This window comes from Patagioenas fasciata, chromosome 29 (genome assembly GCF_037038585.1).
Source record: "Patagioenas fasciata isolate bPatFas1 chromosome 29, bPatFas1.hap1, whole genome shotgun sequence".
In the NCBI taxonomy this organism is placed as follows: Eukaryota; Metazoa; Chordata; class Aves; order Columbiformes; family Columbidae; genus Patagioenas; species Patagioenas fasciata.
The window spans coordinates 1,179,510-1,250,321 of record NC_092548.1 but is presented as its reverse complement, the minus strand read 5'-3'; the positions used below and the strand labels follow the sequence as shown (position 1 = coordinate 1,250,321).

The 70,812-nt window shown below is 50.6% G+C and overlaps 3 protein-coding genes across 3 annotated transcripts; 2 read left to right on the top strand and 1 right to left on the bottom strand.

Annotated features, from left to right (window-relative positions):
- Positions 1–6,727: 6,727 nt before the first annotated feature.
- LOC136113851 (olfactory receptor 14J1-like) lies at positions 6,728–7,642 on the top strand. The gene has a single exon (XM_065859085.2). It carries the CDS (start codon positions 6,728–6,730, stop codon positions 7,640–7,642), a length of 915 nt encoding a protein of 304 aa, XP_065715157.2.
- Positions 7,643–40,801: 33,159 nt separating this feature from the next.
- LOC139825851 (olfactory receptor 14J1-like) lies at positions 40,802–41,731 on the top strand. The gene has a single exon (XM_071800223.1). The coding sequence runs from the start codon at positions 40,817–40,819 to the stop codon at positions 41,729–41,731; it is 915 nt and encodes a 304-aa protein (XP_071656324.1). The 5' UTR covers positions 40,802–40,816.
- A 22,409-nt stretch (positions 41,732–64,140) lies between these two features.
- LOC139825805 (olfactory receptor 14J1-like) lies at positions 64,141–64,905 on the bottom strand. The gene has a single exon (XM_071800100.1). It carries the CDS (start codon positions 64,903–64,905, stop codon positions 64,141–64,143), a length of 765 nt encoding a protein of 254 aa, XP_071656201.1.
- Between the last annotated feature and the right edge of the window lie 5,907 nt (positions 64,906–70,812).

The window sequence follows — 70,812 nt, the reverse complement described above, 5'->3', positions numbered from 1 at the left end:
AGAAAGAAATACACTGTGTGGCCACTGATGAATTTTATCAGGGAAAAAAGTTATATTCTCGGTATCTCTTGTCCTCCATCTTCACCACTAAGTTCTCCCAGACCACTGTGACTTGAGACAGGAATTTGGAGGAGAACAACCAGCAGTGGATGGGGATCAAGTCAGGGTCACTGGAAGTAACACAATCCTTTCCAGTCTATGGGACAGCAGGGGCAGCATCCCAGGAGCTGAGACAGCAGGACGGTGTCACAGGGAGGCCACTCTGCACCATCCTGGAAAGATCATGGAGACTGGGGGGACTCCCTGACCACTGGCAGCTCTCACACAGTGTGTGCACTTTTCAGAATGGCCAATGGGTGAACAGGGGAACTAAGAGCTCTGCCCAGAGCATGTCCACTGGGACCCCATTTCTGGGTGTCTGGAAGAGAAGGTGGTGGGGTTTACCCAGGGCGGGTTGTACCTGTCCATCCTCTTTGCTTTCTGTGAGGAAAGGACAGTGTTGTGGACGTGGGGAGAGTAGTGGTGGTCTGTGACCTGGAAGTCTACAAGGCATTCAGCATCATCCCCCACAATATTCTTGTGTCCAAGGCAGGATATTATAGTCTCTGTCAGTGTGCAATTAGATGGGTAAAAACAATCTGGAAGTTGTTTCCCAGGAGTGCACATCCACTTGACCCCAGAAAGTGTTCAAGATGTGTTTGGATAAAGCTCTGAGTAATGTGGTCTGAGGCTGCTTTGAGCAGGAGGCTGGTCAAGACACCTTCTGTCTTCATTTGTGCCTTTGAACTGACCTGTTCTCTGTTCCTTGAGTTTCTTTGGCTAAAAAAGAAACAACTTCCCTATGCCACCTCTGCCTCACACCAGAAAAAGGAGAACAGGTATGGAAGAAGGAGGATTTGGGGGCAATTCTGCCCAAGATGTGTACTCTTTCAAGGATAAAAAAGGTAGAAGAGAGAGAAAAAGCACTGGTCTAAGAACTTCATGCAGAAGGTCAGCTGCTGAAATGTAGCAGCTCTTTTGAGAAGCAAGAATGACTGTTGAGAATGAAATTAAAATGTTTGGTTCATCATTATCATCATCACTGAGAATAAGGAGCTCCATGTGACTGTTACTGGTGATAGTATCACTATTGAAAAACATCTTTGAGAGCATCTCTGTTGTCTCTCAGCTCCAAAGCCCAGCCTGCTCATATTTTGAAAGGACAACTTCAGACTTCTGCCCCCCAGATCTCTACAACCATCTCCCATCAAAGGCCTTTTACCCCAAGAAGGGGAAAACTGCCAATGCAGGTACCAAACCCATGCCCAACCTGCCTGGAGAGCCAGGACAGTTGTGCCACACAACAACCGCCCTTGAGGGAAGCTGGAGGTGATGGGAATTGAAATGGTTCCGACTGAAATCATAGAATCAGAGAATCATTTAAGTTGGAAAAGACCCTGAAGATCAGGGTTTACCCAGGGTACATTGTGCCTGCCTATCCTCTTTGCTTTCTGTGAGGAAACAACAGGATTGATGTGGGGACAACATTGATGGTCTGTTGCCTGGAAGTCAGCAAGGAATCCAGCATCATTCCCTGCAATATTTTTTATCCAAGGGAGGATAAAACCCTGAGTAATCTGATCTGACCCCACATTGAGCAGGAAGTTGGTCAAGACACCTCCTGAGGTCCCTTTGAGCCTGAATGACACTGTCCTTTCATCCGCTTCATGTTTTCAATGTAGAGAAATCTCTCAGGTTCTCTCTGATCACAGAAATAATTCACATGAGGTGCAGGGCTGCTTTACAAGTAACCGTGAACAGTCCTAACCACAACCTTTGCATCCCTTTTCATTTGTCCCAAGTGAGGTTCTTCTTTTTTGCTGTTCTAATACCCTTCCAGAAGGAACTGCCCACCTTGTTAATCCTTTCAGAGCAGGTTGTTCAACAGTTGTCAGCATCCATGTACAGGACCTGCACATCAGCCAGACCTGAAAGCCACCATTACAGCAATGGAGATGAGGCTCTTGATCAACTCCTTGAATGCAGGAATCAGCATGCCATATTGTCATGGTCCATTTTGTGATGGACTCGTGTTGGTTCGTTTACCTTGAAACGCAAAATTAAGGCGACCAAAATGCCAAGGGGGTATAATTCAATCAAACAATGTAACTTTATTATTCTGCCCATAAAGAGGCAAGTGATAGAGAAAGTCAAGAAAAGCGAAAGAGAAAAAAAATAAGGAGGAAAGAGGATTAGCTACCACCACAGGTCCAAAGGCGTCCCTATTGTCCCAGGTCCCGAACAGCATCCTGCTGGTCCTCTGTCATGATCTGTGATCCTTTGGTGGAGAGATCTCTACGATATTCAGCCAGGAACCATCTTTTGTACTTAGCAATAGCGCTTAACTCCTTCTCTGCCCATGGATTGAGGCCAATCTCCACCCACACTTGGATGGTTCTCAGGAATCATCCATGAGCCTGGAGGAAGCAGGAACCTCCTGGAGTGTTGGCCCATTACAGAACAACAAGAGCGAAAGGTTTGTGAGGCACATGGGAGTGCAGGAAGAGAGTGGTCTGTGTGTAGCAGTAACTGTGTTAAAGGCAAGAAGAAGCCCTGAAGAGCATGAGCTGGTCATGCTAATGTGGAATAGACTGATTTTTCTTTTTCATTTTAGGGCAGTAGAAGAAGGAATATGTGCATTTCAGTGCTAGGGCATGGATCCAAATTGAGGATTCGAGCAAATTTGAGACTGGGTAGCTTAGGTGATTGGTGACCATTGCCAGGTCTATGAAAGAAGCTGAATGGGTTTAGGGGGATGTCACAGGCATTGCCAAATCCTCAGAAAACCAGAGCCTTGTCGTTAAAGCAACAGCGCTTGGCACCAAGCCCACACTGTGTCCAGTCATGACAGTCCAGTCACTCACCAGATCCCACTGTGTCCTGGTTAGCCCAGCCAGCTATGTCAAGAAGATAACTCAGCATCCTGGACTGTGGGCACCCACTGCTTTGCCTGGCCAGTGAATGTCAGGGCAATTACAGTTCCCCATGGGCACCTGCTCTTTGACTGGCGACATCCTCAGGTTGCTGACTGAAGATCTGTTCCATTTCTTCTCCATGATCAAGTAGTTTGTAACACCCAACACGTTGTCACCCTGTACGGGATTTACATAGTCCTGGAACTGGGGATGAGTGTGAGTGTACTACAGTTGTCACCTCTCTGAGAGGACAACAGGAGTTTGACCAATGTCAGACAGAGCCGATTACAGTTGCTCCAAGATGGACCCACTCCTTGCCAAATCTGAGCCACTCAGTGATGCTGGCAGTACCTCTAGGATATTGTATTTGAGAAAGGGTAAAAAATGCTGCAGAAGAGCAGGCGGGACAGAGGAGGGAGGAAATGTGAGAGAAAAGCACTGCAGACACCAAGGTCATATCCCATAGGACCCAAGCAGGTCCCTCAGCAGGCCAAAGCTTGCTCTCCTGAAATCCTGCTCTTTGCCTTGTTATCATCTTCCAGGAGCCTCAGCTCCACTTTCCAATCCCTGACTGTTCCATCCTGACCAACTCTTTGTGGTTTGTAAGTGTGAAGTCCCACGGGGCACCTCACCCCACTGACTCCTCAGTCACCCGTGTCAGGAAGATGTTGTCAATGAGCTCCAACCCCTCCTGGATGATGGTACCTTTCAGATATTGGGATATCTCAGGTCTGCCAGGAGGACACGGCCCTGGAAACATGAGGCTTCTTTCATTTGTCTGAAGGAGGCCTCATCTCATTCCTCTTCCTCATCAATGAGTCAGTAGCTGATGTTCAGTCACCACAACACTGCCCATGTTGTTCTGCCCTCTCATGCTGACTCCTCAACCTTCAGCTGACATTGTCTGTCCCCAGGCGGAGCTCCACACATTCCTGCTGCTCTACCATATGAAGGGAAACTTCCCCTCTAACTCCAGACCTCCGGCATTATGAGTACCAGATACCCGAGGCCCCACAGTTTCTCCAGGAGGGGCTATTTGTAGTGTCCTGTAACTCCTCATGCTGTTATCTCGGGAGAGACACACTCATCAGGATAAGCTCTCTGTTTGCAAACATTAACAGCTGAGCAAATGGAGCTTCAGTCCAGGGAGAAGAGCAATTTTGCGGAAATCTGGGCTTCATCCAGGTTAAGGTTTGATAAGGGGAAGTGACCAGTTCTGTATCAGGGCAGGAGAACAACCTCATCCATCAGGACAGATCAGGACCTGATGCACTGAGCAGTGACTCGGAGGAGAAGGGGCTGGGCACTCCAAGGTCCCCACACCAGCCCGTGGTGCACGCTCACCATGAACAAGGCAGCTGCACACGGGGCTGCATGAGGAGGAGCGTGGGGACCCAGACACCTGGAGTTCTCATCCCATTCGGTTCAGCACTGGTGTGACCCCACACACACGGGGGTGTGCCAGTGTGCGGCTTCCCAGTTTGGAGAAGCAGGGAGGAACTGGAGAGTGCAGGGCTCTGCCAAGGCAGGTTCAGGACCTTGTGCACATGGTGTGGGATGCTGAGGGACCTGGGCTGCTTTGGCCCAGCAGCGCTGGGGAGGCTGCAGGAGTGCAGGAGTAGCCTGAGAGTGCTTGAAGGGTGGTTTCAGACATGGTGGAGGTTTTCTTCATAGTGGGAAAGCATGAGAAAGAAATAATGGCACAGATTGCAGCTGGGGAGGTCCAGGTTGGACATGAGCAGAAAGGAATGTGACTGGAAGGGCAGTGCTGTGGTGGAGCAGGTCAGCAGAGGGAGTCTGCATCAGCCCAAGGAACAGCTGGGGAGGATGCAGAGAGCTCAGCAAAGGAAGGAAGATGCTCAGACAAGAGCAAGGTGGGGCAGCAGGGGGGATGTCTGCAGCCTGCAGGGAAAGAGGTGCAGGGGATGCCACAGCACAGGACAGGCTGTGGTGGAGATGATCAAGGGACGTAAAGAGGCTGAAAGCCCCAACAGACATGAGCTCCTTCTCCCCTTGGCTATGGCTGTTGTCTGCACCTCTGATGCCTGTGAGGAGACACCTTGTCCTTCCAGCACAGGGGCCTCATGGCCTCCTTGTCCCCAACCAGGAACCTGGGAGGTGTGGGACCGTAGTCCTGCCCTTGGCCTTGCACAGCCCCACATCACACTGTCCCAGGAAGGGCCCTGGGCAACATGTGAGGGACAGATCTGACTTCCCAGGGGCTGGAGGTCTGGGCTTGGCTCCTTGGTTAATGAAACACATCCAGGTTTACTCAGCATCAGAGAGACCTTTGCGGCAATTAGGATCGACACATACCGGGACGCAGACAGAAATTCATGCAGAGGCAGAGGTCTTGTTCAGGAAGGAGCGCAGAGCCTGGCCAAGCAGAGAGCTGACCTAGGCCTAGGATTAGGCTGCTTGCTTTATTCACCATTGACAATTTATAGGATTTACAGATACAGGCATGGACTAAGATGTTTACAAAAAGGTGTTTTTCCACTAATTGTTATTAAGAACACACTAAACTCAAGTGATATTTGTCTCACTTGTTTTTCCACTCATTCACAGACCAGACCCAAGGACATTCACACATCCCATGCACTTGGGGGCGGTTATCGGGCCCGAGATCCCATTCTCACGAGTCTGGGCTATAACTTTTTACAGTTACGAGAAACGTACTTCAAAGTAATCTGTCCAAGGACCTTTATATTTTACTATGTTACTATTATGTCTTCGACCATCTGGATGATCATGTTAGTATTGATCTTCCTTTATCATCCAGGTGGTTGGAACCGCACATCTTGCTTTCCCACATTTTACTTTCCAACAGACCTTTGCTTTGCTCTACCTGACCTGTCATCTCTGCCTCCAGTTTTCTGCTCTAACCGACCCTGGGGACAGTTCCTCAGTAGTGTTCCCCAATGGGATCCATTAGCTTTACAAGAAACTTTGGAGTTTGAATTTGACTTTGACTTCTTGAGAAGTTTCTTCAGCTTCTCCTCAGGGTCTAAAGTTCATGGGCTCAGCACCAAACCCACCAGAGGGGTCATTAAAGCGCCTTGGGCTGCTCCTGTGCTGCTGAGCTGGGCTGGGCTCCTGGGACACAGGGAGCTCCTGGCAAGCGGCAGCGCTGCAGAGAGACACCTCTGCCCAGGAGCAGCTCCTCTGCACACGCAGCAGGGCTGAGGGCTCTGCCTGGGGATCTCAGGGAGACGAGCAAGGCAGAGAGAGATTAAAGGTGGTCAGGATTGGGAGGATGACTGAGAGCTCACTGGAGGAGAAACCTTTGCAGCCCTTGCCATGGTAAGTCTCTGGGTGCAGGGCAATGCAGCTGTAGCTCCTGGAGGCATCTCCTAAAACTGGCACAGGCACAGCTGCTGGGATCTGTCAGGGCAGGGATCTTTTTCAGCAGCTTTGAAAATCTGAGAAGCAAGTTGTACACCCAGGGGTGCCCAGGGCTGTCCTGCAGAGCAGGGTCCCTGCACCCCAGGGCTGTGCTGGGGCAGGGACTCTGCCGCCTGCCAGGGTCAGCGCTCAGCCTGCCCGGGGAGATCCCATGGCAGCAGCTGTGGGGGGAAGAAGCAACCCCTGGCAGGGCAGGCAGGGAGCTTGTGCGGTTGGAGGGTGTTGTGTGGGTCCGGGCTGCTCACATCCCTCCATCAGGGAGGGGGTTTTCCATGAGAAACAGCCTGTTTATTTGCCTCAGAGAAGTCTCCCCTAACTTGTCACTGTCATTTTCTCCTTGCACAGGTCCTCATGCCCAGAGGCAGCAAATGTCCAACAGCAGCTCCATCACCCAGTTCCTCCTCCTGGCATTCACAGACACACGGGAGCTGCAGCTCTTGCACTTCTGGCTCTTCCTGGGCATCTACCTGGCTGCCCTCCTGGGCAACGGCCTCATCATCACCACCATAGCCTGGGACCAGCACCTCCACACCCCCATGTACTTCTTCCTGCTCAACCTCGCCCTCCTTGACCTGGGCTCCATCTCCACCACTGTGCCTAAATCCATGGCAAACTCCCTGTGGGACACCAGGTCTATCTCCTACACAGGATGCACTGCCCAGCTCTTTTTCTTTGTCTTTTTGATAGCAGCAGAGTTTTTTCTTCTCACCATCATGTCCTACGACCGCTACGTTGCCATCTGCAAACCCCTGCACTACAGGACCCTCCTGGGCAGCAGAGCTTGTGTCCACATGGCAGCAGCTGCCTGGGCCACTGGGTTTCTCTATTCTCTGCTGCACACGGCCAATACATTTTCACTGCCACTATGCAAGGGCAATGCTGTGGACCAGTTCTTCTGTGAAATCCCCCAGATCCTCAAGCTCTCCTGCTCACACTCCTACCTCAGGGAAGCTGGGTTTATCATGATTAGTGCCTGCTTAGTGTTTGGATGTTTTGTGTTCATTGTGGTGTCCTACGTGCAGATCTTCAGGGCTGTGCTGAGGATCCCCTCTGAGCAGGGACGGCACAAAGCCTTTTCCACCTGCCTCCCTCATCTGGCCATGCTCTCCCTGTTTGTTAGCACTTGCATGTTTGCCTACCTGAAGCCCCCCTCCATTTCTTCTCCATGGTTGGATCTGGTGGTGTCTGTTCTGTACTCGGTGGTGCCTCCAGCAGTGAACCCCCTCATCTACAGCGTGAGGAACCAGGACCTCAAGGATGCCCTGTGGAAATTCATATCTTAGTGTTTTCTGAAGCAATAAACTACCCATCTGCTTCTACAGAGTTTTAATTTAGCTAATTAAAGGCTCAACCTGTCATCTGGATTTTCTGTTGTTGTTGGTAGTTTTTTTTTTTTTTATTTTGATAATGTTGTCTAATCCACTGTCTGCTTTTCTTTTATAACCACTGGCTGTGTAAATGAGAAGCAGTGCTCTCCTTGTCTTTGAACAAACTAAAGGGCTCTTTAGTGACTTGTTTTTCACTATATCCTTCCTGCAAGGCCTTTCGGAGCTGCAGGGACAGTTCTGTGTGCATGGGTGGAGGGGAAAAGAGTCCAGCCTGGCAGCCCTGCCAGGGAGCACCAGCGCTTGGTCTTCCAGAGCTGTTCTGGTTCCAGTCCCACACTCTCCTTCTCATCCCTTGTGTTGGTGCAAGGCCTGAGTGCTCTGGCAGCTTGGTCCCCGTCCTGCTGTGTGTCAGTGCTGTGAGCGCAGGCAGGGACCGGCAATGGGCACTGCTGTGACAGAGCTGGCCTCAAAACAGCCTTTCCAGATTGAAAGGTGATCTCCTATGGGCAGGATGGGAAGATTTAGGTCTTCTTACAGAGATTCTCTCAAGAACATGCCCAAGAAACTGGCTCATAGATTCAAACCCCATTGTACATCTGAACAGTGTGTGTGTGCAGGGCTGGTACAGCAGTGTCCTCTCACAGCCAGGCCTCCTGCCAGAGACCTGCAGGACCAGCAGAGCAGGGGCTGGGCTGAGCCCCTGCGCACTGGACACCCCTCAGAAGGAGCCTCAGGGCAATCACCATGCACTGGCCCCTCACAACCTCCATTTCCAGCCCTGGCCTCTCACCCACAGAGGTTGTTCTTCCCTCCATGGATGGACAATGAATGAGTAGTTCAGCAGTCCAATGTTTCCTTTGTACAGATGAGATGTGAGCATGCACATCATGTATGTGAGGTGAGATGAACACGAGTGAGCACAAACACCGTCAGCTATTCCTGGGGGTTCCATGAAGGCCTGTGGCACAGACATGGGCCTGAGGTCACTTAATATTGGGAGCAACAGCCCATGGGAAAACACCCACTGGGATCTTCTTCTTTGAAATGAGGTCCCCGTGTCCATTCCTCATGACGTGGGACATCCCAGATGAGTGCAGAGCAGGTGACACACCACTGGGCTGAGGTGTCTCCCATCTTTTGGGATTGGCAACAGGAAGCCAGAAATACACTGTGATTCCTGCCTCTGTGTGTAAAAGGGACAGACTCTGCCTCTGAGCATCCCTGGGAGCATAAGGAGTCCATGAGGTCACCTCAGATGTGGACACCTGACAGAACCTGACATTTCTGTGTGTGACTCCAGGAACAAACCCCACTGGCTCAGTGAGATTCATCTCAACTGCCTTGGTCAGGCTCATTGCAAGTGCTCCAGTCTGCTCTGTCACCCTTGCCCGTGATTACGGACTGTGCTCTCAAAGGTGCCATAGAAACCAGAATGGTTCTGGGGTCCTTAGAAAATGCAGATGTCAAACCCATCTTCAAGAAAAGCACAAACAAGAACCGGGATAAGTACAGACTGGCTGCCCTTCCTTCCATCCTGGGAAGGGGATGGGACGCATCCTCCTGCAGCCATTTCCAGGCATATGAAGGACATGGAAGGAACCCAAATGGACAGGGGAAAGAAAGGCATGTTGTGTACAGGGCGTTTGCAAGGCCTCAGCCATGGTCTCCTTCTGGCCAGAGTGGTGCTGATGGGGCTCAAGAAGTGGATGCTGGGTGGGAAGCTGGCTGAACCATCAAGCCCACATATCATCAGTGATACAAAGTCCTCCATGCAGCCAGTTACTGGTGTCATCTCTCAGTCACCAGCACTTGGTCAACACTATTGAACATCTCTATTCTCCTCTTCTATGATATAACAGAGAGCACTTTAAGTGCCTTGAGGATGATGCAAACCTGGGTGGAGGCCTTGAGCAACCTCACCTGGTTCACCCTGCATGAGAGCAAGAGAAGATGAGTGAGACAAGGTCTCTCTTCAAACCTCAGTTTTTGTCTGATGTGACAAAATTTTTGTTTGAAGAGGTTTCTGAATAAGGAATAGGTGGAAGAATAGTAAAAAAATAAAAGGCAGAAGAGGAGATATAGAAGTTGTTAACATGAAAACAGCAGTTCCAGAGAGGAGTGGTTTTCACTCACATTGTTAATAGGAAATATATTTGACAAATTTGAACATGGTGCGGAAGCGAGATGGGTGTCTGCAGCCTGCAGGGAAAGAGAGGGAGGTGTAGGACTATGTAGAACAACCTGTGGTGGAGATGGCAAAGGGTGCTGGCAGGGCTGGAAGGGACCCACAGAACCCACGGGTCTGTCCCCTTGGCCATGGTAGTTGTCTCTGCCACTGAGGCCTAGGAGAAGCCATGTTGTCCTCATGGCACTGGGGCCTCATTGCCTCCTTGCAGCCCCATGGGGAGCTGGAAGTTGTTGTCCCAGTGTTGTCATTCCCTTGGCCTTGCACACCCACATCCCACGGTCCCAGGAAGAGCCCTGAGCCGTGTGTGAGGGACAGGATCCCCCTTCCCTTTGCCTGGAGGTAATGGCTTCTCCTTTCTGCTTCAGAAAGCAAACCAAGGGGTTTCTGAGCATCAGAGCTGAAGAGAAGACTAAAAGGAGACCTCATGGTGGCTACAGCTTCCTCACAAGGGGAGAAGGAAGGGAAGGTACAGATCTCTTCTCTCTGGTGACCAATGACAGAACTCAAGGGAATGGCAGGAACATGTTCCAGGGGAGAGTCAGTTGGAGATGAGGAAAAGGTTCTTCACCCCGAGGTGCTGGACACTGAACAGGCTCCCAGGGAGGTGTCACAGCCCCAGCCTGACAGTGTTCAAGAAAAGACTGGACAATGTCCTCAGACACACAGTGTGACCTGTGGGGTGTCCTGTGCAGGGACAGGAGTTGGACTCCATGATCCTGTGGGTCCCTTCCAACCTAGGATATTCTATGATTCTATGAAACACTAGGTCAAAAGTCCAGGTTTTCATTGTACAGACGGGTTGTAACCATACACATCATGTGCATGTCCACTGTGTGCATGTGGTGAGATGAACCCAAGGGAGCACAAATGCTGTCAGCTATTCCTTGGGGTTCCATAAAGGTCAGTGGGACAAAGATGGTGTTCAGGGGTCTCTTCCAACCTGCGTTATTGTAGGATTCAATGAATCTTTTCCTTGGAGACCTCTTTCAAGACAGAATAGACAGAGGAAGAAGGAAAAAAGGCAGCAGTAGAGATATAAAATGCCACAGTGTAAATACAACAGCTCCTCTGAGGAACGTTTCTCCACTCAAACCCTTGATAGGAAATCTATTGGATAAATTTGATGAAAGCAGCTCAGTTTGATCTGCTCACACACTGGACCACAAGGAGGGTGATGGCTGGGTACGATGCCATGTGGTCACTTGTGTCTCAGGAACTCATGGTCCAGTAGGAAGCCAATGGCTGTGCAGGGCACTGTGAGGTCACTTCTGCCTCTGCAGGGGACAGGCCAACAGCAGGAACATGGCTGGGAAAGGACTGTGAGGTCACACATAGGAGACGAGCAATCGGGCCCAATCAGCATGGCTTTGTGAAAGGCAGGTCCTGCTTGACCAGCCTGATCTCCTTCTATGACAAGGTGACCGGCTGAGCAGATGAGGGAAAGTCTGTCGTGGGGAGTGAATCCGCCACACAGGCTGTGGGTGTTGTGTCCTTAGACTGCAGTAAAGCCTTTGACACCGTATCCCACAGCGTCTCCTGGAGAAGCTGCAGCTCCTGGCCTGGATGGTGCATCTGTGATGGGTAAAGAACTGGTTGGAAGGCATTTTGTCCCCCTGGAGCCATTTGTTCACTTCCTGTTCATATGGGCATCCCATGAATGCATCACTGCTCTCTACCCCAGTGTGGACAAGCACAAGGTCTTCTCCACCTGAACCTCTCACCAATGCCACTGTTTTCTACAGCACCTTCATCCTTGACTGTGGGATGCCCAGAACAGCCCTCCCGAGACAGTTTGACAAAGCCTTTTTTCAACACCATCCCCACATCCCTGCTCAATCCCCTCATCCACAGCTTAAGGACCAGAAAGGTTGGGTGTAAGTGGAGCATTGACAAAAATGGTCAGGAAGGCTTTGAGGTGCACAGAGAGCCCATCAACATGTTGGCCTGCTGCTCTCTTCTGAACAGGCCCAGAAGACCTGGACAGGATTTGCTGTGTCCCAGAAATTCACCTGGAAGGTTGGGATATGGAGAAAAGGTTTGGTCTGGGAAGGAACAGACAGGTGCTGGTGGAACTGGCTGGTGTGACCGTGAGACATCTCTCCAACACCTCAGAAAAGTCCTGGCTCTCAGGGAGGTTGCATGGTCCTCTGAGAAAGAAAATACCAAAAATGACTTATCATAGAATCAGAGAATAATTGTGGTTGGAAGGGGCCCTTAAGATCATTAAGTCCAACCATAACCTAAATCTGGCACTAAAACATATCCCTAAGTGCATCATCTATATGTCTTTTAAACATCTTCAGTGATGGTGACTCCACAACCTTGCTGGGCAGTCTGTTCTGTTGCTTCTAAACCCTTTCCCGAAAGATTTTTTCCTAATATCCAATCTAAATCTCCCCATGTGCAACTTGAGGCCATTTCCTCTTGTCCTATCACTTGCTACTTGGGAGAAGAGACCAACACCCACCATGATCAAACCTCCTTTCAGGCAGTTGTGGACAGCGACAAGGTCTCCCCTCAGCCTCCTTTTGTCAAGGCTGAACAACCCCAGCTCCCTCAACCGCTCCTCATAACACTGGTGCTCCAGACCCTTCACCACCCTTGTCGCCCTCCTCTGAACTCTCTCCAGCACCTCAATGTCTTCCTTGCCATGAGGGGCCTAAAACTGACCCCAGGATTGAAGGTGCAGTCTCACCAGTGCCGAGTACAAAGGGATGATCACTCCTCTAGTCCTGCTAAAGCTCTAATTGGATCAAGGCTTGAACATCTTGGTGTGACCCAGTTGGTGACAGGTTGGACTGCAGACTCCTGAGGTCCCTTCAACCTCAGTTCTCCTATGATCCCATGGTGATGTTGGGCTCTGTTTCTAACTGGAGCAGAGCAGATGATGATGGGGCAGGATCCACCTGTGCTGTAGGTGACCATCTAAACCAACATCTCAGCCAGGGAACCAGCCAACACCTCAGTGTGACTCGCTCTGGGGAAAGTGTGAGGAGTCCTGGGCAGGGAAGGTTTACAGGGCATGGGGCGCTATGCAAGACACAAAATGATCTTGGCTTCATGCCTGCAGGCCCATCCGATGTCAGTTAATGTCAATGAAAATTAAAATAAGAAGAACTGAAGACAAAGATCCAAAACAAAGGAAGGTGTCAACACATTTTTCTTTATTTTTCTTTATTTTTCTTTGTGGGGAGGTTCTGTTCTTTGAAAAGGAAAGAGTTTTGCAGAACTGGGCATGGATTTAGGACACAAATGTCTTCAGCTCCAGGGACGCAAACACCTGGTGCCAGTGTAGATGCCCTGGGTACCCCTGCCCAGGCTCCACCTGCATTGCAAGGTGCTCTGGTCTCCCCAGGCCCTGTGTGCTAGAGGCCAATCCCAGGCCAGCACCTCAGGTACAGTGGGGCCCTAAAATGGCACTGGCTGTTCATGGTGACACAACAGATGACTGATGTCTGCCTGGAAAGGTGCACTTCTTTGTTGTTGTTTTTTGGTTTTGTGGGTTTTTTGTGGGGCTTTGTTTGTTTGTTTTTCTGTGTGTGTTTTTTGTGTTTGCTGTGGTTTTTTGGTTTTTTTTGGTGTGTGTTTTTTTGGTGTGATTTCTGGTCTTGTTTTATTTTGTTTGTTTTTGGTTTTTTTTACTTCTTAAAACAAACAAAGGAAAAAAGAAAAGCCACAAAAGTGAATTACCGGGAAGTGTACTAAGGATAGGAGAAGATATACTGGTCTTCCCCTGTACTTCTATTACCAGTACTCTATTATTTCATCTCCCTCATCATTCGGGAGTTTCCACCTCTCCTGATTAAATGTCCATGTCAAAGGACAACTTTCCAGCACTGTCTGGACATTTCCCTTCCCAGTGCTCTCAAGATTCTCCTCCACTTGCTCTTTGGTCATTCAGTTTCTCTCAACTGTCTGGTTTCTGCTTCGAGCTTCAGGGAGTTACAAACTTGCCCCATTCTTCAGAGCTCTAATTAACATGGCGATCAACACGTTCATTGTGTTTATTTCTATCCTTTCCTATCTCTCTGTCTAAACCAGTTCTTGTGTGGATGTCCCTTGTGGATGGTGGACCTCATCAGATCCAGCTTACACACACAGATGAGGAAAGTGTTTTACTGTTTATTAAACTGTGCAGTGTTGACACAGCAGAGCAGGTGGAGCTGGTGCACAGGAGCTGCAGCATCTCCTGCAGAGCTCAGTGGAGAAGTCTGATGTGAGGAAAAGTGATGCAGTCTCTGGTGGCCAATGAGGGAACTGGCAGACTGGGGGTGGGGGTGAGGAGCGAGGTTGTCCATACAGTGTCCAGCCTCAAGGCACTGTTCTCCTGCCTGTCCAGATGTCTTCAGGAGACCCTCGGGATCAATGTCCAGTGTAGAATGCTGCTGTCATTTCTTCTATACACTGAAAAATGACAGAAAATACCCTGGAAAGAAAAAACCCTCCTTTATGAAATCTTCTTTGAAATCTTCATCACTAAGTGTCCCATTGAAACCTCTCCAGTTAGTTCTACAAGTCTTGAAGATTTGAATGAAATTACAGAAAGAAACATCACTCCTTAGGGCTTTCTGTGTTTTAATGAGACCCATGGCGTATTTGGTGCTGAGTCCATGAACCTCAGATACCAAGCACAGACTGAAGAATCTGCTCAAGAAGTCCAAGTCAGAAGCAAACTCCAAAGTACCTTGAAGCATTAATGGGCCCCACTGAGGGCTGTTACTGACAAAGCCTCCCCAGGGACTCGTTAGAGCAGAGAATTGGAGGCTGTGATTGCATCAGACAAAGGCAAAGTGCAGCAGCTCTGATGCTGAGAAACCCCTTGGTTTGTTTGATGAAGGACAATGGCCAAGCCTTGAGCCCCTGCCCCGAGGAAGGGAGATCCTGTCCCTCACGTGTGGCTCAGGGCTCTTCCTGTGGATGTGGGGAGTTCGATGCCCAGTGCAGGGCAATGGTGTGACACTCCGTGGGGGTGCAAGGAGTCGATGGAGTGACACGACCAAGAAGAGAGTGGACAATCTCCTCACACACATGGTGTGAACTGTCGTCGTTATCCCGCGCAGGGACAGGAGTTGGACTCTATGATCCTGTGGGTCCCTTCCTACTGAAGACATTCTATGATTCTATGAAATACTAGGTCAAAAGTTCATGTTTTCATTGTACAGATGAGATGTAAGCACACACGGCTTAGGACTCTTCCTGGGACGCTGGGAGTGCAAGGCTGAGGGAAGGACAACACTGGTACAACAACTTCCAGCTTCCCCATGGGGCTGCAAGGAGGCAATGAGGCCCCAGTTCCATGAGGACAACCTGTCTTCTCCTGGGCCTCTGTGACAGAGGCAGCTGCCATGGCCAAGTGGACAGAGATCTGGGTTCTTTGAGTGCCTTCCAGCCTTGCCAGCGCCCTTTGCCATCTCCATCATAGCCTGTTCCACACAGTCCTACCCCTGCCCCTCTTTCCCTGCAGGCTGCAGACACCCATCTCGCTTCCCCACCTGCTCTCACCCCAGCATTTCTGCACCTTCACTGATGTGTCCGCACCCTCGCTGGCTGCTCTTTGGAACACAAACCATGGGCTGATCCAGCTCTCTCTGGGTGACCTCTTGCACCACAGCACTGCCCTTCCAGTGACATTTCTTCCTCCTGATATCCAGTCTCCACTTCCCAGTCTGCACTTTGTGACTGTTTTTTTTCTCTGCCGCTTTTTCCCACTTCTTGAGAAACCTTTACCATCTCAGAAACTGCCCATCAAGCAGGGATCGCAACCTGTTAGTCTTCTTGTGGTCTTGCACTTGACCAGAGAGAAGGAACCTCTCCATGATCTCCTAAATCCCATGACTGCTGCTGGTCTTCCAGCTTCTCTGATAGACACGACCATGTTCCTGCTGCTGTCCCGTCATGTTCTCAGGTGTGATGGACATGACAACCCAGCTCCAAGCCTTCTTCCTGGGTAGGACCTGTGGGCATGTTGACAGAGGTTCTTTCCCAGCCATGTCCCTGCTGCTGGCCTGTCCCCTCCAGACACAGAACTGACCCTACTGTCCCCTTCACAGCCGTACCCTTCCAACTCAGTTATGAGTTCCTGAGACACAAGTGACCTCATCATACCATACCCACCCATCACCCTCCTCATAACCCAGGCATAACACAGGACCTGACCAGATTAAACAAATATATTTCCTTCTAACTATTCGAGTGGAGAAAATTCTCTTCAGTAACTGCTGTTTTTATGTTGATACCATCTCCTCCTTTGCCTTTTTTTTTTTTTATCTTCAAAAACTTGTCCAGGGGAAACATTCATTGAATCATAGAGTAGGTCAGATTTGAAGAGATCCCTGAACATCTTCTTGTTTCACTCTCTTTCTCAAAGCATGGTGACCAAGTGAGGTTGTTCAAGGCCTCCACTCAGTTTTGTGTCATCTCCATCACATCACAGAAAGGAGAATAAAGACTTTCAGCAGTTTCGGCCCAAATGCTGGTCACTGAGGGATGGCACAAGTAACTGCGCAGAGGACACTGCATCACAGATTATATTTGGGCTTGATATTTCAGTGAACTTCCCACCAAGCATCCAGTTCTTCAGTCCAGACAGCACCAGTCCAGCTCTAAGGACACCAAGGGGGACCATGTCCAAGGCCTGGCACAATTTCATACACATAACATGCCTTTCTTTCCCCTGCCCATTTTGGTACACAAGTCCCTTTCTTGTCCTTCAAGTGCCTGCGGATGGCTGCAGGAGGACTTGTCCCATCACCTTCCCAGGGACAGAGGCAGGCTGAGCAGCCTGTGATTCTTCCAATTCTCCTTCCTGCCTTTCTTGAAGATGGGTTTGACAGATGCCAGGTCCTCCTTAGCTGCACTGTCAGTTTGAAAGCGCAATCCAGAATCACAGGCAAGGGTGACGTAACAGACAGGAGCACTTGGAATGAGCCTGTCCAGGGCAGTTGAGATGAATCTCACAGGGTCAGTGGGGTTTGTTCCCAGAGTCACACACTGAAATGTCAGGGTTCTGTCAACGTCCACAACTGAGTTGACTTTGTGGACTCTCACGTGAGGTAGAATCATTGAACCATAGAATAATTTGATTGGAAGAAACCCTTGGGATCATTGAGTCCAACCATAACCCAGCTCTCACACTAAACCACGTCCCTAAGGACCTCGTTTAAATGTCTTTTACACCCCTCTAGGGTGGGTGACTCCTGCACTGCCCTGGGCAGTCTGTTCTACCACCAGACAACCCTGTTTGGGAAGATTTTTTTCCTAGTATCCAATCTAAACCTCCCCTGGTGCAAATTGCAGCCATTTCCTCTTGCCCGGTCACTTGCTACTTGGGAGAAGAGACCAACACCCTCCATGCTCCAACCTCCTTTCAGGCAGTTGCACAGAGTGAGGAGGTCTCCCCTCAGCCTCCTGTTCTCCAGGCTGAACAGCCCCAGCTCCCTCAACTGCTCCTCATCACACTTGTGCTCCAGCCCCTCAGCAGCTTCGTCACCTCCTCTGCACTCTCTCTAGTGCCTGGATGTCCTTCTTATGATGAGGGGCCCAAAACTGAACACAGGATTCAAGCTGCAGCCTCACCAGCACTCAGAACACAATCACTGAGGCACAATCACTTCTCTAGTCCTGCTGGCCACCCTATTCCTTTTACAAGCCAGGATGCTGGTGGCCTTTTTGGCCACCTGGGAACATTCTGGCTTATGTTCAGCAACTGTCAGTCAACACCCGCAGATCCCTTTCCTCCAGCCACTTCCCAGCCACTCATATCTTATCCGTACAATGGAAACATTGACTTCTGACCTACTCGTTCAGTGTCCTTGTGTTGAGAGATGAACAACCTCTCTCGGCTGGGAGAAGAGCCAGTGAAGGAAATGGTGGTTTTGAGGGGCTGGTCTGTGATGACTGTCCTGGGGACACTTCCCCAGTTTGTCCCATGAACATGGGCACACACCAGACCCTGCTCTGCTGGTCCTTCAGGGCTCTCCCAGGAGACCTGGCTGGGATGGGACACTGCTGTGTGCCAGCCCTGCACACTCACACACTTCAGCTGTTCACTGGTGTTTTCTTCTCTGGGGCATTTGCCAGTTCAGCCCTCCCACCCCCTCCTGAATTTTGCCATGCCCCTGCCCTCTCCCCAGCCCAGCCCGGCAGAGCAGCCACACTGGAACTGGTCCCACAGCAGTGGGGACCAGTGAGAATGAAGGACAGTGAGAATGTTCATCCAGCCGGCATGCTGAGAGGATCTCTAGCCCAGGCAGCTCGCAGACCCAGGTCCAGACTTGCCCCCCAGGACAGCATGAGACGTTTGACCTAGGGGATCTTCAGGAAGGTCCTGCTGCCACAGTGCCAGGGCCACCTGCCCCAGGCTGCCACCTGCAGCAAAGGGTTTCTCTTTCCACCTCTTTTCTGCACACATTCCGTGCCACACGCTTCTCCTTGAAAATCCCATCTCCCCACAGAGCCCTTTCCCAAGAGAGCTGAGCTATGCTGACTTTTCTGGTTGTTCCTGCACCCTCTTTCCATGCTCCATACAACCCCAACTTGACAGTGCTGCACTGCAGAGCAAGTGGGCTGTGGTGCCCAGGGCCGTGGGGTGAGTCCGCAGATTCATGTTGGTCCCCAGGTAGGGACCCTGCTCTGCAGGACAGCCCTGGGGTGCAGGAACCCTGCTCTGCAGGACAACCCTGGGCACCCAGTGCTCAACCGGCTTCACTGCCGTGCAAAATTGCCTGACTAGAACCCTCTCCTCACAGAACCCACCAGCTCTGCCTGTGCTAACGTTAGGAGATGCCTCCAGGAACTACAGCTGCATTGCCCTGCACCCAGAGACTTACCGTGTCAGAGACTGCAAAGATTGCTCCTCCAGTGAGCTCTCAGTCATCCTCCCAATCCTGACCACCTTTAATCTCTCTCTGCCTTGCTCGTGTCCCTGAGATCCCCAGGCAGAGCCCTCAGCCCTGCTGCGTGTGCAGAGGAGCTGCTCCTGGGCAGAGCTGTCTCTCTGCAGCGCTGCCGCTTGCCAGGAGCTCCCTGTGTCCCAGGAGCCCAGCCCAGCTCAGCAGCACAGGAGCAGCCCAAGGCGCTTTAATGACCCCTCTGGTGGGTTTGGTGCTGAGTCCGTGAACTTTAGACCCTGAGGAGAAGCTGAAGAAACCTCTCAAGAAGTCAAAGTCAAATTCAAACTCCAAAGTTTCTTGTAAAGCTAATGGATCCCATTGGGGAACACTACTGAGGAACTGTCCCCAGGGTTGGTTAGAGCAGAAAACTGGAGGCAGAGATGACAGGTCAGGTAGAGCAAAGCAAAGGTCTGTTGGAAAGTAAAATGTGGGAAAGCAAGATGTGCAGTTCCAACCACCTGGATGATAAAGGAAGATCAATACTAACATGATCATCCAGATGGTCGAAGACATAATAGTAACATAGTAAAATATAAAGGTCCTTGGACAGATTACTTTGAAGTACGTTTCTCGTAACTGTAAAAAGTTATAGCCCAGACTCGTGAGAATGGGATCTCGGGCCCGATAACCGCCCCCAAGTGCATGGGATGTGTGAATGTCCTTGGGTCTGGTCTGTGAATGAGTGGAAAAACAAGTGAGACAAATATCACTTGAGTTTAGTGTGTTCTTAATAACAATTAGTGGAAAAACACCTTTTTGTAAACATCTTAGTCCATGCCTGTATCTGTAAATCCTATAAATTGTCAATGGTGAATAAAGCAAGCAGCCTAATCCTAGGCCTAGGTCAGCTCTCTGCTTGGCCAGGCTCTGCGCTCCTTCCTGAACAAGATCTCTGCCTCTGCATGAATTTCTGTCTGCGTCCCGGTATGTGTCGATCCTAATTGCCGCAAAGGTCTCTCTGATGCTGAGTAAACCTGGATGTGTTTCATTAACCAAGGAGCCAAGCCCAGACCTCCAGCCCCTGGGAAGTCAGATCTGTCCCTCACATGTTGCCCAGGGCCCTTCCTGGGACAGTGTGATGTGGGGCTGTGCAAGGCCAAGGGCAGGACTATGGTCCCACACCTCCCAGGTTCCTGGTTGGGGACAAGGAGGCCATGAGGCCCCTGTGCTGGAAGGACAAGGTGTCTCCTCACAGGCATCAGAGGTGCAGACAACAGCCATAGCCAAGGGGAGAAGGAGCTCATGTCTGGTGGGGCTTTCAGCCTCTTTGGATCATTTGATCATCTCCACCACAGCCTGTCCTGTGCTGTGGCATCCCCTGCACCTCTTTCCCTGCAGGCTGCAGACATCCCCCCTGCTGCCCCACCTGGCTCTTGTCTGAGCATCTTCCTCCCTTTGCTGAGATCTCTGCATCCTCCCCAGCTGTTCCTTGAAGCACAAAGCCTTGGGCTGATGCAGACTCCCTCTGCTGACCTGCTCCACCGCAGCACTGCCCTTCCAGTCACATTCCTTCCTGCTCATGTCCAGCCTGGACCTCCCCAGCTGCACTTTGGGCCATTATTTCTTTCTCACACTCTTTCCCACTATGAAGGAAGCCTCCACCATCTCTGAAACCACCCTTCAAGCACTCTCAGGCTACTCCTGCACTGCTGCAGCCTCCCCAGTGCTGCTGGGCCAAAGCAGCCCAGGTCCCTCAGCATCCCACACCATGTGCACAAGGTGCTGAACCTGCCTTGGCAGAGCCCTGCACTCTCCAGTTCCTCCCTGCTTCTCCAAACTGGGAAGCCGCACACTGGCACACCCCCGTGTGTGTGGGGTCACACCAATGCTGAACCGAATGGGATGAGAACTCCAGGTGTCTGGGTCCCCACGCTCCTCCTCATGCAGCCCCGTGTGCAGCTGCCTTGTTCATGGTGAGCGTGCACCACGGGCTGGTGTGGGGACCTTGGAGTGCCCAGACCCTTCTCCTAAGGGTCACTGCTCAGCGTGTCAGGTCCTGTTCTGTCCTGATGGATGAGGTTATTGTCCCACCCTGATACAGAACTGGTCGCTTCATCTTGTCAATATTCAGAGTTTTCTGATGGGTAAATAGCAGATGCGAGGAGCTCTGCCTGGGGACAGACAATGTTAGTTAAGAGCTGAGGAGTCAGCACGAGAGGGTTGAACAACATGGGCAATGTTGTGGTCGCTTGACATCAGCTACTGACTCACTGGTCATGAGGAGGAATTAGATGAAGCCTCCTTCAGACAAATGAAAGAAGCCTCATGTTTCCAGGGCCATGTCCTTGTGGCAGACCTGAGATATCCCAATATCTGCAAGGTATCATCATCCAGGAGGGTTTGGAACTCAATGACAACATCTTCCTGACACGGTTGACTGAGGAGTCAGTGGGGTGAGGTGCCCGGTGGGACTTCACACTTACAAACCAGAAAGAGTTGGTCAGGATGGAACAGTCAGGGATGGGAAAGTGGAGCTGAGGCTCCTGGGAGATGATCACAAGGCCAAGAGCAGGATTTCAGGAGAGCAAGCTTTGGCCTGCTGAGGGAGCTGCTTGGGTCCTATGGGATATGACCTTGGTGTCTGCAGTGCTTTTCTCTCACATTTCCTCCCTCCTCTCTCCCACCTGCTGTTGTGCAGTGTTTTTTACCCTTTCTCAAATACATTATCCCAGAGGTGCTGCCAGCATCACTGAGTGGCTCAGATTTGGCAAGGAGTGGGTCCATCTTGGAGCAGCTGAAATCAGCTCTGTCTGACTTTGGTGAAACTCCTGTTGTCTTCTCAGAGAGGCGACAACTGTAGCACATCCACACTCACCCCCAGTTCCAAGACTTTGCCATGTAAACCCAATATAGGGTGACAATGTTTTGGGTGTTATAATCTATTTGATCATGGAGAAGAAATAGAAAAGATCTTTTGTTGGCAACTCAAGGAAGTCACCAGTCAATAAGCAGGTTCCTATGGGGAACTGTAATTGTTCTACCATTCACTGGCCAGGCAAAACTGCAGATGCCAACAGTCCAGAGGATCTTGGGCCAACTGCTTAAAATGTCAGCCTGATGGGCCAACAAGAGTGATTCTTACGTGGATCTGGAACTGGGAAACAAGGACGAGCTGGTGAGGGATGTGAACATCAGTGTCCACCTTGGCTGTTGTGACCAGGAAACAGTGGGGTCCCAGGCACCAGAGGGGAGGGAGGAAGGCCAGCAGCAGAGCACAGGCTGGTGGAATCCAGAGGAGAAGACTTTGACATACTGGGGGACGGCAGGCGAGGTGGTGACATGGAAGTAAATCTGAAGGGTGAAGGAGCTCAGGAAATATGGCAGGCCTTACAGGACAGCCTGCTTCTAAGCACAAGAATGATCTCTCCAAGTACCCATGAAAAGAAGCATTTATCTCGTGAGGCTGCTTGTCTGAACTGATGGAGCTCCAGGGCACAAAGGCATCACACAGGAGGTGGAAGCAGGGGAAGCTGCAAAGGAGGAATTTAGAAACCTTGTCCGTGGATGTTGGAATGATGCCAAAGCTGCCCTGGACTTGATGCCTGCAGGGGAGGCTGAGGGCACCAAGATGACACAGCTTGCTTACAGTAAAAGAATAGACCAGGGTAATATTAACCTGCTGCTGAACTTCAGAAGAGTAGAATTAGACAGGATTGAGGTACTTCATGGCTTCTTTTCCTGCATGGTCTCCCAGGCCTTTGTTCCTGAAGGCAGGAGTCTGGAGAACACCCAGCAGTGGATGGGGCTCAAGTCAGGGGTGACCTGAGCAAACTCAGACACCATTACAGAACAGGAGATGGAGCATTTGGCCAGCTCCATGAACACAGGTATCGCTGTGCTGTGGCACCTGAGATTCCCAGGAACACTCACCTCTTGGTCCAGAGGAGTGTGATTCCTCTTGAGCTGTCCTGGACTGTCTCCTTGCTCAAGTGGTGATTTAGGCACCCACTTCTCTAACACATTCAGTCCTTATCAGGAGATTCTCTAGATCAATATTTACTGGAGATTGTTGATGCCAGATGTTCTGGAAATGAGGGCACTTGGAGGGGGATGGAAATATAAGAAATATGGCTTTATTACTATTTATTATGGAAATGCTCTCTGCTTGACTATTCCTGAAATCTCTCTAATTATCCACACCAGACTTGGCTTGTAAGCGCATTTTGGCTCCGCACAGAGCCTTGGCTTGTAAGCGCATTTTGGATGTTAATGAGCCCTCTGCTGCCATGATCCTGAACTGCAGCTACTGAAACAATGAACAAACCTCTGATAAAGTGAAAAGCAGAAGCAAAGCACGAGTTTCTGAGGGTGTTTGGGAGCCCACGAAGGGCCATCACTGACACAAGCAGTCCCTGTCCCTGGAGGCTGGTGAAGGAAGAGCCTGGAGACAATGGTCAGAGGTGGTAAAGGCGATGTGGAGGTGGCTCTGGTGCCACGTCAGCCCTTGATGTTTGTTCTTCATCAGAATGGCCAAGTCCTGACCGCCAGGGCCTGACAAAGGAGACCCTTTCAGTCAAATGTTTCTCAGGCTCTGCCTTGGGTCACTGGGAGGGTATTTGTGTTTTGGGGATCGGTTTGGTGCCAAGTGCTGTCGCTTTAACCACAAGGTTATGGTTTTCTGAGGATTTGGCAATGCCTGTCAGGTCCTTAAAACCCACCGATCTTCTTTAATAGACCTGGCACTGGCCACCAATCACCTGAGCTGTCCCAGTCCCAAACTCTCTTGAATCCTCAATTTGGATCCATGCCCCAGCACTGAAATGCACACGTTACTCCTGCTGCTGCCCTAAAATAGAAAAGAAAATCAATCTATTCCACATTAGCATGATTGGACCATGGTCTTTAGGTCTTCTTCTTTAACACATTTACTGCTACACATAGACCACTCTCTTCCTGCACTGCCATGTGTCTCACAAACCTTGCACTCTTGTCCTCCAGTAATGGGCCAACACTCCAGGATGCTGGTGCTTCCTCCGGGTTCATGGATGTTTCCTGAGGCCCATCCAAGTGTGGGCAGTGTAAGAGAGGAGCAGAGCAGGGTCAGCTCATGGGCCATGACTGAGCACAAACACCCCAGCAGCAGCCATTCCCCATCTCCCAGGCACAGCCATGCCCACATCATGCAAAGGGCACTGCCCTATACGATCAGTCCAAGAGCAGCATGCCTTCTTTTCATAACCCCTCAAAAATCTTCCTCCTATTCCCCCTCCACCCTCAGACATCAACCACATTCCACTTGTGGCTCAGACATGGTTATAAGGATTTGCTGAAGTCATCAGCCATCACTCTTTTCTACCCCACATCCCCTGACCTTCTCCCACACCACACATGGCCGGTCACTGCTGCTCAGGGCCTCCAGCTGTTCGGAAGAGGCCTGGAGCTCCTTGTTTTTTCCTGGTGCTTGTTATAATCTTCCTCACTGCCTCCAGAGCTCATGGTGACATTTCTTGTTCATGGCAGGCCTTTGTAACCCTCTCTTATGAAATGGTTGTCTTTCTGTGATCATCTGTACTGGTGTTATCACAGAAAAGCATCCAATATATCAAATCTGATATCGAGTGAAATGCAACAAAACCTTGTTGAGCCAGCCCCATAGCCGTGTCTTTCCAACAAGGAGTTTCTCCTGAGAAAGGGATTCAGCTTCTGTCGTTCTCTCCAGAGGCGCATGAGCAGTGTCCATGCACCTGGGGACACAAAGGGCGACGTTTGCCAGACCACCCTTTATCAGAACCATTAAAATATCAGAACCACTGTGGATGGGGTATCAAGCATTATAGTACAGCAGAGATTAAAGTTCTGAGATCCCTTCACCTGCCCTGCGTGACACATGTAAAATAAACCAACCCCCTCAAAAAGTTGGTTTTGAGTCTTTTCACAACCTGAAGCACCACATGGGTCAGGATTTGAGCCAGAATACCCAAAGAGGACTCACATCCTCTGCTCTTACAGTTCAGGTGTTCCCTGGAATCTCAGCAGACACGTCACGCTGATATCTGGGTTCAAGGAGCTGGTCAAGTGTCTCATCTGCATTTCTGTAACGATGGCTTTGCTGCCTGGCTGATGTGCAGACTCTGTACATGGATGCTGACACCTCTTGAAAAACCTGCTCTGAAAGGATCAACAAGGGGGGCTGTTCTTTCTGGAAGGGTATTAGGGCAGCAAACAAGAAGACCCTGGGTTGAGGCAAATGAAAAGGGATGCACAAGATGTGGTCAGGGCTGTTTAGGGTACTTGTAAAGCAGCCCTGCAGCTCATGTGAATTATTCTTGGAGTCAGAGAGAACCTGAGAGTTTTCTCTGAGTTGAAAACATGAACAGGATGAAAGGACAGCGTCATTCGGGCTGGAAGGGACCTCAGGAGGTGTCTTGACCAACTTCCTGCTCAAAGCAGGGTCAGACCAGATCACTCAGACTTTATCCAAACACATCTTGGTCACTTTTTGGGACAGACTGAGTGTCCACTCCTGGGAAACAGCTTCCAGTGCTTGACTGTCCTCAGGACTGGAAAGCTTCTCCCTTTCTACAACACCTTTCCAAGTCCAACCATGCAAATAGCTTTTTGCCCATCTACTTACACACTGACACAGACAATAATGTCCTATCTTGGATACAAGAATATTAGAGGGTGACACTGAATGTCTTGCTGACTTTCAGGTAACAGACCATCAGTGTTCTCCCCATGTCCACAACCCTGTTCTTTCCTCACAGAAAGCAAAGAGGATGGACAGACACAACCCCCCCTGGGTAAACCCCATAACCTTCTCTTCCAGACACCCAGAAATGGGGTCCCAGCGGACATGCTCTGGGGCACAGCCCTTAGTTCCCCTGCTCACCCATTGGCCATTTTGAAAAGTGCACACACTGTGTGAGAGCTGCCAGTGCTCAGGGAGTCCCCCCAGTCTCCATGAGCTTTCCAAGATGGTGCAGAGTGGCCTCCCTGTGACATCGTCCTGCTGTCTCAGCTCCTGGGATGCTGCCCCTGCTGTCCCATAGACTGGAAAGGATTGTGTTAATTCCAGTGACCCCTGACTTGATCCCCATCCACTGCTGGTTGTTCTCCAGATTCCTGCCTGGAGTCAGAGAGGCTTAGGAGAGAGCAATTTCTCAGAAGAAAGATTCTTCCATTCAGAGTGCTGGTAGGAAATGTATTTTGCTGAGTAACTGGACACAAATATATATTTTACTATATATTTGCCGACACATAAATATATTTTTTACCTTATGATCACATAGACAGATAACACAGATCTGTTGAGGTCACTGTCAACATGACCATCTAAAAAGAGTACAGTTGAATTAACCTTTTTCTCTTTCTTTCCTCCATCAGGCAAGAGTGGCCAACAGTTTCCAGCATCACTCACTGTGTGCCAAGGGTAAAAAGTGGCACTGGCAGTCCATGGCAGTGGATTGTTTGGTGCCTTTGACTCTGTGTAAGACACAAGGATTATCTTTCTTAATGCTGAAGGCCTTGGTAGGAGAGAAATCTAGAGAATATTTTTAAAAAATGGAGAGAAAAACAGACCAAATGAAAGATGTAGAGTGAAGGAAATATCTTCTTGAAGCTTTAAGTATCAAACGCTGTTGGTGTTGTAATTCTCCTTTCTTTGTTTTGAATACTTTAAATAACAGTGTTTTCCAAAGAGATAAAAAAGAGACTTTTCAGGATGTGCATCAAGAGCAAGAGGAGAACTTCTGATCCTCCACAACATTTGCTTTCTCAGCACTCCCTCTGTTATCTGTGCATCTGATCTCCCTCATCCTCCAGGTATTTCCTCCTGCCCTGACTAAACTGACCATGTCTGAAGTCCCATTTCCAGCAGCTGATCTGCACACAAGCACTTTCCATTCCTCTTACTGTTTGATCACTCAGACACTTGTCAACAATACAGTTGCTGCTTTCAGCTTCAAGGAGTTAAAAGCTTCCTTGTCATTCAGTAGTCTGTCTAATTCTGTCTTTAGCCAATTCTTTTATTGTGTTTATTTCATAATTTTCTTTCTGTCTAAAACATTTCTTGCATGTTTCTGCCTTGGAGAAGGTGAACCTCAGTGGTGGCAGTTTGTCCTTGGTGTACAGTTGAGGAATGTGGGTTTTTTTAACCATTACTCTTATCAGTGTTATTTCGATTGTTCAAAGGTAAAGCAAAGCCCCTGTTTGCTGTGTGCAGCCAGGTCTCCAAGGAGAGCAGGTGGGAGCTGGTGCAAAGGAGCCGGCACATCCAGCTGCAGACTGCAGTGGAGAAGTCTGGTGTAAGGAAAAGGGATGCAAGGCCCAGGGGGCCATGAGAGAAACAATGGGGTTGGGGAGGTGAGGAGCAAGGTTGTGCACACGGTGTGAGAGCTCAAGGGACAGCTTCTCCAGCCAGTCCAGACCTCCTTAGGAGAGACCCTGGATCAACATCAGATAATGCTGCAATCAGGTCTTCTGCAAACTGAAGAGTAATAAAATACACCCTTTACAGTAAAAAAGACATTTTTTACTAGAAGCTCTTTAAATCTTTCACCATGATTACAAAAAGAAAGCTCTCTAATTCACAGTACAAGACTGGAAGGAAATTACAAGAAGAGACATGGTTTGTTAGAGCTTTCTTCTCTGTAATGAGCCCCATGGTGCATTTGGTGCTCAGTCCTTGAAGGTTACTCAGGTGCTGAGAGGAGATTGCACAAACCTTTCCAGAAGTCAAAACCAGAAGAAAAAAGTACTAAGTACCTTGAAGTATTAATGAGTTCCACTGAGGGCAAGTACCAGCAAAGCCTCCCCAGGGTCTCGTTAGAGCAGAGAATTGGAGGCCATGATGGCAGAAAAACAAAGGGAAATGTGCAGGCAGCTGAGGTGCTGAGAAAAGCCTGGTTTTGTTGGGTGAAGCAGAGAGGCCAAGGCCTGACCCCCAGCCCCTGGGAAGGCAGATCCTGTCCCTCACACATTGCTCAGGGCTCTTCCTGGGCCAGGGGGATGTGGGCTGTGTGATGCTGAGTGAAGGACAATGGTGTGACAGCTCCCAGCCCTACTGGGGGTGTGCAAGGAGGCCATGAGGTGCCCCAGTGCCTGAGGACAACATGTCTCCTCACAGGCCTTGGTGGCAGAGGCGATGGCCATAGCCAAGGGGACAAAGACTTGGGTTCTCTTGGTGACATCCAGCCTTGCCAGTGCCCTTTGCCATCTCCACCACAGGTTGTCCTACACTGTCCCACTGCAGGCTGTAGTCACCCATCTCACTTCCTCCCCTTGCTCTCACGCTGGTATTTCCATACATTGACTGATGTGTCTCCACTCTCATGCTCTGTTCCTTGAAACAAAAGGAGATGGACTGATCTCCTGCTCCTTCTGGGTGATTTCTCGTGCTCTGTGTTATGTCACAGAAGATGAGAATTAAGATGTTCAACAGTGTGGTCCAAGTGCTGGTCACTGAGAGATGACACCAGTAACTGACTGCACAAAGGACTTTTTACCACTGATGATATTTGGGCTTGATGGTTCAGCCAACTTCCCACCCAGCATCCACTTCTTGAGCCCCATCAGCACCACTCTGGCCAGAAGCAGACCATGGCTGAGCTTTGCAAACACACTGTGCACAACATGCCTTTATTTCCCCTGTCCATTTGGGTTCAGCAATCCCTTCCTTGTCCTTCACATTCCTGGAAATGGCTTCAGGACCACATGTCCCATCCCCTTCCCAGGGAGGGAGGTAGGGTGGCCAGCCTGTAATTCTCCGAGTTCCTATTCCTGCTCTACTTCAAGATGGGTCTGCATTTTCTGAAGACCCCAGAATCATTCTGGTTTCTATGACACATTTGAGAGCACAATCTGGAATCATGGCTAAGGGTGACGTAGCAGACTGGAGCACTTGCAGTGATCCTGTCCAAGGCAGCTGAGATGAATCTCATTGATCCAACGGGGTTTGTTCCTCGAGTCACAAACAGAAATATCAGGGTTCCATCAAGCATCCGTATCTGAGCTGCCCTCCTGGACTCCTTATGCACCCAGGGATGTTCAGAGACTGAGTCTGTCCCTTTTTCACACAGAGGCAGGAGTCATAGTGTCCCTCTGGCCTCCTGGTACGACACTCAAAGGATGGGAAGTATCTCATCCCTTTGGTGTGTCACCTGCTCTGTACTCATCTCAGATTTCCCATATCGTGAGGAATGGACACATGGACCTTGGTTCAAGTAAGAAGATCCCAGTTCAATGAAGCAGGCCTTCATGGTACCCTCACGGAACAGCTGATGGCATTTGTGCTCGCTTGGGTTCATCTCACCTCACATACATGATGTGCATGTTTACAACTCACCTGTACAGTGCAACATGGACTTCAGACCTATTCATTCAATGTATCTTCATGGAAAGAAGAACAACCTCTCTGAGCTAAGGTGGGAGGCCAGGGTTAGAAACGGTAGTCCTGAGGGGCCAGTGCATGATGATTGACCTGAGGCTCCTTCCAAAGGGGTGTCCAGTGCACACAGGCACCAGTCGTACCCTGCTCTGCTGGTCCTGCAGGTCTCTGGCAGGAGGCCTGGCTGTGAGGGGACACTGCTGTGTGCCTGCCCTGCACACACACACTGTTCAGCTGTACAATGGGGTTTGCATCTGTGGGCAACTTTCTTGGGCTTGTTCTTGAGAGGAACTCTGTAAAAACACATAAACATACAGGCACTGCCCTGAGGAGATCACCCTTCATTATGCCTGCCAGCTCTGTCACAGCAGTGCCCATTGCCTGTCCTTGCCTGCGGTTACAGGTCTCACACACAGCAGGATGGTGACCAAGCTGCCAGAGCACTCAAGCCTTGAACCAACACCAGGGGTGGGAAGGAAACTCTGGAAGTGGAAAAAAAACAGCCCCCAAAGATCCAGAGACGGTGCTCCCCAGTGACACTGCCGTACCTGACCTTTATTTCCTTCCATACAAACACACAAACTGTCCCTGCAGCTCCAAAAATACCTTGGAGTAAGGATTTCAGGAAATATTCCCAAATATTTGTGGTGGCCTTTGTTATGGTTAAACACATAAAAACAACTCTTTATTTAAAAATCCACTCAGACAGAAAGGCACATAAGAGAGTGAATTACAAAGGGGATGACAATATTCTAGTGACGAAAAATAAACCACCACAAAAAAAAAAAAAAAAAAAGGAAAAATTAAAGAAGAAAAACAAACCACAAAGAAACAAACAAACCACACAAAAAAAGAAGATGTAATGCAATGAATTGTTTTATAACTGCTATGCAGAAGGTGACAAGAAGACTACTGCTTCAGGAAAATATCAGTCATCAGTTTGCACAGGGCATCCTTGATCTCCTGGTTCCTCATGCTGTAGATGAGGGGGTTCACTGCTGGAGGCACCATCGAGTACAGAACAGACACCACCAGATCCAGGGATGGGGAAAAGATAGAGGGGGGCTTCAGGTAGGTGAATATGCCAGTGCTGACATAGAGAGAGACCACGGCCAGGTGAGGGAGGCAGGTAGAAAAGGCTTTGTGCCGTCCCTGCTCAGAGGGGATCCTCAGCACGGCCCTGAAGATCTGCACATAGGACACCACAATGAACACAAAACACGAAAATGCTAAACAGGCACCGACCACAAGAAGCCCAAGTTCCCTGAGGTAGGGGTGTGAGCAGAAGAGCTTGAGGATCTGGGGGATTTCACAGAAGAACTGGTCCACAGCATTGCCCTTGCACAGGGGCAGTGAAAATGTATTGGCCGTGTGCAGCAGAGCATTGAGAAACCCAGTGGCCCAGGCAGCTGCTGCCATGTGGACACAAGCTCTGCTGCCCAGGAGGGTCCCGTAGTGCAGGGGTTTGCAGATGGCAACGTAGCGGTCGTAGGACATGATGGTGAGGAGAGAATACTCTGCTGAAATGAAAAATAAAAACAAAAAGAGTTGGGTAGCACATCCTGCATAGGAAATGACCCTGGTGTCCCAAAGGGAATTTGCCATGGATTTAGGGACAATGGCGGAGATGGTGCCCAGGTCAAGGACAGAGAGGTTGAGCAGGAAGAAGTACATGGGGGTGTGGAGGTGCTGGTCCCAGGCTATGGTGGTGATGATGAGGCCGTTGCCCAGGAGGGCAGCCAGGTAGATGCCCAGGAAGAGCCAGAAGTGCAAGAGCTGCAGCTCCCGTGTGTCTGTGAACGCCAGGAGGAGGAACTGGGTGATGGAGCTGCTGTTGGACATTCGCTGCCTGTGGGCATGAGGACGTGTGCAAGGAGGAAAGGACAGTGACAAGTTAGGGGAGACTTCTCTGGGAAAAACCAAGGCCATTTCCCACAGACCCTCCCACCCCGTCACAGACAGAGACACTTTTCTTTTTTCCAGGAGAATGTTCTGGCTGGAGCCCACGTCAGTGCTTGATGAGTGTGCAATGAAGAGCAGGGTCTCTGCCCAGGGGCTCTTGATCAGTCAGCCTGACCCTGTGTGATTGGGTGGGCAGGGGCCAGTCCTGGGGTTCAGCTTTGTCAGCTGGAACCGCTCCTGGTGCAGAAGGGGCTGTCAGCATCTGCACCCCAGGCCGGAGAAACTGAGTTGGAGAGGTTTGGTGTTTCTGCAGCTCCTTCCCCGCTCCCACCCTGGGGAGTGTTGTTGGGTGTCAGAAACCCTCAGCATTTCTGCTGCACTCAGGGAGAACAGAGCGAGTCCTGCGAGACCAGAGGATGCCTGTGGGTCAGTGCAGAGTAAGGGCAGCTGGTCTGTCCTTCTGTCCTGCTCCAGCTGCCCCGGGCTGGCACCTTTCTGAGATGGAGCCTGATCACACTCCCACGTTACCCTGAAAAGCCAACAGGCACTGCTTAGAGCAGAGGGATCCATCTCACACCATGACATGTCTCACCTTTTCCTAAGGTCTCAGCACCCCACGTTTAGCCCAGGACACACACGATTTTGTTTCACCAACCAAACAGCATTTTGTCTGTTGCTTCATTTCTGTGCTTCTACATTGGGATTCAGATAACACACAGATGCTGTTGGACAGGTTGGCATCCTGGATGGATGCTCACAGCTTGGAAGGAAACCTTAACGAGACAATCAAGGGTCCTAATGATGGCATTTGATTCAGGGAGACTGAGCTCACTCCCAGCCCCACAGACTGCATTGCCCATAGCCCCACAGGTCAGAGCAAAGCTGGGACACATGTTCCCATGGACACACCTGCAGGAAAGGACCCACAAGATCAGGCTGTGACTCTGCAGCTGAAACTGCCATCCCCAGAGAGCCTGACAGCAAGAACAAGATCACAACAGCAGTGACCCAGAGCAGGGGAGCCAGAAGGACAATGCGGTGAGGGTGGGTGTGAGAGAGGCCAGGGCAGAGGCAGCCGGGCACTCAGACAGCGTCACCCTTCCCCAGCTGTGCAGCCACCTCCCAGACACCAGCATTGCCGTGCAGCTGCTCTCAGCCCCTGTGCTCTGCAGAGGAACTGGAGCTCTGGCTGCACAGGAGCTGCTCCATGCCTTGGAGCCCCCGGCCCTGAGGGCAGAGGCTTTGCTGGGTGGGACAGGAGGCCAGGGGGCTGCTCACAGGAGGGATCTGCACTGCAGGGGATCACAGGGACTTTTCTCTGTTCTCCCTCCCATAACAATTCCAGGTTCAGTTCCCTCTCATTTCTGATCATTTCGCTGCTGCCTGGAGATTCTCCCCCTGGGAGGTGTTTCCCTGTCCATGTCTCTTCCCTGTCAGTGCTCACAGACCCCATCCCACCCTCTGTGGCCTCCCCCTGGCCCTGCAGATCCTGCCTGTTCAAAGGGCACTGCCTGGGGGCATCTTCCTGTTTGCAGGTTGGAAAACAGGACAGGTCAGACTAAGGTGGATGAGTCCAGGCTATCTGATGCTGGTGCTCATTTTCATTTTATTGTTTCCTGCACCCCCCGCCCCTTGGGATGGGAAACTGAAAAGACAGGCTCAGGAAAGCTCCTTATCTGTCTGGTAATCCTTGGATTGATCTTGTCCTTGGGCATCCCTTGATGATCAGGAGCTGTGAGCACCCTCTCCATAGCAGAAGGACCTTTATTGCCCTTATAGCGTTTGCTACTTCCCCGCACAGCTTCTCCGCTCAGCACCGTGGGGATCTCCCCGGGCAGGCTGAGCGCTGACCCTGGCAGGCGGCAGAGTCCCTGTCCTGGCACAGCCCTGGGGTGCAGGGACCCTGCTCTGCAGGACAGCCCTGGGCACCCCTGCCTGAACATTTGCGTTTACACCCCTGCAGCCATCCGTGATCAAAGGCAGCCATCATGCCCTGTCCCTCTGAAGGTTCAGAAGGCAATCCCTGCTCTGCAGCATGTCCTACTCCTGTACATCAGAGGGTGTCTGAGAGTTGTACTCACATCTCTTGTGTTATCTGCAATGTGACAGCTTTAGAAGATCCGAACATGATTTGAAGATTCAATGCCCTGCAATCAGTTAAGATTTCATTTCCAGTGAGTTCTCAGCATCCTCCCACCCCAGTTTGCGTTTCCCTCTCTCTGCCTGGCTCCTGTACCCTCGGTGCTGCAGGCAGAGCCCTCAGCCCTGCTGCGTGTGCAGAGGAGCTGCTCCTGGGCAGAGCTGTCTCTCTGCAGCGCTGCCGCTTGCCAGGAGCTCCCTGTGTCCCAGGAGCCCAGCCCAGCTCAGCAGCACAGGAGCAGCCCATGATGTCCCTTTCTCTGTCCCCTCTGGGCTCCCTCCACGTGTCCTTGGGGCTCCAGGGGCATATCCTTTGAAACAACCACAAGTAATAAGTGATGTTGATTCTCTCTCCTCTGCACAGACACTTCTTGCCAGAATTGTGTTCTTTCTATTACGTAATATTTTCTTGTCCCATCATTAGACTGGACATCAGGAATGTTAAAGCAAAGGATATAATTTCTCCAAGCTGGGGGAGGAATATCTTCAGTTGAAGGAATTTAGCAATTTTATTCTTGTTTTATACTGCCAGGTCTAGAGTTCATCAATCTTTGGCCATGTCATGTCTGTGCTCTGAAGCAAAGCCTTTGCACACATGGGCTCTTGGACACTTGTACCAGGTTTCTTGTGGCAGGTCAGAGCTGGGCTGGTGCCACAGCTGGGGTGGTTCAGCCCAGATGTGAGGCAATGGCCTCAGCCAGGGACCTGCCTGGGGGAGCTGGAGCTGCCAGTGCTGCAGACAGAGCTGTGACACGGGTGGAATGAACTGCCAGGCAGGGTGGCAGAAGTGAGTTCATCTGGTCTGCAAGGACAGCAGCCTCCAAGCACAGCAACAGTCCAGATCAAAACTCAGTCTAGACCTGTAAGGCAATTTAAGGGCCCATAATGAGCTGTTACTGCTTCAGGAACACCTAAAGGAGAAAGAAATACACTGTGTGGCCACTGATGAATTTTATCAGGGAAAAAAGTTATATTCTCGGTATCTCTTGTCCTCCATCTTCACCACTAAGTTCTCCCAGACCACTGTGACTTGAGACAGGAATTTGGAGGAGAACAACCAGCAGTGGATGGGGATCAAGTCAGGGTCACTGGAAGTAACACAATCCTTTCCAGTCTATGGGACAGCAGGGGCAGCATCCCAGGAGCTGAGACAGCAGGACCATGTCACAGGGAGGCCACTCTGCACCATCCTGGAAAGATCATGGAGACTGGGGGGACTCCCTGACCACTGGCAGCTCTCACACAGTGTGTGCACTTTTCAGAATGGCCAATGGGTGAACAGGGGAACTAAGAGCTCTGCCCAGAGCATGTCCACTGGGACCCCATTTCTGGGTGTCTGGAAGAGAAGGTGGTGGGGTTTACCCAGGGCGGGTTGTACCTGTCCATCCTCTTTGCTTTCTGTGAGGAAAGGACAGTGTTGTGGACGTGGGGAGAGTAGTGGTGGTCTGTGACCTGGAAGTCAGCAAGGCATTCAGCATCATCCCCCACAATATTCTTGTGTCCAAGGCAGGATATTATAGTCTCTGTCAGTGTGCAATTAGATGGGTAAAAACAATCTGGAAGTTGTTTCCCAGGAGTGCACATCCACTTGACCCCAGAAAGTGTTCAAGATGTGTTTGGATAAAGCTCTGAGTAATGTGGTCTGAGGCTGCTTTGAGCAGGAGGCTGGTCAAGACACCTTCTGTCTTCATTTGTGCCTTTGAACTGACCTGTTCTCTGTTCCTTGAGTTTCTTTGGCTAAAAAAGAAACAACTTCCCTATGCCACCTCTGCCTCACACCAGAAAAAGGAGAACAGGTATGGAAGAAGGAGGATTTGGGGGCAATTCTGCCCAAGATGTGTACTCTTTCAAGGATAAAAAAGGTAGAAGAGAGAGAAAAAGCACTGGTCTAAGAACTTCATGCAGAAGGTCAGCTGCTGAAATGTAGCAGCTCTTTTGAGAAGCAAGAATGACTGTTGAGAATGAAATTAAAAAGTTTGGTTCATCATTATCATCATCCCTGAGAATAAGGAGCTCCATGTGACTGTTACTGGTGATAGTATCACTATTGAAAAACATCTTTGAGAGCATCTCTGTTGTCTCTCAGCTCCAAAGCCCAGCCTGCTCATATTTTGAAAGGACAACTTCAGACTTCTGCCCCCCAGATCTCTACAACCATCTCCCATCAAAGGCCTTTTACCCCAAGAAGGGGAAAACTGCCAATGCAGGTACCAAACCCATGCCCAACCTGCCTGGAGAGCCAGGACAGTTGTGCCACACAACAACCGCCCTTGAGGGAAGCTGGAGGTGATGGGAATTGAAATGGTTCCGACTGAAATCATAGAATCAGAGAATCATTTAAGTTGGAAAAGACCCTGAAGATCAGGGTTTACCCAGGGTACATTGTGCCTGCCTATCCTCTTTGCTTTCTGTGAGGAAACAACAGGATTGATGTGGGGACAACATTGATGGTCTGTTGCCTGGAAGTCAGCAAGGAATCCAACATCATTCCCTGCAATATTTTTTATCCAAGGGAGGATAAAACCCTGAGTAATCTGATCTGACCCCACATTGAGCAGGAAGTTGGTCAAGACACCTCCTGAGGTCCCTTTGAGCCTGAATGACACTGTCCTTTCATCCCCTTCATGTTTTCAATGTAGAGAAATCTCTCAGGTTCTCTCTGATCACAGAAATAATTCACATGAGGTGCAGGGCTGCTTTACAAGTAACCGTGAACAGTCCTGACCACAACCTTTGCATCCCTTTTCATTTGTCCCAAGCGAGGTTCTTCTTTTTTGCTGTTCTAATACCCTTCCAGAAGGAACTGCCCACCTTGTTAATCCTTTCAGAGCAGGTTGTTCAACAGTTGTCAGCATCCATGTACAGGACCTGCACATCAGCCAGACCTGAAAGCCACCATTACAGCAATGGAGATGAGGCTCTTGATCAACTCCTTGAATGCAGGAATCAGCATGCCATATTGTCATGGTCCATTTTGTGATGGACTCGTGTTGGTTCGTTTACCTTGAAACACAAAATTAAGGCGACCAAAATGCCAAGGGGGTATAATTCAATCAAACAATGTAACTTTATTATTCTGCCCATAAAGAGGCAAGTGATAGAGAAAGTCAAGAAAAGCGAAAGAGAAAAAAAATAAGGAGGAAAGAGGATTAGCTACCACCACAGGTCCAAAGGCGTCCCTATTGTCCCAGGTCCCGAACAGCATCCTGCTGGTCCTCTGTCATGATCTGTGATCCTTTGGTGGAGAGATCTCTACGATATTCAGCCAGGAACCATCTTTTGTACTTAGCAATAGCGCTTAACTCCTTCTCTGCCCATGGATTGAGGCCAATCTCCACCCACACTTGGATGGTTCTCAGGAATCATCCATGAGCCTGGAGGAAGCAGGAACCTCCTGGAGTGTTGACCCATTACAGAACAACAAGAGCGAAAGGTTTGTGAGGCACATGGGAGTGCAGGAAGAGAGTGGTCTGTGTGTAGCAGTAACTGTGTTAAAGGCAAGAAGAAGCCCTGAAGAGCATGAGCTGGTCATGCTAATGTGGAATAGACTGATTTTTCTTTTTCATTTTAGGGCAGTAGAAGAAGGAATATGTGCATTTCAGTGCTAGGGCATGGATCCAAATTGAGGATTCGAGCAAATTTGAGACTGGGTAGCTTAGGTGATTGGTGACCATTGCCAGGTCTATGAAAGAAGCTGAATGGGTTTAGGGGGATGTCACAGGCATTGCCAAATCCTCAGAAAACCAGAGCCTTGTCGTTAAAGCAACAGCGCTTGGCACCAAACCCACACTGTGTCCAGTCATGACAGTCCAGTCACTCACCAGATCCCACTGTGTCCTGGTTAGCCCAGCCAGCCATGTCAAGAAGATAACTCAGCATCCTGGACTGTGGGCACCCACTGCTTTGCCTGGCCAGTGAATGTCAGGGCAATTACAGTTCCCCATGGGCACCTGCTCTTTGACTGGCGACATCCTCAGGTTGCTGACTGAAGATCTGTTCCATTTCTTCTCCATGATCAAGTAGTTTGTAACACCCAACACGTTGTCACCCTGTACGGGATTTACATAGTCCTGGAACTGGGGATGAGTGTGAGTGTGCTACAGTTGTCACCTCTCTGAGAGGACAACAGGAGTTTGACCAACGTCAGACAGAGCCGATTTCAGCTGCTCCAAGATGGACCCACTCCTTGCCAAATCTGAGCCACTCAGTGATGCTGGCAGCACCTCTGGGATATTGTATTTGAGAAAGGGTAAAAAATGCTGCAGAAGAGCAGGCGGGACAGAGGAGGGAGGAAATGTGAGAGAAAAGCACTGCAGACACCAAGGTCATATCCCATAGGACCCAAGCAGGTCCCTCAGCAGGCCAAAGCTTGCTCTCCTGAAATCCTGTTCTTTGCCTTGTTATCATCTTCCAGGAGCCTCAGCTCCACTTTCCAATCCCTGACTGTTCCATCCTGACCAACTCTTTGTGGTTTGTAAGTGTGAAGTCCCACGGGGCACCTCACCCCACTGACTCCTCAGTCACCCGTGTCAGGAAGATGTTGTCAATGAGCTCCAACCCCTCCTGGATGATGATACCTTGCAGATATTGGGATATCTCAGGTCTGCCATGAGGACACGGCCCTGGAAACATGAGGCTTCTTTCATTTGTCTGAAGGAGGCCTCATCTCATTCCTCTTCCTGATCAGTGAGTCAGTAGCTGATGTCCACCCACCAAAACATTGCCCATGTTGTTCTGCCCTCTCATGCTGACTCCTCAACCTTCAGCTGACATTGTCTGTCCCCAGGCAGAGCTCCTCGCATCTGCTATTTACCCATCAGAAAACTCTGAATATTGACAAGATGAACTGACCAGTTCTGTATCAAGGTGGGACAATAACCCCATCCATCAGGACAGAGCAGGACCTGACACGCTGAGCAGTGACCCTGAGGAGAAGGGCCTGGGCACTCCAAGGTCCCCACACCAGCCCGTGGTGCACGCTCACCATGAACAAGGCAGCTGCACACGGGGTTGCATGAGGAGGAGTGGAGATGATCAAACAATGTAAAGAGGCTGAAAGCCCCCACCAGACATGAGCTCCTTCTCCCCTTGGCTATGGCTGTTGTCTGCACCTCTGAGGGACCTGGGCTGCTTTGGCCCAGCAGCGCTGGGGAGTCTGCAGCAGTGCAGGAGTAGCCTGAGAGTGCTTGAAGGGTGGTTTCAGAGATGGTGGAGGCTTCCTTCATAGTGGGAAAGAGTGTGAGAAAGAAATAATGGCCCAAAGTGCAGCTGGGGAGGTCCAGGCTGGACATGAGCAGAAAGGAATGTGACTGGAAGGGCAGTGCTGCGGTGGAGCAGGTCAGCAGAGGGAGTCTGCATCAGCCCAAGGCTTTGTGCTTCAAGGGACAGCTGGGGAGGATGGAGAGATCTCAGCAAAGGAAGGAAGATGCTCAGACAAGAGCAAGGTGGGGCAGCAGGGGGGATGTCTGCAGCCTGCAGGGAAAGAGGTGCAGGGGATGCCACAGCACAGGACAGGCTGTGGTGGAGATGATCAAGGGATGTAAAGAGGCTGAAAGCCCCACCAGACATGAGCTCCTTCTCCCCTTGGCTATGGCTGTTGTCTGCACCTCTGATGCCTGTGAGGAGACACCTTGTCCTTCCAGCACAGGGGCCTCATGGCCTCCTTGTCCCCAGCCAGGAACCTGGGAGGTGTGGGTCTATAGTCCTGCCCTTGGCCTTGCACAGCCCCACATCACACTGTCCCAGGATGGGTGCATGGCAACATTGGTGGACAGGATCTGACTTCCCAGGGGCTGGGGGTCAGGGCTTGGCCCTTTGGTTAATGAAACACATCCAGGTTTACTTATCATCTAAGAGAACTTCACCTTGCTTTTCCTGACCTGTTGTCACTGCATCCCGTTTTCTTCTCTAACCAGACCCTGGGGTCATTTCCTCAGTAGTGATCCTCAGTGGGACTCATTAACATTGCAAGAAACTTTGGAGTTTGAAACTGACTTCTTGAGAAGTTTCTTCAGCTTCTCCTCAGGGTCTGAGGCCCATGGACTCAGCACCAAACCCACCAGAGGGGTCATTAAAGCGCCTTGGGCTGCTCCTGTGCTGCTGAGCTGGGCTGGGCTCCTGGGACACAGGGAGCTCCTGGCAAGCGGCAGCGCTGCAGAGAGACAGCTCTGCCCAGGAGCAGCTCCTCTGCACACGCAGCAGGGCTGAGGGCTCTGCCTGGGGATCTCAGGGAGACGAGCAAGGCAGAGAGAGATTAAAGGTGGTCAGGACTGGGAGGATGACTGAGAGCTCACTGGAGGAGAAACCTTTGCAGCCCTTGCCATGGTAAGTCTCTGGGTGCAGGGCAATGCAGCTGTAGCTCCTGGAGGCATCTCCTAAAACTGGCACAGGCACAGCTGGTGGGATCTGTAAGGACGGGGATCTTTTTCAGCAACTTCGAAAATCTGAGAAGCAAATTGTGCACCCAGGGGTGCCCAGGGCTGTCCTGCAGAGCAGGGTCCCTGCACCCCAGGGCTCTGCCGGGACAGGGACTCTGCCGCCTGCCAGGGTCAGCGCTCAGCCTGCCCGGGGAGATCCCATGGCAGCAGCTGTGGGGGGAAGGAGCGACCCCCGACAGGGCAGTCAGGGAGATTGTGGGGTTGAAGGGTGCTGTGTGGGTCAGGGCTGCTCAGAGCTCCAGATCACCCCACAGACATGGCAGAGAGTCCTTCTGAACAACGACATCAAGACAGGAACAGCTGCAAGGGAAGGAGTCTGTGCTTTCAGTTTTCCACTCTTGGTTGTTTGGGTGTGCAGTGGGAGATGGGGATTTATTTCTGTCTTTGCAGAAGACACTGAGACCCCAGTTCTCATTAGGACTTGTCTGAGCTGCTCCTGAGCCCCTGCACACGCTGGCTCACCCCTGTGTGAGCCAGGAGGTGTGAGCAGGACAGAGCTGAGCACACAGCGGGTGGGACGGGGTCTGTGACACTGACAGGGAGCAGATCCAGGGACAGAGACACAGCTGCAGGCAGCACAGCCATGGGCAGGAGGAGTTAACTGCTACCAGAAATGCTGTGGACAGGATTAAGGGACATACTCTCGAGTGCAGACATATTTCCCAGTGCAACCCCCTGGTCTCCTCTCCTCCCCAGCAGAGCCTCTGCCCCAAAGCCATAGAGTCCACATCTCAAGTCTCCACCTCAGCAACTGGACCTCCAGGTGAAGGGTTCCTGGAACGTGATACACAGGTGCTAAAAGTACTTGCTCTACAGTGTCATTATGTCATTATGTGAGTGGCAGCAGCACAGCCAGGTAAGGAGAAGGTTCCACAGCATGCCCGTCGGCCTTTCTGTCCTTGCTTTTTCTGGTAGCACTGCGTTGTTCCCTGTTTCTCCACCTGTCCCTGGAGCACTTGCTCTCTGGGCTTGGGGTGGCAGGGTGGGTCAGTTTATGTTCTGACACCAACTCAGGGAGTTTTGCCTCAGAGGTGTTTTCATGGAAACTAGATGTCCAAGCTGCATTTTAAACTCTGATGAACTGGTTTCCTTACTTGGTAGAAAGAGAGAATGAGCAGAAACATCCCTCCATTGGTGAGGGGGTTTTCCATGAGAAACAGCCTGTTTATTTGCCTCAGAGAAGTCTCCTTTAACTTGTCTCTGTCCTTTCCTCCTTGCACAGGTCCTCATGCCCACAGGCAGCAAATGGCCAACAGCAGCTCCACCACCCAGTTCCTCCTCCTGGCGTTCACAGACACACGGGAGCTGCAGCTCTTGCACTTCTGGCTCTTCCTGGGCATCTACCTGGCTGCCCTGCTGGGCAACGGCCTCATCATCACCACCATAGCCTGGGACCAGCACCTCCACACCCCCATGTACTTCTTCCTGCTCAACCTCGCCCTCCTCGACATGGGATCCATCTCCACCATTGTCCCCAAGTCCATGGCAAACTCCCTCTGGGACACCAGGGCCATCTCATACTCAGGATGTGCTGCACAGGTCTTCTTTATGTGTTTCTTGGTTGGTGGAGAGTATTTTCTTCTCACCATCATGTCCTACGACCGCTACGTTGCCATCTGCAAACCCCTGCACTACGGGACCCTCCTGGGCAGCAGAGCTTGTGTCCACATGGCAGCAGCTGCCTGGGCCACTGGGTTTCTCACTGCTCTGCTGCACACGGCCAATACATTTTCACTGCCACTCTGCAAGGGCAATGCCCTGGACCAGTTCTTCTGTGAAATCCCCCAGATCCTCAAGCTCTGCTGCTCACACTACTACATCAGGGAAGTCTGGCTTCTTGCAGTTATTGTATTAGTAGCATTTGGGTGTTTTGTGTTCATTGTGGTGTCCTATGTGCAGATCTTCAGGGCCGTGCTGAGGATCCCCTCTGAGCAGGGACGGCACAAAGCCTTTTCCACCTGCCTCCCTCACCTGGCCGTGGTCTCCCTGTTTGTCAGCACTGGTTCATTTGCCTGCCTAAAGCCCCCGTCCATCTCCTCCCCTTCACTGGATCTGGTGGTGTCTGTTCTGTACTCAGTGGTGCCTCCAGTTGTGAATCCCCTCATCTACAGCATGAGGAACCAGGAGCTCAAGGATGCCCTGAGGAAATTCATATCTTAGTGTTTTCTGGAGCAATAAACTTCCCATCTGCTTCTATATAGCAATTTTAATGTAGCTAATTAGAGGCCCTGCCTGTTGTCTGTATTTTCTGTTGGCTTTGGCTAGTTTTTGGTTTTGTTTTTGTTTTTAATTCTGATAATATTGTCATGCCCTTTCTAATTCTCTGTCTCCTTTCTTTCATAACCACTGGCTGTTTAAAAGAGGAGCCATGCTCTTCTTCTCTCTAAATAAAATAAAGGTTCCTGTAGTGATTTGTTTTTCACTATATCCTTCCTGCAAGGACATTTTGGATGTTCAGGGTCAGTTTCAGTGTGCATGGGTGGAGGGGAAAAGAGTCCAGCACTGCAGCCCTGCCAGGGAGCACCAGCGCTTGTTCTTCCAGAGCTGTTCTGGTTCCACTCCCACACTCTCCTTCTCATCCCCTGTGTTGGTGCAAGGCCTGAGTGCTCTGGCAGCTTGGTCCCCGTCCTGCTGTGTGTCAGTGCTGCGAGCGCAGGCAGGGACAGGCAATGGGCACTGCTGTGACAGAGCTGGCCTCTGTAACAGTACTTCTATAAAGAAAAGTGATCTTCTTAGGGCACTGCCAAAAGGCTTAGGTCTTCTTGAATTTTCTTTCAAGAACTCACACAAGAAAGCAGAAAGGAGGTTGAAACATCAGAGTACATCTGAGCAGTGTGTGTGTGCAGGGCTGGCACACAGCAGTGTCCTCTCACAGCCAGGCCTCCTGCCAGAGACCTGCAGGACCAGCAGAGCAGGGGCTGGGCTGTGCCCCTATGCACTGGACACCCCTTCAGAAGGAACCGCAGGTCAATCACCATGGACCGGCCCCCCACAACCACCATTTCTAGCCCTGGCCTCTCAGCCCAGCTCACAGAGGTTGTTCTTCCCTCCATGGATGGACACAGAATGAGCAGTTTAGCAGTTCATGTTTGCTTTGTACAGATGACATGTGAGCACGCACATCATGTACATGAGGTGACATGAACCTGAGTGAGCACAAACACCATTCCTTAGGGCTCCATGAAGGCCTGTGGCACAAACAAGGTATTGAGGTCACTTCATGTTGGAAGTAACATCCCATGGGAAATCACCTGAATGCAGCACTGGGTTGTGCTTCCTTGAATTGTGATCCTCCGTGTCCATTCCTCATGACATGGGACATCTCAGATGAGTGCGGAGCAGGTGACACAGCACAGGGCTGAGGTGTCTCCAGTCCTTTGGGAGCGGAAACAGGAGGCCAGGGGGACACTGTGACTCCTGCCTCTGTGTGTAAAAGGGACAGACTCTGTCTGTGAGCATCCCTGGGTGCATAAGGAGCCCATGAGGTCACCTCAGATGTGGACACTTGACAGAACCCTGGATCAGTGAGATTCATCTCAGCTGCCTTGGACAGGATCATTTCAAGTGCTCCTGTCTGCTCTGTCACCCTTGCCTGTGATTCCAGATTGTGATGTCAAAAGGGCCCTAGAAACCAGAATGGGTCTGGGGTCCTAAGGAAACACAGATCTCAAACCCATCTTCAAGAAGAGCAGGAATAGGAACTGGTAGAATTACAGGCTGGCCACCCTACCTCCCTCCCTGGGAAGGGGATGGGACGTGTCCTCCTGCAGCCATTTCCAGGTATATGAAGGACAAGGAAGGGATTGCTGAACCCAAATGGACAGGGGAAAGAAAAGCATGTTGTGTACAGGGTGTTTGCAAGACCTCAGCCATGGTCTCCTTCTGGCCAGAGTGGTGCTGATGGGGCTCAAGAAGTGGATGCGGGGTGGGAAGCTGGCTGAACTGTCAAGCCCAAATATCATCAGTGGGACAAAGTCCTCCATGCAGTCAGTTACTGGTGTCATCTCTCAGTGACCAGCACTTGGGCCAACACTGTTGAACATCTTTATTCTCCCTTTCTAAGATATAACAGAGAGCACTTAAGTGCCTTGAGGATGATGCAAACCTAGGTGGAGGCCTTGAGCAATCTCACCTGGTTTACCCTGCCCAGAGCAGGAGAGTGAGACAAGATGAGTGAGACAAGGGCTCTCTGCAAACCTGAGTTATCCTGTGATTTGACTGAATTTGATAGAAGAACAGGAAAAAAAAAAAAAAAAAAGAAAGGCTGAAGAAGAGATATAGAGGGTGTTAACAGGAGTTCCAGTGAGGAGTGCTTTTCACTCACATTTAACTCAAATTTGACAAATTTGAACAAGGTGAGGAAGCGAGATGGGCGTCTACAGCCTGTGGGAAAGAGGAGCAGGTGTAGGAATGTGTAGAGCATGATTCAGTCTTGGTCAGGTCGTGGGTGCTAAGGAAGGCATGGATGGATGTGGTATTATGAGGTCACTTGTGTCTCAGACATCCATAATCCAGTCAGAATCCTGTGGCTGTGAAGGGGACAGTGAGGTCAGTTCTGTCTCTGGAGGTGACAGCCCAGCAGCAGGGACATGGCTGGGAAAGAACCTCTGCCTAAGTGTCCACAGGCCCTACCCAGCAAGAGGCCTTGGAGATGGGTTGTCATGTCCATTCTGCTTAAGAAGATGATGGCACAGCAGCAGGAACATGGTTGTGTCTGTCAGAGAAGCTGAAAGGCCAGCATCACTCATGGGATTTAGAAGATCACGGTGAGGTGACTTCTCTCTGGTCAACTGCAAGACCACAAGAAGACTAACCAGTTGGTTTCCATGTTTGACGGGCAGTTTCTGAGGTGATAGAGCTTTCTCAAGTGGTGGGAAAAACCAAGAGAGAAAAAATAAAAGCCACCAAGTACAGACTGGGAAGTGGAGACTGGATATCAGGAGGAAGAAATGTCACTGGAAGGGCAGTGCTGTGGTGCAAGAGGTCACCCATGGGGAGCTGGAAGTTGTTGTCCCAGTGTTGTCCTTCCCTCGGCCTTGCACACCCACATCCCACGGTCCCAGGAAGAGCTCTGAGCCGTGTGTGAGGGACAGGATCCCCCTTCCCATTGCCTGGAGGTAATGGCTCCTCCTTTCTGATTCAGAAAGCAAACCAAGGGGTTTCTCACCATCAGAGCTGAAGAGAAGACTAAAAAGAGACCTCATGGTGGCTACAGCTTCCTCACAAGGGGAGAAGGAAGGGAAGGTACAGATCTCTTCTCTCTGGTGACCAATGACAGAACTCAAGGGAATGGCAGGAACATGTGCCAGGGGAGAGTCAGTTGGAGATGAGGAAAAGGTTCTTCACCCCGAGGTGCTGGACACTGAACAGGCTCCCAGGGAGGTGTCACAGCCCCAGCCTGACAGTGTTCAAGAAAAGACTGGACAATGTCCTCAGACACACGGTGTGACCTGTGGGGTGTCCTGTGCAGGGACAGGAGTTGGACTCCGTGATCCTGTGGGTCCCTTCCAACCTAGGATATTCTATGGTTCTATGAAACACTAGGTCAAAAGTCCAGGTTTTCATTGTACAGACGGGTTGTAACCATACACATCATGTGCATGTCCACTGTGTGCATGTGGTGAGATGAACCCAAGGGAGCACAAATGCTGTCAGCTATTCCTTGGGGTTCCATAAAGGTCAGTGGGACAAAGATGGTGTTCAGGGGTCTCTTCCAACCTGCGTTATTGTAGGATTCAATGAATCTTTTCCTTGGAGACCTCTTTCAAGACAGAATAGACAGAGGAAGAAGGAAAAAAGGCAGCAGTAGAGATATAAAATGCCACAGTGTAAATACAACAGCTCCTCTGAGGAACGTTTCTCCACTCAAACCCTTGATAGGAAATCTATTGGATAAATTTGATGAAAGCAGCTCAGTTTGATCTGCTCACACACTGGACCACAAGGAGGGTGATGGCTGGGTACGATGCCATGTGGTCACTTGTGTCTCAGGAACTCATGGTCCAGTAGGAAACCAATGGCTGTGCAGGGCACTGTGAGGTCACTTCTGCCTCTGCAGGGGACAGGCCAACAGCAGGAACATGGCTGGGAAAGGACTGTGAGGTCACCCATACCAGACCAGCAATCGGGCCCAATCAGCTTGGCTTTGTGAAAGGCAGGTCCTGCTTGACCACCCTGATCTCCTTCTATGACAAGGTGACCGGCTGAGCAGATGAGGGAAAGTCTGTCGTGGGGAGTGAATCCGCCACACAGGCTGTGGGTGTTGTGTCCTTAGACTGCAGTAAAGCCTTTGACACCGTATCCCACAGCGTCTCCTGGAGAAGCTGCAGCTCATGGCCTGGATGGTGCATCTGTGATGGGTAAAGAACTGGTTGGAAGGCATTTTGTCCCCCTGGAGCCATTTGTTCACTTCCTGTTCATATGGGCATCCCATGAATGCATCACTGCTCTCTACCCCAGTGTGGACAAGCACAAGGTCTTCTCCACCTGAACCTCTCACCAATGCCACTGTTTTCTACAGCACCTTCATCCTTGGCTGTGGGATGCCCAGAACAGCCCTACCGAGACAGTTTGACAAAGCCTTTTTTCAACACCATCCCCACATCCCTGCTCAATCCCCTCATCCACAGCTTAAGGACCAGAAAGGTTGGGTGTAAGTGGAGCATTGACAAAAATGGTCAGGAAGGCTTTGAGGTGCACAGAGAGCCCATCAACATGTTGGCCTGCTGCTCTCTTCTGAACAGGCCCAGAAGACCTGGACAGGATTTGCTGTGTCCCAGAAATTCACCTGGAAGGTTGGGATATGGAGAAAAGGTTTGGTCTGGGAAGGAACAGACAGGTGCTGGTGGAACTGGCTGGTGTGACCGTGAGACATCTCTCCAACACCTCAGAAAAGTCCTGGCTCTCAGGGAGGTTGCATGGTCCTCTGAGAAATAAATACCAAAAATGACTTATCATAGAATCAGAGAATAATTGTGGTTGGAAGGGGCCCTTAAGATCATTAAGTCCAACCATAACCTAAATCTGGCACTAAAACATATCCCTAAGTGCATCATCTATATGTCTTTTAAACATCTTCAGTGATGGTGACTCCACAACCTTGCTGGGCAGTCTGTTCTGTTGCTTCTAAACCCTTTCCCGAAAGAATTTTTTCCTAATATCCAATCTAAATCTCCCCATGTGCAACTTGAGGCCATTTCCTCTTGTCCTATCACTTGCTACTTGGGAGAAGAGACCAACACCCACCATGATCAAACCTCCTTTCAGGCAGTTGTGGACAGCGACAAGGTCTCCCCTCAGCCTCCTTTTGTCAAGGCTGAACAACCCCAGCTCCCTCAACCGCTCCTCATAACACTGGTGCTCCAGACCCTTCACCACCCTTGTCGCCCTCCTCTGAACTCTCTCCAGCACCTCAATGTCTTCCTTGCCATGAGGGGCCTAAAACTGACCCCAGGATTGAAGGTGCAGTCTCACCAGTGCCCAGTACAAAGGGATGATCACTCCTCTAGTCCTGCTAAAGCTCTAATTGGATCAAGGCTTGAACATCTTGGTGTGACCCAGTTGGTGACAGGTTGGACTGCAGACTCCTGAGGTCCCTTCAACCTCAGTTCTCCTATGATCCCATTGTGATGTTGGGCTCTGTTTCGAACTGGAGCAGAGCAGATGATGATGGGGCAGGATCCACCTGTGCTGTAGGTGACCATCTAAACCAACATCTCAGCCAGGGAACCAGCCAACACCTCAGTGTGACTCGCTCTGGGGAAAGTGTGAGGAGTCCTGGGCAGGGAAGGTTTAGAGGGCATGGGGTGCTATGCAAGACACAAAATGATCTTGGCTTCATGCCTGCAGGCCCATCCGATGTCAGTTAATGTCAATGAAAATTAAAATAAGAAGAACTGAAGACAAAGATCCAAAACAAAGGAAGGTGTCAACACATTTTTCTTTATTTTTCTTTGTGGGGAGGTTCTGTTCTTTGAAAAGGAAAGAGTTTTGCAGAACTGGGCATGGATTTAGGACACAAATGTCTTCAGCTCCAGGGACACAAACACCTGGTGCCAGTGTAGATGCCCTGGGTACCCCTGCCCAGGCTCCACCTGCATTGCAAGGTGCTCTGGTCTCCCCAGGCCCTGTGTGCTAGAGGCCAATCCCAGGCCAGCAGCTCAGGTACAGTGGGGCCCTAAAATGGCACTGGCTGTTCATGGTGACACAACAGATGACTGATGTCTGCCTGGAAAGGTGCACTTCTTTGTTGTTGTTTTTTGGTTTTGTGGGTTTTTTGTGGGGTTTTGTTTGTTTGTTTTTCTGTGTGTGTTTTTTGTGTTTGCTGTGGTTTTTTGGTTTTTTTGGTGTGTGTTTTTTTGGTGTGATTTCTGGTCTTGTTTTATTTTGTTTGTTTTTGTTTTTTTTTTTACTTCTTAAAGCAAACAAAGGAAAAAAGAAAAGCCACAAAAGTGAATTACCGGGAAGTGTACTAAGGATAGGAGAAGATATACTGGTCTTCCCCTGTACTTCTATTACCAGTACTCTATTATTTCATCTCCCTCATCATTCGGGAGTTTCCACCTCTCCTGATTAAATGTCCATGTCAAAGGACAACTTTCCAGCAGACTGTCTGGACATTTCCCTTCCCAGTGCTCTCAAGATTCTCCTCCACTTGCTCTTTGGTCATTCAGTTTCTCTCAACTGTCTGGTTTCTGTTTCGAGCTTCAGGGAGTTACAAACTTGCCCCATTCTTCAGAGCTCTAATTAACATGGCGATCAACACGTTCATTGTGTTTATTTCTATCCTTTCCTATCTCTCTGTCTAAACCAGTTCTTGTGTGGATGTCCCTTGTGGATGGTGGACCTCATTAGATCCAGCTTACACACACAGCTGAGGAAAGTGTTCTACTGTTTATTAAACTGTGCAGTGTTGACACAGCAGAGCAGGTGGAGCTGGTGCACAGGAGCTGCAGCATCTCCTGCAGAGCTCAGTGGAGAAGTCTGATGTGAGGAAAAGTGATGCAGTCTCTGGTGGCCAATGAGGGAACCTACAGACTGGGGGTGGGGGTGAGGAGCGAGGTTGTCCATACAGTGTCCACCCTCAAGGGACTGTTCTCCTGGTGTCGAGATGTCTTCAGGAGACCCTCGGGATCAATGTCCAGTGTAGAATGCTGCTGTCATTTCTTCTATACACTGAAAAATGACAGAAAATACCCTGGAAAGAAAAAACCCTCCTTTATGAAATCTTCTTTGAAATCTTCATCACTAAGTGTCCCATTGAAACCTCTCCAGTTAGTTCTACAAGTCTTGAAGATTTGAATGAAATTACAGAAAGAAACATCACTCCTTAGGGCTTTCTGTGTTTTAATGAGCCCCATGGCGTATTTGGTGCTGAGTCCATGAACCTCAGATACCAAGCACAGACTGAAGAATCTGCTCAAGAAGTCCAAGTCAGAAGCAAACTCCAAAGTACCTTGAAGCATTAATGGGCCCCAGTGAGGGCTGTTACTGACAAAGCCTCCCCAGGGACTCGTTAGAGCAGATAATTGGAGGCTGTGATTGCATCAGGCAAAGGCAAAGTGCAGCAGCTCTGATGCTGAGAAACCCCTTGGTTTGTTTGATGAAGGACAATGGCCAAGCCTTGAGCCCCTGCCCCGAGGAAGGGAGATCCTGTCCCTCACGTGTGGCTCAGGGCTCTTCCTGGGGATGTGGGGAGTTCGATGCCCAGTGCAGGGCAATGGTGTGACACTCCATGGGGGTGCAAGGAGTCGATGGAGTGACACGACCAAGAAGAGAGTGGACAATCTCCTCACACACATGGTGTGAACTGTCGTCGTTATCCCGCGCAGGGACAGGAGTTGGACTCTATGATCCTGTGGGTCCCTTCCTACTGAAGACATTCTATGATTCTATGAAATACTAGGTCAAAAGTTCATGTTTTCATTGTACAGATGAGATGTAAGCACACACGGCTTAGGACTCTTCCTGGGACGCTGGGAGTGCAAGGCTGAGGGAAGGACAACACTGGTACAACAACTTCCAGCTTCCCCATGGGGCTGCAAGGAGGCAATGAGGCCCCAGTTCCATGAGGACAACCTGTCTTCTCCTGGGCCTCTGTGACAGAGGCAGCTGCCATGGCCAAGTGGACAGAGATCTGGGTTCTTTGAGTGCCTTCCAGCCTTGCCAGCGCCCTTTGCCATCTCCATCATAGCCTGTTCCACACAGTCCTACCCCTGCCCCTCTTTCCCTGCAGGCTGCAGACACCCATCTGGCTTCCCCACCTGCTCTCACCCCAGCATTTCTGCACCTTCACTGCTGTGTCTGCACCCTCACTGGCTGCTCTTTGGAACACAAACCATGGGCTGATCCAGCTCCCTCTGGGTGACCTCTTGCACCATAGCACTGCCCTTCCAGTGACATTTCTTCCTCCTGATATCCAGTCTCTACTTCCCAGTCTGCACTTTGTGACTGTTTTTTTTCTCTGCCGCTTTTTCCCACTTCTTGAGAAACCTTTACCATCTCAGAAACTGCCCATCAAGCAGGGATCGCAACCTGTTAGTCTTCTTGTGGTCTTGCACTTGACCAGAGAGAAGGAACCTCTCCATGATCTCCTAAATCCCATGACTGCTGCTGGTCTTCCAGCTTCTCTGATAGACACGACCATGTTCCTGCTGCTGTCCCGTCATGTTCTCAGGTGTGATGGACATGACAACCCAGCTCCAAGCCTTCTTCCTGGGTAGGACCTGTGGGCATGTTGACAGAGGTTCTTTCCCAGCCATGTCCCTGCTGCTGGCCTGTCCCCTCCAGACACAGAACTGACCCTACTGTCCCCTTCACAGCCGTACCCTTCCAACTCAGTTATGAGTTCCTGAGACACAAGTGACCTCATCATACCATACCCACCCATCACCCTCCTCATAACCCAGGCATAACACAGGACCTGACCAGATTAAACAAATATATTTCCTTCTAACTATTTGAGTGGAGAAAATTCTCTTCAGTAACTGCTGTTTATATGTTGATACCATCTCCTCCTTTGCCTTTTTTTTTTTTCATCTTCAAAAACTTGTCCAGGGGAAACATTCATTGAATCATAGAGTAGGTCAGATTTGAAGAGATCCCTGAACATCTTCTTGTTTCACTCTCTTTCTCAAAGCATGGTGACCAAGTGAGGTTGTTCAAGGCCTCCACTCAGTTTTGTGTCATCTCCATCACATCACAGAAAGGAGAATAAAGACTTTCAGCAGTTTCGGCCCAAATGCTGGTCACTGAGGGATGGCACAAGTAACTGCGCAGAGGACACTGCATCACAGATTATATTTGGGCTTGATATTTCAGTGAACTTCCCACCAAGCATCCAGTTCTTCAGTCCAGACAGCACCAGTCCAGCTCTAAGGACACCAAGGGGGACCATGTCCAAGGCCTGGCACAATTTCATACACATAACATGCCTTTCTTTCCCCTGCCCATTTTGGTACACAAGTCCCTTTCTTGTCCTTCAAGTGCCTGCGGATGGCTGCAGGAGGACTTGTCCCATCACCTTCCCAGGGACAGAGGCAGGCTGACCAGCCTGTGATTCTTCCAATTCTCCTTCCTGCCTTTCTTGAAGATGGGTTTGACAGATGCCAGGTCCTCCTTAGCTGCACTGTCAGTTTGAAAGCGCAATCCAGAATCACAGGCAAGGGTGACGTAACAGACAGGAGCACTTGGAAGGAGCCTGTCCAGGGCAGTTGAGATGAATCTCACAGGGTCAGTGGGGTTTGTTCCCAGAGTCACACACTGAAATGTCAGGGTTCTGTCAACGTCCACAACTGAGTTGACTTTGTGGACTCCCACGTGAGGTAGAATCATTGAATCATAGAATAATTTGATTGGAAGAGACCCTTGGGATCATTGAGTCCAACCATAACCCAGCTCTCACACTAAACCACGTCCCTAAGGACCTCGTTTAAATGTCTTTTACACCCCTCTAGGGTGGGTGACTCCTGCACTGCCCTGGGCAGTCTGTTCTACCACCAGACAACCCTGTTTGGGAAGATTTTTTTCCTAGTATCCAATCTAAACCTCCCCTGGTGCAAATTGCAGCCATTTCCTCTTGCCCGGTCACTTGCTACTTGGGAGAAGAGACCAACACCCTCCATGCTCCAACCTCCTTTCAGGCAGTTGCACAGAGTGAGGAGGTCTCCCCTCAGCCTCCTGTTCTCCAGGCTGAACAGCCCCAGCTCCCTCAACTGCTCCTCATCACACTTGTGCTCCAGCCCCTCAGCAGCTTCGTCACCTCCTCTGCACTCTCTCTAGTGCCTGGATGTCCTTCTTATGATGAGGGGCCCAAAACTGAACACAGGATTCAAGCTGCAGCCTCACCAGCACTCAGAACACAATCACTGAGGCACAATCACTTCTCTAGTCCTGCTGGCCACCCTATTCCTTTTACAAGCCAGGATGTTGGTGGCCTTTTTGGCCACCTGGGAACATTCTGGCTTATGTTCAGCAACTGTCAGTCAACACCCGCAGATCCCTTTCCTCCAGCCGCTTCCCAGCCACTCATATCTTATCCGTACAATGGAAACATTGACTTCTGACCTACTCGTTCAGTGTCCTTGTGTTGAGAGATGAACAACCTCTCTCGGCTGGGAGAAGAGCCAGTGAAGGAAATGGTGGTTTTGAGGGGCTGGTCTGTGATGACTGTCCTGGGGACACTTCCCCAGTTTGTCCCATGAACATGGGCACACACCAGACCCTGCTCTGCTGGTCCTTCAGGGCTCTCCCAGGAGACCTGGCTGGGATGGGACACTGCTGTGTGCCAGCCCTGCACACTCACACACTTCAGCTGTTCACTGGTGTTTTCTTCTCTGGGGCATTTGCCAGTTCAGCCCTCCCACCCCCTCCTGAATTTTGCCACGCCCCTGCCCTCTCCCCAGCCCAGCCCGGCAGAGCAGCCACACTGGAACTGGTCCCACAGCAGTGGGGACCAGTGAGAATGAAGGACAGTGAGAATGTTCATCCAGCCGGCATGCTGAGAGGATCTCCAGCCCAGGCAGCTCGCAGACCCAGGTCCAGACTTGCCCCCCAGGACAGCATGAGACGTTTGACCTAGGGGATCTTCAGGAAGGTCCTGCTGCCACAGTGCCAGGGCCACCTGCCCCAGGCTGCCACCTGCAGCAAAGGCTTTCTCTTTCCACCTCTTTTCTGCACACATTCCGTGCCACACGCTTCTCCTTGAAAATCCCATCTCCCCACAGAGCCCTTTCCCAAGAGAGCTGAGCTATGCTGACTTTTCTGGTTGTTCCTGCACCCTCTTTCCATGCTCCATACAACCCCAACTTGACAGTGCTGCACTGCAGAGAAAGTGGGCTGTGGTGCCCAGGACCGTGGGGTGAGTCCGCAGATTCATGTTGGTCAGGATGGGAGGAAGACCCAGCTCAGGGCGGCTCCTACACACTCCCCCTCAGCACACAGACATGGCTTCTGCAGCTCCAGAGATCTCAGAGAGAGGATTCTGGGCAAACAAGTCAGTGTGGGGTCCTTTATTTCATTTCATACACATAGAGAGTACGAGTGCTTATTTACACAAAGACGACGGGACACACTAGACAGGTAGACATGGACACAGCCATAAGAAGACAAATGATTTTTCTTGTGGATAGCATTAATACAACCAAGAAAAGCAAACACAAAAGACAAAACACAAACAGAAAACAAATACAAAACAAAAACAAAACAAAACTAAACAAAAAAACAAAACAAAACAAAACAAAAACAACAACATACAGAACTCAGGCTGAACAAGTAATACGTTATTGCAAGTGACATGCAGAAGATTGAGGTCAGTTTGTTACTGCTTTTGAAAAGCAAACAATCAACAGTTTCCTTATAGACTCCTTGAGCTCCTGGTTCCTCATGCTGTAGATGAGGGGGTTCACTGCTGGAGACACCAGTGAGTACAAAACAGAGACCAACAGATCCAGGGATGGGGAGGAGATGGATCGGGGCTTCAGGTGGGCAAACATGCCAGTGCTCACAAAGAGGGTGACCACGGCCAGGTGAGGGAGGCAGGTGGAAAAGGCTTTGTGCCGTCCCTGCTCAGAGGGGATCCTCAGCACGGCCCTGAAGATCTGCACATAGGACACCACAATGAACACAAAACACCCAAATGCTACTAAAAGACTAACCACAATAAGCCCAAGTTCCTTGATGTAGGTGTTGGAGCATGAGAGCTTGAGGATCTGGGGGACTTCACAGAAGAACTGGCCCAGGGCATTGCCCTTGCACAGGGGCAGTGAAAATGTATTGGCCGTGTGCAGCAGAGCATTGAGAAACCCAGTGGCCCAGGCAGCTGCTGCCATGTGGACACAAGCTCTGCTGCCCAGGAGGGTCCCGTAGTGCAGGGGTTTGCAGATGGCAACGTAGCGGTCGTAGGACATGATGGTGAGAAGATACAACTCTGCTGAAATGAAAAAGACAAAGCAAAACAGTTGGGCAGCACATCCCATATAAGAAATGGCCCTGGTGTCCCAGAGGGAATTGGCCATGGACTTGGGGAGACTGGTGGAGATGGAGCCCAGGTCAAGGAGGGCGAGGTTGAGGAGGAAGAAGTACATGGGGGTGTGGAGGTGCTGGTCCCAGGCTATGGTGGTGATGATGAGGCCGTTGCCCAGCAGGGCAGCCAGGTAGATGCCCAGGAAGAGCCAGAAGTGCAAGAGCTGCAGCTCCCGAGTGTCTGTGAACGCCAGGAGGAGGAACTGGGTGATGGAGCTGCTGTTGGACATTTGCTGCCTGTGGGCATGAGGACCTGTGCAAGGAGGAAAATATAGTGATGGTTTAGATGAAACTACTCTGGGACAAACCAAAGGCATTTCCCACAGACCCTCCCACAAAGAGACACTTTTCTTTTTTCAGGAAAATGTCCTGGCTGGAGCCCCTGTCGGTGCTTGATGAGTGTGCAATGAAGAGCAGGGTCTCTGCCCAGGGGCTCTTGAGCAGTCAGCCTGACCCTGTGTGATTGGGTGGGCAGGGGCCAGTCCTGGGGTTCAGCTGTGTCAGATGGAAGCACTCCTGGTGCAAAGGAACTGTCAGCATCTGTATCCCCAGGCCTGAGAAACTGAGTTGGAGAGGTTTGGGGTTTCTACAGCTCCTTCTGCCCTCCCACCCTGGGCAGTGTTCTTGGGTGTCAGAAACCCTCAGCATTTCTGGTGCACTCAGGGAGAACAGAGCAAGTCCTGAGAGACCAGAGGATGCCTGTGGGTCAGTGCAGAGTGAGGGCAGCTGCTCTGTCCCTCTGTCCTGCTCCAGCTGCCCTGGGCTGGCACCTTTCTGAGATGGAGCCTGATCACACTCCCATGTTACCCTGAAAAGCCACCAGGAACTGCTGAGAGCAGAGGGAGCCAACTCAGACCATGACATGGCTCACCCTTTCCCAAGGTCTCGGCACTTCACATTTAGCCCTGGACACACGGCTCATTTCACAAACTCAACAACATTTTTGCTGTTGTAGCATCTCTGTGCATTTACATGGGGCTTTCAGATAACACAAGGATGCTGTAGGACAGGTTTGCATTCTAGGAGGAAACCTCACAGCTAGGAATGAAATCTCAACGAGACAGTCAAGAATTCTAAGGATGGCATTTGATTCAGGGAGACTCACCTCATTCCCCAGCCCCACAGACTGCATTGCCCACACCCCACAGGTCAAAGCAAAGCTGGGACACATCTTCCCATGGACACACCTGCAGGAAAGGACCCACAAGATCAGGCTGTGACTCTGAAGCTGAAACTCCCATCCCCAGAGAGCCTGGCAGCAAGAACAAGATCCCAACAGCAGTGACCCAGAGCAGGGGAGCAAGAAGGACGATGCGGTGAGGGTGGGTGTGAGAGAGGCCAGGGCAGAGGCAGCCGGGCACTCAGACAGCGTCACCCTTCCCCAGCTGTGCAGCCACCTCCCAGACACCAACATTGCCGGGCAGCTGCTCTCAGCCCCTGTGCTCTGCAGAGGAACTGGAGCTCTGGCTGCACAGGAGCTGCTCCATGCCTTGGAGCCCCCGGCCCTGAGGGCAGAGGCTTTGCTGGGTGGGAGAGGAGGCCAGGGGGCTGCTCACAGGAGGGATCTGCACTGCAGGGGATCACAGGGACTTTTCTCTGTTCTCCCTCCCATAGAATTCCAGGCCTAATTTCCTCTCATTTCTGATCATTCTCCCCCTGGGAGGTGTTTCCCTGTCCATGTCTCTTCCCTGTCAGTGCTCACAGACCCCATCCCACCCTCTGTGCCCTCCCCCGGCCCTACAGATCCTGCCTGTTCCCAGGGCACTGCCTGGGGGCATCTTCCTGTTTGCAGGCTGGAAAACAGGACAGGTCAGACTAGGCTGACGGGTCCAGCAAAGGTGATGCAGGTGCTGTGCAGAGGCAGAGGGGTGGTGAAGGGAGGTTATGAGCCTTCTGGCAGATGTACTGATCACTCAGAGTTGCAGTTCAGGAGTCTCAGTGACTTGTTTAAGCATGAGAGCTCATTTTTACTTTATCCTTTCCTGCACCCCCACCCCTTGGGATAGGAAACTGAAAAGAGAGGCTCGGGAAAGCTCCATTTGTCTGGTAATCCTTGCACTGATCTTGTCCTTGAGGCATCCCCTTGGAAAAATCTTGGGGTGATCTCGAGCTGTGAGCAGCCCTGACCCACACAGCACCCTCTCCACAGCAGAAACACATTTCCTGCCCTATAGCGTTTGCTCCTTCATGTGACATCTTCTCCCCTCACTGTTGTTGGGGTCTCCCTGGGCAGGCTGAGCGCTGACCCTGGCAGGTGGCAGAGTCCCTGTCCCGGCACAGCCCTGGGGTGCAGGGACCCTGCTCTGCAGGACAGCCCTGGGCACCCCTGGGAGCTCCCCCTGCAGTCACCCTCAGCAGAAGGTGCCATGATGCCCTTTCCCATTGATGATGCCGCAGGGAAGCCCCGCTCTGGAGTGTGTTCTTCTCTACAGCAGAGATACTGTGAGAGAGACCTGACAGATCCTGTAAATTGTAGGATGTATCATCTTTAGGGTCTCTCTCCAGGAAATGCAGCAGTATTGTCCAACAGCTAGAGACTTACCATGTAAGGACTGTGAAGATTTGTCTCTCAATGAGCCCTCAGCAAGCAGCCACCTACATTGCCTTTCCCCTCTCTGTGCCTGCCTCCTGTGCCCTCAGTGCTGCAGGCAGAGCCCTCAGCCCTGCTGCGTGTGCAGAGGAGCTGCTCCTGGGCAGAGCCGTCTCTCTGCAGCGCTGCCGCTTGCCATGAGCTCCCTCTGTCCCAGGAGCCCAGCCCAGCCCAGCAGCACAGGAGCAGCCCATGATGTCCCTTTCTCTGTCCCCTCTGGGCTCCCTCCACATGCCTCTGGGGCTCCAGGGGCACAACTTCAAAGTTGAAGTAATCAGTGATGTTGATACTCTCTTCTCTTCAGAGACACTTCTTTCCAGTACTGTATATTTAGTTTTAAAAAAATAAATCACTATGAGAATCATATTTTCTTGTCCCATCCTTACATAGGACACGAGGAATGCTACAGCAAATTATCTAATTTCTGCAAACTGGGGGAGAAATATCTTCAGTTGAATGAACTTAGGCATTTTGTTCTGCTTTTATACTCTTAGGTGTAAAGGGACATTCATCAGTCTTTGGCCATGTCATGTCTGTGCTCTGAAGCAAAGCCTTTGCACACATGGGCTCTTGGACACTTGGTACCAGGTTTCTTGTGGCAGGTCAGAGCTGGGCTGGTGCCACAGCTGGGGTGGTTCAGCCCAGATGTGAGGCAATGGCCTCAGCCAGGGACCTGCCTGGGGGAGCTGGAGCTGCCAGTGCTGCAGACAGAGCTGTGACACGGGTGGAATGAACTGCCAGGCAGGGTGGCAGAAGTGAGTTCATCTGGTCTGCAAGGACAGCAGCCTCCAAGCACAGAACAGCCCAGATCAGAACTCAGTCTGGACCTCTAAGGCACTTCAAGGGCCCATAATGAGCTGTTACTACTGCAGGAACAGTTAAAAGAGAAACAAAGACCCTGTGTGGCCATTGATTAATTAAAGAAGGGAGAGAAGTGATATTCTCAGTGTGTCTTGTCCTCCCTCTTCACCACCAAGGTCTCCCAGTTCTCTGTGACTGGAGGCAGAACAACCAGCAGTGGATGGGGATCAAATCAGGGGTCACTGGAACTAACACAACCCTTTCCAGTCTATGGGACAGCAGGGGCAGCATCCCAGGAGCTGAGACAGCAGGACCATGTCACAGGGAGGCCACTCCCCACCATCTTGGAAAGCTCATGGAGACTGGGGGGACTCCCTGACCACTGGCAGCTCTCACACAGTGTGTGCACTTTTCAAAATGGCCAATGGGTGAGCAGGGGAACTAAGGGCTGTGCCCCAGAACATGTCCACTGGGACCCCATTTCTGGAAGAGAAGGTGATGGGGTTTACCCAGGGCGGGTTGTGCCTGTCCATCCTCTTTGCTTTCTGTGAGGAAAGGACAGTGTTGTGGACGTGGGCAGAGCAGTGGTGGTCTGTGACCTGGAAGTCAGCAAGGCATTCAGCATCATCCCCCACAATATTCTTGTGTCCAAGGTGGGATATTCTGGTCTGTGTCAGTGTGTAAGTAGATGGGTAAAAAAACAATCTGGATTGTTGGGCTTGGAAAGGTGCTGTAGAAAGGGAGAAACTTTCCAGTCACGAGGACAGTCAAGCACTGGAAGCTGTGTCCCAGGAGTGCGCACTCACTCTGTTCCAGAAAGTGGCCTGGATGTGTTTGGATAAAGCACTGAGTAATCTGGTCTGACCCTGCTGTGAGCAGAAGGTTGGTCAAGACACCTGCTGAGGTCCCTTTGAGCCTGAATGACACTGTGCTTCGTTCCCCTTCATGTTTTCAGTTTAGAAAAAGCTCTCAGGTTCTCCCTGACCACGTAAATAATTCACATAAGGTGCCAGGATGTTTTACAAGTGTCCCCGAACAGTCTTCACCACAACTTTTGCATCCCTTTTCATTTGCCCAGGGTCTTCTTGTTTGCTGTCCTAATGCCCTTCCAGGAAGAACAGCCCATGTTGTTAACCCATTCAGAGCAGGTTGTTCAAGAGGTGTCAGCATCCGTGTACAGAGTCTGCACATCAGCCAGGCAGCAAAGCCATCATTACAGAAATGGAGACGAGGCTCTTGGCCAGCTCCTTGAACCCAGATATCAAAGTGACGTGTCTGCTGAGGTTCCAGTGAACACCTAAACTGTAAGTGCAGAGCATGTGAGTCCTCGTTGGGTATCCTGGTTCATCTCCTGACCCATGTGATGCTTCAGGCTGTGAAGAGAATCAAAACCAGCCATTTGACTGGGGTAGTTCCATTTTACAGGTGTCACACAGGGCAGATGAAGGGAGCTCAGAACTCCAGACTCTACTGCACAGCTGGGACTGCAGAGACTGGAAATGCAGGTGACAGTGTGTGTCAGTGCACACCACATAAAGATTCTGGTGTCCTTTGTGCCTTTGCACTGACCTGGGATCTGTTCCTTGGCCTTCTTGGTCTCAAAAAGGGACTGTTCCACTATGCCACCTCTACCTCACAGCAGGAAAAGAAAAAAAAAAGTTATGAAAGAAGGATGATTTTGGAGTAATTTCATCCAAGAGGTGTATTCTTTATATAATAAAAAAATGTTTAAAAAAGTGCATTGTTCTAAGAACTTCTTTCAAGACGCAACTACCGAGGTGTAGTAGATGCTTGGAAAAGCACGAATGACTGTTAGGACTGAAATTAAAGAGATTTAGATCATCGTGATCATCAGTGAGAATAAGGAGGTCCCTGTTACTGTTACTAGTGACAGTACCACTGTTCAAAAACATCCTTCAGAGCATCTCCTTTTTTCCTGGGCTCCAAAGTTCATTCTGCTCAGATTTTGAAAGGATTGCTCCAAACCCCTGTGACCCAAATCCTACAACTGTCTCTCCTCAACAGCCTTTTACCCCAGGAAGGGGAAAACTGCCAATGCAGGCACCAAACCAGTGCTCGACCTGCCTGGAGAGCCAGGACAGTTGTGCCACACAACAGCAGCCTCTGAGGGAAGCTGGAGGTGATGGAATTGAAATGGTTTTAACCCAAATCATAGAATCATGGAATCATGTAGTCTGGAAAAGACCCTTAAGAACATGGAGTCCAACCATAAATCAAACAGTGCCAGGACCACCACTAAACCATGTCCCAAAGCGCCACATCTCCATGTCTTTAAATACCTCCAGCAATGGAAGCTCCAATCCTGAGCTGGCAGGACACCATTGGCTGCAGTTGGCCATAAGATACTGGCCATGACTGTGAGTTCAGCCCTCGCTGGCAGAATGTCTCACACCCTCACTGAGGAGGACAGGGGGTTGGGAGATGGGAGCACGTTTCAGTTTCCAGATCCCAGGAGAGAGCCCAAACCATCCTGCCCTTGAACTCTGGCATCCCAGTTCCTGAGACGCAAAGCTGGTGGCCTCCTGTGGATAATCACATTAAAAAACATCAATAATCCTTCAAGTGTGTGTGTAATTTGTCTAGGAATGTCAGTTTTTAAAGAAAAAAAAAAAAAAACAAAAAAACACATTTAACATACTTACACTTAAATATCTGTAAAATAGTACCCTGCATCTGTGGTAGCCCCTCTGGCAATGACAATTAAATAGGTATTTTCTCTATAAGGCTTCATACCTCATCCACAAGCACACACCTAAGGGGTTCAGATGAAGGGTGGTCTGGCAAACGTCACCCTTTGTGTCCCCAGGTGCACGGACACTGCTCATGTGCCTCTGCAGAGTGGCAGGAGCTGGATCCCCTTCTGGGACAGACTCCTTCCAGGAGAGACACAGACACAGGGGGAACTCATCAGGTCTTTACGGCATTTCACTCGACATCAGTTTTGACATATAGGGTGTTTTCCTGCAACTATTTTTTCTGAACAAATGACCATAAAAAGACAACCATTTAGTAAGACATGGTCATAAAGAGGCTGTTATGGACGAGAAATGTCACCATGAACTCTGGAGAGAGCGAGGAAGTTTATAATAAGCACCATGAAGAACCAAGAAGCTCAAGGCCTCTCTTGAGCTAATCATATATGGCAGTGCCATTTGCATGCTGCGGGCATGGCTGTGCCTGGGAGATGGGGAATGGCTGCTGCTGGGGTGGCTGTGCTCAGTCATGGCCCATGAGCTGACCCTGCTCTGCTCCTCTCTTACACTGCCCACACTTGGATGGACCTCAGGAATCATCCATGAGCCTGGTGGATGCATGAACCTCCTGGTGTGATGGGGTATGGATCCGAATAGAGGATTCAAGCAAGTTTGGGAGTGGGACATTGAGGTGATTGGTGACCATTGTCAGGTGTATGAAAGAACCTGGATGAGTTGTGAGGAACTCACAGGCATTTCCAACTCCACAGAAAACCAGAGCCTTGCAGTTAAAGCAACAGCACTTGACATAAAACCCACCTGAAAACACAAAACACTCACACTGACCACAGGAAAAGCCTTGAAAAACATTTGAGAAAAAATTACCAGGGAAGGGTTCAACCATTCTGGTGACAAACAAGCATCAAGGGTTGACATGGCATCAGAGCCACCTCCACATTTCCTTCACCACCTGTAACCAGTGTCTCCAAGTCTTTCCTTCACCAGCCTCCAGGGACAGGGACCTGCACTGGTTGTTTCCTTCACAGCTGTGTCAGTGATGGCCCTTCATGGGCTCCCAAACACCCTCAGAAACTTGGGGTTTGCTTCTGCCTTTCACTTAATTAGAGGTTTGTTCATTGTTTCAGTAGCTGCAGTTCAGGATCATGGCAGCAGAGGGCTCATTAACACCGAAAATGCTCTTACAAGACAAGGATCTGTGCACCATTTTCCTAAAGTCTTCAAGTCTGCTGTGAATGACTAGAGAGATTTCAGGAACAGCCAAACAGAGAGCATTTCCATTATAAACAGCAATAAAGGCAAATTTATTTTATGTCCTTCCCTGCTCGCCCTTCTCTCCCTTTCCAGAACAGGTGGCATCAGCAGCCTTCAGTTCATATTGATGTGGAGTGTCTCCTGGTAAAGACTGAACATGTCAGAAAAGTGGGTGCCTGAATCACCATGTGAGTGAGGACATAGTCCGGGACACCTCAAGAGGAATCACACTCCTCTGGACCAAGAGGTGGTTGTATCTGAGAATTTCAGGTGCCAGAGCACAGCGATACTTGTGTTCAGGGAGCTGGTCAAATGCTCCATCTCCTTTTCTGTAATGGTGTCTGAGTTTGCTCAGGTCACCCCTGACTTGAGCCCCATCCACTGCTGGGTGTTCTCCAGACTCCTGCCTTCAGGAACAAAGTCCCAGGAGACCTTGCTGGTGAAGCAAGAAGCAAAGAAGCCATGAAGAACCTCAGTCCTGTCTGATTCTACTCTTATTGTTCAGCAGCAGCCTCATGTTCCCACTGTTTTTGGCAAAGGAAGCAGTGTCAGCTCATCTTGCTTCTCTCAGCCTCCCCTGCAGCTATCATCTCCAGGGGAATTTTGTCATCATCTCTATATTCCTGGACAAGGATTCTAAATTTTTCCTTTGCAGCTCCCCCTGCTTCTACCTCCTGTGTGCTACCTTTTTGCTCTGGAGCTCCAAGAGTTCGAATGGGCAGTCTCACAAGATAAATGCTTCTTTTCATGGGAACTCAGAGAGATCATTCTTGTGCTTGGAGCAGGCTGTCCTGTAAGGCTGATCTTATTTCCTGAGCTCCTTCACACTTCAAACCTACTTCTATGTCACCACCTCTATTGGCAGTTGTCCCCTATTATGTGGGATTCTGGAGCCCACCAGCCTGTGCTCTGCTGCTGGCCTTCCTCTCTCCCCTCTAGTGCCTGACACCCCACTGTTTCCTGGTCACAAAAGCCAAGGTGGACATGGATTTTCACATCCCTCACCAACTCTTCCTTGTTTGCCACTTCCAGATCCAGGCGAGAATCACCCCTGCTGCCCACCAAAAAGCCATGTTAAGAAGTTGTCCCAAGATCCTCTGGACTGTTGGCACCTGCCACTTTCCCTGGTCAGTGAATACCAGGGCAATTACAGGTCCCCATAGGAACCTGCTCATTGACTGGAGAGTTCTCCAGCTTACTGACAGAAGATATTTTCAATTTCTTCTCTATGATCAAGTAGTTTGTAACACCCAACACGTTATCACCCGATATTGGATTTACATGACACATTCTTAGAACCGGGGCTGAATTGGCTGTGCTACAGTTGCTGCTGCTCAGGGAAGACAACAGGAGTTTGACCAATATCAGGGTTCCATCAAGCATCCGGATCTGACCTGGCCTTGAGAACTCATTATGCACCCAGGGATGTTCAGAGACGGAGTCTGTCCCTTTTTCACACAGAGGCAGGAGTCACAGTGTCCCTCTGGCCTCCTGGTACGACACTCAAAGGATGGGAAGTATCTCATCCCTTTGGTGTGTCACCTGCTCTGTACTCATCTCAGATTTCCCACATCATGAGGAATGGACACATGGACCTTGGTTCAAGGAAGAAGATCCCAGTTCAAGGAAGCAGACCTTCATGGTACCCCCACAGAACAGCTGATGGCATTTGTGCTCGCTTGGGTTCATCTCACCTCACATACATGATGTGCATGTTTACAACTCACCTGTACAGTGCAACATGGACTTCAGACCTATTCATTCAATGTATCTTCATGGAAAGAAGAACAACCTCTCTGAGCTAAGGTGAGAGGCCAGGGTTAGAAATGGTAGTCCTGAGGGACAATGCATGATGATTGACCTGAGGCTCCTTCCAAAGCGGTGTCCAGTGCACACGGGCACCAGTCGTACCCTGCTCTGCTGGTCCTGCAGGTCTCTGGCAGGAGGCCTGGCTGTGAGGGGACACTGCTGTGTGCCAGCCCTGCACACACACACTGCTCAGCTGTACAATGGGGTTTGCATCTGTGGGCAACTTTCTTGGGCTTGTTCTTGAGAGGAACTCTGTAAAAACACATAAACATACAGGCACTGCCCTGAGGAGATCACCCTTCATTATGCATGGCAGCTCTGTCACAGCAGTGCCCATTGCCTGTCCTTGCCTGCGGTTACAGGTCTCACACACAGCAGGATGGTGACCAAGCTGCCAGAGCACTCAAGCCTTGAACCAACACAAGAGGTGGGAAGGAAACTCTGGAAGTGGAAAAAAAACAGCCCCCAAAGATCCAGAGATGGTGCTCCCCAGTGACACTGCCATACCTGGACTTCATTTCCTTCCATACAAACACACAAACTGTCCCTGCAGCTCCAAAAATACCTTGGAGTAAGGGTTTCAGGAAATATTCCCAAATATTTGTGGTGACCTTTGTTATGGTTAAACACATAAAAACAACTCTTTATTTAAAAATCCACTCAGACAGAAAGGCACATAACAGAGTGAATTACAAAGGGGATGACAATATTCTAGTGACGAAAAATAAACCACCACAAAAAAAAAAAAAAGGAAAAATTAAAGAAGAAAAACAAACCACAAAGAAACAAACAAACCACACAAAAAAAGAAGATGTAATGCAATGAATTGTTTTATAACTGCTATGCAGAAGGTGACAAGAAGACTACTGCTTCAGGAAAATGTCAGTCATCAGTTTGCACAGGGCATCCTTGAGCTCCTTGTTCCTCATGCTGTAGATGAGGGGGTTCACTGCTGGAGGCACCACCGAGTACAGAACAGACACCACCAGATCCAGGGATGAGGAAGAGATGGAGGGGGGTTTCAGGTAGGCAAACATGGCAGTGCTGACCAACAGGGAGACCACGGCCAGGTGAGGGAGGCAGGTGGAAAAGGCTTTGTGCCGTCCCTGCTCAGAGGGGATCCTCAGCACGGCCCTGAAGATCTGCACATAGGAGAAAAGAATGAAAACAAAACATGAAAATGCTAAACAGGCACTGACCACAAGAAGCCCAAGTTCCCTGAGGTAGGAGTGTGAGCAGGAGAGCTTGAGGATGTGGGGGATTTCACAGAAGAACTGGTCCAGGGCATTGCCCTTGCACAGGGGCAGTGAAAATGTATTGGCCGTGTGCAGCAGAGCATTGAGAAACCCAGTGGCCCAGGCAGCTGCTGCCATGTGGACACAAGCTCTGCTGCCCAGGAGGGTCCCGTAGTGCAGGGGTTTGCAGATGGCAACGTAGCGGTCGTAGGACATGATGGTGAGAAGAAAAAATTCTGCTGAAATGAAAAAGAAAAACAAAAAGAGTTGGGCAGCACATCCTCTGTAGGAAATAACCCTGGTGTCCCAAAGGGAATTTGCCATGGATTTAGGGACAATGGTGGAGATGGAGCCCAGGTCGAGGAGGGCGAGGTTGAGCAGGAAGAAGTACATGGGGGTGTGGAGGTGCTGGTCCCAGGCTATGGTGGTGATGATGAGGCCGTTGCCCAGCAGGGCAGCCAGGTAGATGCCCAGGAAGAGCCAGAAGTGCAAGAGCTGCAGCTCCCGTGTGTCTGCGAACGCCAGGAGGAGGAACTGGGTGATGGAGCTGCTGTTGGACATTTGCTGCCTGTGGGCATGAGGACCTGTGCAAGGAGCAAAAGATTGTGACAAGTTAGAGGAGAATTCTCTGAGAAAAACCAAAGCCATTTCCTATAGACCCCCCTACCCCATTACATACAGAGACACTTTTCTTTTCCAGGAGAACGTCCTGACTGGAGCCCTCGTTGGTGCTTGATGAGTGTGCAATGAAGAGCAGGGTCTCTGTCCAGGGGCTCTTGAGCAGTCAGCCTGACCCTGTGTGATTGGGTGGGCAGGGGCCAGTCCTGGGGTTCAGCTTTGTCAGCTGGAACCTCTCCTGGTGCAGAAGGGACTGTCAGCATCTGTACCCCCAGGCCGGAGAAACTGAGTTGGAGAGGTTTGGTGTTTCTACAGCTCCTTCTGCCCTCCCACCCTGGGGAGTGTTGTTGGGTGTCAGAAACCCTCAGCATTTCTGCTGCACTCAGGGAGAACAGAGCGAGTCCTGTGAGACCAGAGGATGCCTGTGGGTCAGTGCAGAGTGAGGGCAGCTGCTCTGTCCCTCTGTCTTGCTCCAGCTGCCCTGGGCTGGCACCTTTCTGAGATGGAGCCTGATCACACTCCCATGTTACCCTGAAAAGCCACCAGGCACTGCTGAGAGCAGAGGGAGCCAACTCAGACCATGACATGGCTCACCCTTTCCCAACGTCTCGGCACTCCACATTTAGCCCTGGACACATGGCTCATTTCACAAACTCAACAACATTTTTGCTGTTGTAGCATCTCTGTGCATTTCCATGGGGCTTTCAGATAACACAAGGATGCTGTAGGACAGGTTTGCATTCTAGGAGGAAACCTCACAGCTAGGAAGGAAATCTCAACGAGACAGTCAAGAATTCTAAGGATGGCATTTGATTCAGGGAGACTCACCTCATTCCCCAGCCCCACAGACTGCATTGCCCACACCCCACAGGTCAGAGCAAAGCTGGGACACGTGTTCCCATGGACACACCTGCAGGAAAGGACCCACAAGGTCAGGCTGTGACTCTGCAGCTGAAACTGCCATCCCCAGAGAGCCTGACAGCAAGAACAAGATCCCAACAGCAGTGACCCAGAGCAGGGGAGCAAGAAGGACAATGCGGTGAGGGTGGGTGTGAGAGAGGCCAGGGCAGAGGCAGCCGGGCACTCAGACAGCGTCACCCTTCCCCAGCGGTGCAGCCACCTCCCAGACACCAACATTGCCGGGCAGCTGCTCTCAGCCCCTGTGCTCTGCAGAGGAACTGGAGCTCTGGCTGCACAGGAGCTGCTTCATGCCTTGGAGCCCCCGGCCCTGAGGGCAGAGGCTTTGCTGGGTGGGACAGGAGGCCAGGGGGCTGCTCACAGGAGGGATCTGCACTGCAGGGGATCACAGGCACTTTTCTCTGTTCTCCCTCTCATAACAATTCCGGGTTTAGTTTCCTCTCATTTCTGATCATTTCCCTGCTGCCTGGAGATTCTCCCCCTGGGAGGTGTTTCCCTGTCCATGTCTCTTCCCTGTCAGTGCTCACAGACCCCATCCCACCCTCTGTGCCCTCCCCCGGCCCTACAGATCCTGCCTGTTCACAGGGCACTGCCTGGGGGCATCTTCCTGTTTGCAGGCTGGAAAACAGGACAGGTCAGACTAAGGATCACGGGTCCAGCAAAGGCGATGCAGGTGCTGTGCAGAGGCAGAGGGGTGGTGAAGGGATGTTATGAGCCTTCTGGCAGATGTACTGATCACTCACAGTTGCAGTTCAGGAGTCTCAGTGACTTGTTTAAGCATGAGAGCTCATTTTTACTTTATCCTTTCCTGCACCCCCACCCCTTGGGATAGGAAACTGAAAAGAGAGGCTCAGGAAAGCTCCATTTCTGTCTGGTAATCCTTGCACTGATCTTGTCCTTGAGGCATCCCCTTGGAAAAATCTTGGGGTGATCTGGATCTGTGAGCAGCCCTGACCCACAGAGCACCCTCTCCACAGCAGAAACACATTTCCTGCCCTATAGCGTTTGCTCCTTCATGTGACATCTTCTCCCCTCAGTATTGTTGGGCTCTCCCCAGGCAGGCTGAGCGCTGACCCTGGCAGGCGGCAGAGTCCCTGCCCCGGCACAGCCCTGGGGTGCAGGGACCCTGCTCTGCAGGACAGCCCTGGGCACCCCTGGGAGCTCCCCCTACAGTCACCCTCAGCAGAAGGTGCCATGATGCCCTTTCCCATTGATGATGCCGCAGGGAAGCCCTGCTCTGGAGTGTGTTCTTCTCTACAGCAGAGATACTGTGAGAGAGACCTGACAGATCCTGTAAATTGTGGGATGTATCATCTTTAGGGTCTCTCTCCAGGAAATGCAGCAGTATTGTCCAACAGCTAGAGACTTACCATGTAAGGACTGTGAAGATTTGTCTCTCAATGAGCCCTCAGCAAGCAGCCACCTACATTGCCTTTCCCCTCTCTGTGCCTGCCTCCTGTGCCCTCGGTGCTGCAGGCAGAGCCCTCAGCCCTGCTGCGTGTGCAGAGGAGCTGCTCCTGGGCAGAGCTGTCTCTCTGCAGCGCTGCCGCTTGCCAGGAGCTCCCTCTGTCCCAGGAGCCCAGCCCAGCTCAGCAGCACAGGAGCAGCCCCTCATGTCCCTTTCTCTGTCCCCTCTGGGCTCCCTCCACATGCCTCTGGGGCTCCAGGGGCACAACTTCAAAGTTGAAGTAATCAGTGATGTTGATTCTCTCTCCTCTTCAGAGACACTTCTTTCCAGCACTGTATATTTAGTTTAAAAAAATAAAGCACTATGAGAATCATATTTTCTTGTCCCATCCTTACATAGGACACGAGGAATGCTACAGCAAATTATCTAATTTCTGCAAACTGGGGGAGAAATATCTTCAGTTGAATGAACTTAGGCATTTTGTTCTGCTTTTATACTCTTAGGTGCAAAGGGACATTCATCAGTCTTTGGCCATGTCATGTCTGTGCTCTGAAGCAAAGCCTTTGCACACATGGGCTCTTGGACACTTGGTACCAGGTTTCCTGTGGCAGGTCAGAGCTGGGCTGGTGCCACAGCTGGGGTGGTTCAGCCCACATGTGAGGCAATGGCCTCAGCCAGGGACCTGACTGGGGAGCTGGAGCTGTCAGTGCTGCAGACAGAGCTGTGACACGGGTGGAATGAACTGCCAGGCAGGGTGGCAGAAGTGAGTTCATCTGGTCTGCAAGGACAGCAGCCTCCAAGCACAGAACAGCCCAGATCAGAACTCAGTCTGGACCTCTAAGGCACTTCAAGGGCCCATAATGAGCTGTTACTACTGCAGGAACAGTTAAAAGAGAAACAAAGACCCTGTGTGGCCATTGATTAATTAAAGAAGGGAGAGAAGTGATATTCTCAGTGTGTCTTGTCCTCCATCTTCACCAACAAGGTCTCCCAGTTCTCTGTGACTGGAGGCAGAACAACGAGCAGTGGATGGGGATCAAGTCAGGGGTCACTGGAACTAACACAACCCTTTCCAGTCTATGGGACAGCAGGGGCAGCATCCCAGGAGCTGAGACAGCAGGACGGTGTCACAGGGAGGCCACTCCCCACCATCTTGGAAAGCTCATGGAGACTGGGGGGACTCCCTGACCACTGGCAGCTCTCACACAGTGTGTGCACTTTTCAAAATGGCCAATGGGTGAGCAGGGGAACTAAGGGCTGTGCCCCAGAGAATGTCCGCTGGGACCCCATTTCTGGAAGAGAAGGTGATGGGGTTTACCCAGGGCGGGTTGTGCCTGTCCATCCTCTTTGTTTTCTGTGAGGAAAGGACAGGGTTGTGGATGTGGGCAGAGCCGTGGCGGTCTGTTACCTGGAAGTCAGCAAGGCATTCAGCATCATCCCCCACAATATTCTTGTGTCCAAGGTGGGATACTATGGTCTGTCTCAGTGTGTAAATAGATGGGTAAAAAAAAATCTGGATTGTTGGGCTTGGAAAGGTGCTGTAGAAAGGGAGAAACTTTCCAGTCATGAGGACAGTCAAGCACTGGAAGCTGTTTCCCACGAGCGCACACTCAGTCTGTCTCAGAACGTGACCAGGATGTGTTTGGATAAAGCCCCGAGTAATCTGGTCTGACCCTGCTGTGAGCAGAAGGTTGGTCAAGACACCTGCTGAGGTCCCTTTGAGCCTGAATGACACTGTGCTTCGTTCCCCTTCATGTTTTCAGTTTAGAAAAAGCTCTCAGGTTCTCCCTGACCACATAAATAATTCACATAAGGTGCCAGGATGTTTTACAAGTGTCCCCGAACGGTCTTCACCACAACTTTTGCATCCCTTTTCATTTGCCCAGGGTCTTCTTGTTTGCTGTCCTAATGCCCTTCCAGGAAGAACAGCCCATGTTGTTAACCCATTCAGAGCAGGTTGTTCAAGAGGTGTCAGCATCCGTGTACAGAGTCTGCACATCAGCCAGGCAGCAAAGCCATCATTACAGAAATGGAGACGAGGCTCTTGGCCAGCTCCTTGAACCCAGATATCAAAGTGACGTGTCTGTTGAGATTCCAGTGAACACCTAAACTGTAAGTGCAGAGCATGTGAGTCCTCGTTGGGTATCCTGGTTCATCTCCTGACCCATGTGATGCTTCAGGCTGTGAAGAGAATCAAAACCAGCCATTTGACTGGGGTAGTTCCATTTTACAGGTGTCACACAGGGCAGATGAAGGGAGCTCAGAACTCCAGACTCTACTGCACAGCTGGGACTGCAGAGATAGGAAATGCAGGTGACAGTGTGTGTCAGTGCACACCACATAAAGATTCTGGTGTCCTTTGTGCCTTTGCACTGACCTGGGATCTGTTCCTTGGCCTTCTTGGTCTCAAAAAGGGACTGTTCCACTATGCCACCTCTACCTCACAGCAGGAAAAGAAAAAAAAAAGTTATGAAAGAAGGATGATTTTGGAGTAATTTCATCCAAGAGGTGTATTCTTTATATAATAAAAAAATGTTTAAAAAAGTGCATTGTTCTAAGAACTTCTTTCAAGACGCAACTACCGAGGTGTAGTAGATGCTTGGAAAAGCATGAATGACTGTTAGGACTGAAATTAAAGAGATTTAGATCATCGTGATCATCAGTGAGAATAAGGAGGTCCATGTTACTGTTACTAGTGACAGTACCACTGTTCAAAAACATCCTTCAGAGCATCTCCTTTTTTCCTGGGCTCCAAAGCTCATCCTGCTCAGATTTTGAAAGGATTGCTTCAAACCCCTGTGACCCAAATCCTACAACTGTCTCTCCTCAACAGCCTTTTACCCCAGGAAGGGGAAAACTGCCAATGCAGGCACCAAACCAGTGCTCGACCTGCCTGGAGAGCCAGGACAGTTGTGCCACACAACAGCAGCCTCTGAGGGAAGCTGGAGGTGATGGAATTGAAATGGTTTTAACCCAAATCATAGAATCATGGAATCATGTAGTCTGGAAAAGACCCTTAAGAACATGGAGTCCAACCATAAATCAAACAGTGCCAGGACCACCACTAAACCATGTCCCAAAGCGCCACATCTCCATGTCTTTAAATACCTCCAGCAATGGAAGCTCCAATCCTGAGCTGGCAGGACACCATTGGCTGCAGTTGGCCATAAGATACTGGCCATGACTGTGAGTTCAGCCCTCGCTGGCAGAATGTCTCACACCCTCACTGAGGAGGACAGGGGGTTGGGAGATGGGAGCACGTTTCAGTTTCCAGATCCCAGGAGAGAGCCCAAACCATCCTGCCCTTGAACTCTGGCATCCCAGTTCCTGAGACGCAAAGCTGGTGGCCTCCTGTG

Bases quoted from the DNA above. Each gene is read 5' to 3' on its own strand.
- LOC139825851 (XM_071800223.1), top strand. From the start codon at position 40,817: ATGGCCAACAGCAGCTCCACCACCCAGTTCCTCCTCCTGGCGTTCACA.
- LOC136113851 (XM_065859085.2), top strand. From the start codon at position 6,728: ATGTCCAACAGCAGCTCCATCACCCAGTTCCTCCTCCTGGCATTCACA.
- LOC139825805 (XM_071800100.1), bottom strand. From the start codon at position 64,905: ATGTACTTCTTCCTGCTCAACCTCGCCCTCCTCGACCTGGGCTCCATC.